The 66,850-nt window shown below is 38.7% G+C and overlaps 3 protein-coding genes, 1 long non-coding RNA gene and 1 pseudogene across 6 annotated transcripts in view; 1 reads left to right on the top strand and 4 right to left on the bottom strand.

Annotated features, from left to right (window-relative positions):
* The first annotated feature begins 6,409 nt into the window (after nt 1-6,409).
* On the top strand, nt 6,410-27,780 carry glud1b (glutamate dehydrogenase 1b). Its single transcript, XM_078280023.1, has 13 exons — nt 6,410-7,040; nt 11,084-11,164; nt 11,479-11,534; nt 13,414-13,477; nt 14,918-15,012; nt 17,223-17,402; nt 19,336-19,473; nt 19,740-19,877; nt 20,004-20,084; nt 21,391-21,514; nt 24,506-24,597; nt 25,497-25,559; nt 26,756-27,780. Exons 1-13 carry the CDS (start codon nt 6,644-6,646, stop codon nt 26,873-26,875), a joined length of 1,629 nt encoding a protein of 542 aa, XP_078136149.1. The 5' UTR covers nt 6,410-6,643; the 3' UTR covers nt 26,876-27,780.
* LOC144536758 (uncharacterized) lies at nt 21,123-23,224 on the bottom strand. The gene is made up of 2 exons (XR_013503775.1): nt 22,810-23,224; nt 21,123-22,419 (listed from the first exon to the last, which is right to left on the bottom strand). It is a non-coding gene; the product is annotated as an uncharacterized LOC144536758 (long non-coding RNA).
* Nucleotides 27,781-33,133: 5,353 nt separating the features above from the next.
* Nucleotides 33,134-43,375, bottom strand: sncgb (synuclein, gamma b (breast cancer-specific protein 1)). 2 transcript variants are annotated; one of them, XM_078279749.1, is made up of 6 exons: nt 43,052-43,375; nt 39,400-39,441; nt 39,137-39,264; nt 37,474-37,491; nt 36,479-36,520; nt 33,134-35,500 (listed from the first exon to the last, which is right to left on the bottom strand). In XM_078279749.1, the coding sequence occupies exons 1-6, from the start codon at nt 43,170-43,172 to the stop codon at nt 35,492-35,494; spliced, it is 360 nt and encodes a 119-aa protein (XP_078135875.1). In that variant the 5' UTR covers nt 43,173-43,375; the 3' UTR covers nt 33,134-35,491. The 2 variants fall into 2 exon arrangements, with proteins under 2 accessions (XP_078135875.1, XP_078135876.1); XM_078279750.1 differs by lacking the exon at nt 37,474-37,491.
* A 3,082-nt stretch (nt 43,376-46,457) lies between these two features.
* Nucleotides 46,458-59,304, bottom strand: ldb3b (LIM domain binding 3b). The gene is made up of 8 exons (XM_078279860.1): nt 59,036-59,304; nt 55,628-55,779; nt 55,220-55,289; nt 50,773-50,795; nt 49,139-49,336; nt 47,695-47,864; nt 47,470-47,506; nt 46,458-47,104 (listed from the first exon to the last, which is right to left on the bottom strand). Exons 1-8 carry the CDS (start codon nt 59,129-59,131, stop codon nt 47,008-47,010), a joined length of 843 nt encoding a protein of 280 aa, XP_078135986.1. The 5' UTR covers nt 59,132-59,304; the 3' UTR covers nt 46,458-47,007.
* Nucleotides 59,305-61,193: 1,889 nt separating this feature from the next.
* Nucleotides 61,194-66,850, bottom strand: part of LOC144536693 (melanopsin-A-like) — a 21,413-nt pseudogene continuing 15,756 nt past the window's right edge. The window contains exons 10-11 of the transcript XR_013503769.1: nt 64,630-64,852; nt 61,194-61,223 (exon numbers count right to left, since the gene is read on the bottom strand). The product of XR_013503769.1 is annotated as a melanopsin-A-like (transcript). The remainder of the gene's footprint in view (nt 61,224-64,629; nt 64,853-66,850) is intronic.

Here is a 66,850-nt window from a genome sequence, read left to right as displayed (position 1 = left end):
GGGCACAGGGAAAGTAAAAACAAATTGCTATTTATACCACTAAAAAGGTTCAAAATATCACCAAACTTCAATGGTAGCATAGTGAGGGTCCCTACATGTTAACCGAAGCATTGAGAACTTTGTTAGTGTACCGACAGTTTATTGAACGAAGAGCTGCGGGAGCTCCGTGAAAGGGCTACGAGAGAGAGAGAGAGTTATGAGCCTCGTACTTCGGGAAACCAGTCATGACTTACAGCTGGCGATGCCAACTAAAATCAAAAGCAATTTGCACAAAATATCTGAAATAATCGCACCGATGTAAAACATAACTTGTCTAGTTTACTTACTCAGTGGATAACTGTCCATCTTGTCCCTCCGGTCTGGGTCGCGTTCTCCAATTTATTTTCGGGGCATGGAAAAAAGTTTCCCTGTTCATCAGAGAGAGGGAATCTTCAGACTGTACAAAACACTGCGTCTCTTGGGTGTTGCGACGCAACAGGTCCCACTCCGTGCAACACAGATACTCCTGTTTGGTGGCCATAGCTTCACAATGTCCGCAGATACACCACCAGTTTCCCGAAGTATGAGGCTCTGTTGTGGCGTAGCTCTCTCTCTCATAGCCCTTTCACGGAGCTCCCGCAGCTCTTCGTTCAATAAACTGTCGGTAAACTTACAAAGTTCTCAATGCTTCGGTTAACATGCAGGGACCCTCACTATGCTACCGTTGAAGTTTGGTGATATTTGATTTGTTTTTACTTTCCCTGTGCCCCGAATACTAGCGTTGTAAGCTAACCAGCGGTCCGCGCTAGCTTCGTTCAAGCTACAAACACAATCAATTAGCATGAAAACATGTCCCAGAGAACGACAGAGTGGGTACACATCCGTTATTATCCCCTAGGTTCGTTTTGTGCCGGAATTGTCCTTTAAAGACATACATGTGTAATGATATTTTGTATTTAAGGTTTTTTTGCTCAGTTTGGTATAAAAGCTGTGGACGTTAGTGGATTTGTGTTCTCAGGTATGGTTCTCACCCTCACATTATTGCAATCACACTACAGCATGTAGGGAAAGACTCTTGCTCCATCTAGTGTTTAACTGTCGTCAGTTACAGTCTGCATCTTCTGCAAGGTGGCCATATTCCTTACCTAGGACAGTGTTATGTCCTGTATGTCTCACAAGCAGTCACTATGTAGGCTGAAAATGATTCAAAAGACATTCTTGTATATTCTTAAAGAAATATCAGACCACTCCTAGTTTTTCTTAACAGATATTTCAGAGAGCACATTTAACTTCAAAACAAACACTGGTGCAAAATGTGCTCTGCAAAAGCAACTACTCAGGTATCCCATTTAACAGATATAGTAAAATAAAATCACATCACTTGAAATGTGGATTTAACTTTTACCTAGCCATAACTCACTTGTTTATTGTTTATTTATTTGTTATTTGTTTAAGCAAGGATTTGGATACATTAGCTGTTACAGCTTCTCTTCAGGAGAAAATAAAATTACTACAACATGTAAATAAAAGTAAGTGAAAGTTTTAGCAAAACAGGTAATGAATAAAATAAAAAGGTATAGTATTTATAAAATATAATCAGGAACTTACTTAAAAAACCAAACAACCTGAAATGAAACCTTTGCAAGAAAAAGAAGAAGAAAAAAATCTTCTACCAGCTGTTTTAACTCGTAGAGGAATGTGAATATTTGGCATAACTGCAGTCAAAAATAGCCTGACAGTTAATCATTCTTTTTTGTTGCTTATTGGAGGTATTTTAATAGCTTGACCTGATTTGAGACGTTATCGTAATTATGATGATTCAGTTTGGAAAAATAAATGTGTATACTAGATGATAAAGATGATATTAATCATACGGAATGTCAGTTTTAACACACAAAATATGTACATGTGTGTATGAAAACTGGTAATCAAAAGTTAAATCTTTCTAGATACAAATTACCCAAATACATATAATCTGGTAATTAAGTTTATTATCCTGTCCTTGAATATCTCTGAGTCCATCCTTCGTCTCTTTTGATCATTTACAATAATGGTTAACTCCCTGCTCGGTCTCTCTTTGCTTCAAGGGAATAAAAGATGTTTTTTTTTATCAATAATCAGTTTATCCAACCTCGTGATCGCCTAAAAAATATATATTCATGACGTCACAGCAGATTTTGAGTCTTTACTTGGCCAAGGAAAATGAAAGAAGACAAACACGTATGATGCACGTTTTGTTCTCTGAGTTCAAAGTGTTTTCTTTTCTCAAGGATATATTTTACAACAAAGTTGGATTAGTTTGCCGAACAGACATGTTCTGGTTGGTTGTGACTATGCCGGTTTTCAAGGTGACCCTGGCTGTTGTTGAGGGAATTCGTGTCCCTGCACGTTGTTTCAAAAGCCTGATCACTCCAGTATAACCGAGTCTGAGGCACAAGAGGGGCGGAGATAAGAGGTGGTGGAAGTCATGGTGGTGGGTTTAATTTCTAACTAGAATGAGCGACCATTTTAAAGGAGCACAACGGACACAAAAAACAAGCAGGAAGTTGGTCTCATGCATTTCCATAGAAAAGCCCCAAGTAACCTGACTGAACAGGCCCCTGTTTAAGCCTATCCCCAATTCCCTCTCCTTGTACCCTCCTCCCCTCCCTCAGTCACACTCCTATGGTTGGGTGGGTGTTGTCAGGCTGTCAGCCAATGACATGCCAGTGCTCACCCTTTGAAACACAAGCATGATAAATGAATGTGTGTCAGTGCATTGAGGAAAACACAGAGAGGCAGAGATAGGTTAAGGATAAGGATATGATTGAGGATAAACAGAGGCACACAAGCAGAGAAATAGTGGTGGAGTCATGAAGGAGAGATTGTGTAGTTATAATCAAAGGAAAAATAGAGTACTAGTTCATCATGTTTAGTTGAATATTAATTGCCTTTTATTGGGCATATGTTTTATTGTAGAATTGATATAAGGGTATCGAGATGAAGAAAAAGTGAAAAAATGGAAGTGACCTCTGGTGCAGAGTTCAAAGTCCTTTAACTGGATCTCATTTTTGCTTGCTTGAGATCCAGTTTAAGAACCTCATACAGGATTTTTGTATGATGATGCAATGAACAAACAGGCATGAATATAACAGAGATAATATACCCATTTTCTCTATTTGTTTGCTTTAATAAAGTAAAATTGTGCAGTTTTATCACTGGATATCAACTTTTAAGAGACAATAAAGGTCTATGGCCCTATAGTACACAGATAGAACAATGAGGAGATAAGCACTACCATTACTGCATTAGTAATAGTTAAACCTTTCCTTCACTTGTGCCTGTTGCAATGAGCAACATGGGTTACTATAAATACTTTGCCTAACTGACATCAGAGTGACATTTAGATTTACACCAACCAAATCTGCAACAAACCTCTGTGCAATTATTTATATATTTTACATATGTGTAAAAACACACCTAATTGAACCATAATTCAACTTGCTTTTCATATTGTGTAATCATGTGTTTGTACCACTGTTTAAGCATATTGTACCTGCGCCCGGGGGCATGATCTAATCTTATCTTCTGTGCAGAGTCCACAGGTGTAAGCCCAGGTCAGGGCCTTCATTCAGATGAGCTCAGCACTAAGATTCTGTCTCTGTGCATTGTAGAGCGGCAGAAAATGTTCACACACACAAATAATGGGGACATGCAATAAATGCATTGTTACATAAGAGCCACGCTATCTGTTCTCAGTCAATGGTAGCAGATGCCATAAACATATAACACGCACAAACATAGTCACTGTCTCATGAGAGTGTTGTGCATGCTCATCCTGAGAGGATTAAAGCCCTGTTCTAATAGGAATGTATCGAATCAATCCTACAGTGTCTGCAGTGAACAGTATAGGAATACTTGGAGTCTATAGCCATGCTAGCAGCTCTGTGAGGCTGTGCTTATTGTAGGCGAGTATTTTTTTCCCAGAATGGCGAAGGCATCTCCTGCCCTACTCTGCCGTATCCTGGGAAAAGAAAATGACTCACTGTAGGCACTGCAGTGCCTTGAGCTAAATGATAACATCAGCATGCAAACATGCTCACAATGACAATACTAATACGCTGATGTGTAGCAGGTTTAATCAGTGGCGTAGCACAAAATTCTGGGCCCTGTAGAAAGGCATTCTCTATGGGCCCCTCCCCACATCTACAGCTATTCATTCTAGCATCTTGTACTCAGTCCCTTTTCCACCCCCAGTCCTACACCCCTAATGTTTATCACGTTCACCATCATAGCTAAGAATGTTTAAGTGCTAACATTAGCTATTTTGGACTAAATACCAAATACTGGTGAGGTTGATTTGAATGCATTAGTTTTGCAGGTTTTTGGTCATTAACCAACACTCTGCTGATTGGCTGATCTGTAGGTGGTACCCATGATACATTGCCCCTATGCTATGCTGAGTCAAGATATCGCAGCTCAGTGGAAGACAATACCTCAATAGTGCACTACAAGGCATTGGTTAGTGTTTCAGCTCAACAAGAAGATAATCAGCATCACCTCCTGATTTTTCACGTATTCAGTAAAACATCTCAACATCTACTAAATGGATTGACACAACATTTTGTAGACATTCATGCTACTCAGAGGATACATCATACTGACTTTTGTGATCCCCTGACTTTTCCTTTAGTCCCACCATAATGTTCACATTGGGTTTTAAGTGAAATGTCTCAACTATCTGATGAACTGGTATGAAACTTGGTACAGACATTATTCTCCCACACAAGATGAACTGTAATAACTTTGATTATCCCTTATCTTTTTATCTAGCGTCATCATTAGGTCAAAGTTTCAGTTTGTCCAAAACTTTGTTAAGACCAAATACCTGCAAAACTAATGCATGGTTGTTGTTTTGTTTTTTAAAGGAAACTGTCAATTATTTGTGCCGATAGTTACAAACTGTACATCATCAGATCAACCCTCTCATTAATTGTTTGCCCATGAGGGTGGTAATGACTGGTGCAAACACAATGGGCATTTGCCACATCTCTTTCACTCACTCGAGAGATCAGGGAACTGCTGATTACAGCAGGACTCACAGAGATCCTTTCAACAAACCACAAAGTACAAATCTGTAACACTCTGGTCACTGTACAAAAGCTAATGAATGACCAAGCTGATGCACTTAATTTCTGCCAGTTTATGTTCCTACAAATTTAATGAAATATTGATATATATATTATATAGCATGTATTTGTTTTTAAGTGTTTCTCATTCCCATATATATATATATATATATATATATATATATATATATATATATATATATATATATATATACAGTATCTCACAAAAGTGAGTACACCCCTCACATTTTAGTAAATATTTCATTATATCTTTTAATGGGACAACACTGAAGAAATTACACTTTGCTACAATGTAAAGTATTAAGTGTACAGCTTGTATAACAGTGTAAATGTGCTGTCCCCTCAAAATAACTCAACACACAGCCATTAATGTCTAAACCGCTGGCAGATTTTTATTTTTTAGGGCAAGTTATTTCATGGATCCAGGATACTATGTATCCTGATAAAGTTGGAGTGATGGGGTACTTTCCATAAAATCATCTCTCAATGCAAATCAAACCAGCTATTAGGCTACCTGAAATAAAACCATGCCAATCTCTAGGTATGGTGAATGGTATGTGATGATGTGGGGCAACACTTAATACTTTACATTGTAGCAAAGTGTAATTTCTTCAGTGTTGTCCCATTAAAAGATATAATGAAATATTTACTAAAATGTGAGGGGTGTACTCACTTTTGTGATATACTGTATATATATATATATATATATATATGTATGTATTACTACTTACCAACTACTATTGTAACTAGAGTGTCTTGTTTATTAAAATGGCATTGGAGAAAGAAAATAAGCGCTGTAGGGAAATGTTGTTTTTGTTTTTAATTTGTTATTATTATATGTTGTAATTGTTTTTATGTTGTATTATAACTAAATTAAAGATGTGTGCTGGAATATTTCTTGGTCGGTTGCAGTAGCCTGTGTGTGTATTTTTCCTTTTCCTTTGTTTAAATCTAATTTACTCATGCACGAATGGAAATGTTTACAATGCAATTGCACTGTAAATTAAGTATCTTTCAGTGAAACAAATTTTAACAAAACAATCACCTGACATCATAGGCAACGCAAGATTGTGTTAAATAATGATGATATCGCCAATGATTTATGTTTTCTTTACAACGCATATCATATCACCAATTTTGTTGAGACTAGTTCCCATTAACATATTACTAACTGTGATCACATGAAATTATCCACAATTATCATATATTTTTATTTTCTATTAATCGTACAACATTGGGAACGCGCGCTGTCAATTGCTTCCTGATTGCGTCGCACGGGGGCGCGCCTCCGTTGTCTTCCTCTTCCGCGTGCGTTCCGGTTCCGACTCCCGAGGAGCCCCCACTGCCCTCCTGGCTCGTGCTTCCTTTTAAAGCAAACGGAAACAGTATGTCATTACCCACTCGGCCAGAGGACGGGACACGGTGAAGAGTTGCTGTGTCGCACATTCTACCCCCTTTCCTGTCGTCACCTCCATTGCCATTGTTGTTTAGTTGCCTTTTTATTAGTTCGTTTACACGGTTAGCTAGTTTCAATCATGTATCGGTATTTCGGGGAGCTGCTGAGCCGCTCTGCGGGTAGTGCCCTGGCCTCGGGGTGCGTTGACTCCGCTCTCCCAGTGTCCTCGTCCCTGATGCGGGTCCGTAGCTATGCCGACGCAGCGGACAAGCCTGACGACCCCAACTTCTTCAGGATGGTCGAGGGCTTCTTCGACCGTGGCGCCAGCATCGTGGAGGACAAGCTGGTGGAGGATCTGAGGACGAGGGAGACCCTCGAGCAGAAGAGGAACCGTGTGCGTGGCATCCTGCGCATCATCAAGCCCTGTAATCACGTCCTGAGCGTGTCTTTCCCCATCAGGAGGGATAACGGAGAGTGGGAGGTGATTGAGGGCTACCGCGCCCAGCACAGCCAGCACAGGACACCCTGCAAAGGGGGTAAGAATTGAGCCAAACCGCCCCGACTGGCCCCTATGACAGCTAGCTCTAGCTAACTACTTAGCATCAGTTACTATTTAACATAAGTAAGGGTACAAAGGGTTCCTCCTGACCCTCAATAGGAGGTGGCGTTGTCAGGTCTGAAAGGTTTGTCAGGTCTGAAAGGTTTTATGTGCTCAGGCACTACAGTACCATCAGCTAATTAAAAGCATACAACATAAGGCAGCTAACATTACTGGTTACCGTTACACATAGCTTCTCAGTTTAATCCGTAGCTAACCCTAACGTTACACTTAACCACACCCTTGTTTTTATTTTTATTTTTTTATTTTTATAATTCGTTCGGTTTGTTTCCTGTATTGCACTGCTCGCATGATACTTTTTGTGCAGTTTACATTGACCTTCCTTATCACCTGACGGTATAATGATACTGTAGTTTGTTAGCTTGCAGGCTAGCAGGAAATTAACCGTTAATTCCCCACACTTTGTGGGCAGTGTTAAGCCACCAAACTAACAATAATTTTGCCAGTTTATCACGTTCCAGTGACTTGATCTGGTACAAAACTGGATGGATGCACCAGTTTGTTTCTTGTTATCACTGATGTGGTCTCCTTTTTATTATGATTTGTGTGTCAGATGTATGGTGTGATGGGAGAGGGAAACCCTGAAGGCATCAGGTGTTATGTCATTGAGCATGTCAGGCCTTGGCCATCTCTGCATGAGCTGCACAAAACACATGGTTGACCAATGAAGACGTAACTGTTCATGCACTGTTCTGTCAGTTAATTCATATACAATCAAGTGTGAAAGGCAGGTCAAATGCACACAATGTGTCCTCACTCATTCTGTAGACAAATACTTGAATCCACTGCTTCATGTGCAATGTGTCAACCTTAGACAGAGTATGATGTCTAATATGGCAAAGTGACTTAGTTAGCTCAAAGTTCAAGGTTCAAAGCAGAGGCATTGTGGGCTACTGCTGCAGTGCACTCTGGGTAGTTTTGTGAATAGAAGAATACGATGTATAGGAAGCCAGGAGGTATGAGAGGGGTGGTTGTGTTTCAGGCACTCCTATTTGTCAGTGGTGTGACAGGTGGGGGAGGGTGCTGTGGAGAGGAGGCTTTCTTAGTAGAAAGAGACATGCCATTCAGTCAAAGGGCATGTTTGAATGGTGTGGTGCGGACATTGGCCTGGCCTCATTTATGGCACTCTTTTTTAATTCCAGAAAGGCATTACAAAACAAACCGATTTCCCTAACATTAGTTATTTGTAGTTATTTATGAGTCCTCACTAAAATAATATAATAATGCAAAAAATAAACTTGTTTTATTGTCACAACAGAACAGAGGAACATCAAAATATATTAAAGTTCTGATACATAAAATGTATAAAAATACAAACTTAAGACATGAAACTTAAAGTCCTTTTGAACAAAAACAATAACAAAAAAAAATCAGTTGCCAACAGGGATGTTGTAGAGTGCCCTCTGGTGGACAAACTATGCAACGCCAACACTCATAACATGGTTGAAGGGTGTTTCGTCCGTTTTAATTTTATTGTTTAAATATTCATTTATCGGCCATTATAAATACCGATAGTTTGGAAAATGCCTAATATCGGCCGGTAATATCGGCCCGCCGATATATCGGTCTGGCTCTAATATCTATTACAGATTTTCCCCCAAACCAGAGTAATGGAACAATTAGTTCAACTATTTATGAATCTCCAGGCTGCCCAGCCAGTGATCAGTGAGAGATCACTCGCAGTAGCCATATATGTAAAATGAATAACATTGCAAGAGCGTGATTGCCTCTATCCATCTCATCAAAGCCTGAGGAGAGCAGCGCGTCGCCTAGATCAAAAGCTAAATCCAGCTTGGCATTACCAGTCCTCTACAGTGTTTAGTATTACTATATCTTCCTCGCTCTCATGTTGCCTAATCCAGATCCAAGTTACAGTTAACCAATAGTCACAAATCCCAGCAAGTGTTTTGTTTTTGACAAGTGGTAAAATTGCCAATTGATTCATTCTAGTGGCCCTCGAAACAAGTCTGATTGTCCTGTATGCCTAACCCATGCATAATGGGGGTGGGATAGGAGTAAGAGCAGTTATTTTTCAGTATGTTTAATTGTTGATATAATGCATAGAACCTTGGCTGTGTTTGGATCAAAGTGCAAAGGCTGTTTTGTGTGCATGTGTTTTGCTCATAACCCCCCTCCCAATAGCGACACAACACAACAGCTGCTGGATTTTGATCACACTGCTCTTCACTGACTACTGAATGAACTCTGGAATATCATGTGGTGTGTATGTATGGTTGTTTGCACACCCCTGGAACATAGTTTGCTAAATTGTCAACATCCTTCTCCTTTCTTTGCAGAAGTGGGATATTACATGTCACTGTTACATGGAAACCAAAAAGTATGGAGGGACACCCCCATACTCTATGAAAGTTAAAGACAATAATATCTTTCTTCAGCTTTATTGGATATATTCAGTGTCCTGTTGTTTGAGAGACCTTACCACAACTATAAGTAAATCGCTTTGTCAGGCCTTTAGGCCAGACTGTTGACATTAAATGGTCTGACTGCTGCAGGAACTCTACATTCTAGCGTGGGCTGAGTTTATTTACAAAAAATCTGTCCTCCATTTCAGAGGAATGTGTTTACAGATATGTTTGGGCTCTGGTTGCAGTGTTGAGATTTTGGTTGGGTGGATAAATGGAGGGTTGGATAGGGTATGGGTAGGCACCATGGCTTTCCTTCGTTTTTAATTTGATCAGTGAGTCAGATTGTCTTATGTCAGCCCTGAGGTAACTCAGCTGATCTTTGGATGATTGGAAATAAAGAGAGAAGGGGAGAACCACAGCAGCACTCTTAAAGATGGAGCTTTGTTGTGGGAGGTTTGATCTTTCTCTTACTGCATTAACACAAATGGAAGTAGGTGTGTATGTGATATCATGTCATTAAGTGGCACTTAAAGATGGCATTGTAGTGGGTAGGCTTTTACTTGTGCTTTCTGTTTTTTTTGCTTCCAATCGAACACATTAAAAATGACACACACAGCACTTTTGTCTCCCTAAAGCAATCTGCCGTCTCCTCCTTGTGCTGTTTGCCCTTGAGTTTCTCTATAGAAGCTAACTCTGGATGAGCTATATTTGGTGCTGCCGGACAATCTCACTCGCACACTGTACCAGTAAGATGTAGTAGTGTGGTACTTGGGCTGCCTGGCTGTATGGTCTCATGTATCACCGCACACAGGCTGACTCACACATGTTACCGTGGCGATGGTAGTAAACCCCAGAAAACAGGAAGGAATGACTGTAGCTCGGGGGCGGGGGTCAGAATGGGGGAGCTGGGATTGGTTCTTAGAGCCTCTCCACCCGCCCAATGCTGTGACTGCCAGGAATAATCGTGATCTCTGACCTGTTCATGTGGTCTTGTGTGTGGTTGTGGAGAAATACTGTTATTAATGGTCCAGTACAGTCTTTGAGAATGTTTTATCTCTGCTATTCATTTCTCTGTTGTTGAGCTGCACAAGTAGTGGAGTCAGTGTAGGCTAATGATTTCCCCGTGTTGCAGTCTGAACACTTAATCAATTATAGGAGACACTTAAACTCTTAAACTAGCATATGATAGCATATATGATAAAAAAACAGTACATTCATTTTGGGTTAAAAAAAAAATAGCACAACTTTGTTTTATCATATAAAAAAAAAAAAAGTCAATTTGAGGAACTTTTTGTACATTTTTGCTTGTTTGGTGCAGAGGTGCCCCTTCACCTCCTGGGCATTGCCATGGTGCTCGCACCAAACCCCCAACTGCTTGGGGCGCCTGTCCATCAACAGCTGCAGCCCCCTCACTCTGACATTTTTGCATTTGTGTATAGGTACTGAGCATGTGTGTAATGTGTGTTCTAACAACAGAGTGAAAACATAATTTCCCTTTTGGGATTAATAAAGTATAAATTGTTATTTTAATGTTATCATTTGTTTTTTCTTTTGTATGGTGGCCAAGTTATAAAATCGTGTGTGTTTCCTTCAGGTATCCGTTACAGTACAGATGTGTCTGTGGATGAGGTCAAAGCCCTGGCTTCTCTGATGACCTACAAGTGTGCTGTTGTCGGTAAGTATTCAAGTCTTAGCCTTCCACGAAGCCTCCTTTTGGTTATCCCCTGATCGCCACATACGTATTGATACTTTTGTCTTACCAAGTTCTTTTCATTTATCCACCTCATATTTAATATTCAAAAGATACCAGGGCAGTTCTATTGCCAGGATGCCATGCGACAGTGCCAGAGAATAGTTAGCCATCTTTTATTTTGCTTCGTATTGTACTTGCACATTAAGAAATGTGAATCTACATGTGTATCGTAATGTCATGCGTTTGGCACAAGCATGTGAATGTTCCTGTGGTTTTTAAGCTGTATTCTTCTCCAGATGTGCCATTTGGGGGAGCCAAAGCTGGAGTCAAGATCAACACCAAGAATTACTCCGTAAGCCCTCTAATGCCAATCCTCCTCCCCCACTCTCACGTGCACATGTAGAGAACAGACATGTTCAACTGTGTGCTGTAATGCGTATAGGAAAGCAACAAAGCCTTTGGAGGGATATCAAGTTTAATGCGTTTCTCTGTCTCTTTCTCACATTCAAACAAACGAATGATTCTTCAATCACACTGGAATGCAAAAGGCAGGGCTACCGGACTTATCCTTTCATTTTGTACTTTTTGATTAATAACGGAATAACACTGAGTGAGACATGAAAAAAAGGAGAAAACGGGACATGTTTAAGTTCAACTGTTAAAGGGGTGATAGAATGATTATATAGGGTATTTCACATTGTTCCTTAAGGTCTCCTAATAGGGTATGTAACATCGTTTGGGTTTGAAAATTGCCCGAATGCTATTTTATGGGCCCTTAAATACCCTGTGAACATGGCCCTATTTGTAATAAGAGCTTTTCTTCCAAATATGGTATGCTCATGAATATTTAGATGAGCTGCGCGCTGATTGCTTTGAGCGAACCACATACACATACATTGGAGACGAGACAGCAGGTCTCGTATTTCAGGCACTGCAAAGTTATACATTGTTTGTCTACTATTTCGTTATTAAATTCACTTCTGAGACTTTTTTTATCCGAGAAATCGACTATATAAAGCTCAAATATGGGCCGTTTTATGAAAATTGATGGCTAATTGCAAATTTGGTAAGATGGACTTTAGGAGCTCCTCACAGTCTGACGAGAAAGCGGCAACCTCCATACCCAGTGAAAGTCACCGTTTCTCAGTTACTGGACTACTGGGGCTCCGCGGAGCTGGCCGGCTGCAGGCATAACTAGAGTATATTTACAGTTTGAATTCGTCACGCCACTTATATTACAGCTACCCCAAGGTCTTATAAAGCTAACAATTGTGTCCGATTTCAATTTAATGCATTTTTGTGAACATGAGGGGTTTCGTTAGCTGCTAGCTAGTCCCTTCAATCCTATGTGTACGGATCACGGCTAGTTAGCTACACTTTCGGCATAACTAGAGTATATTTACAGTTTGAATTTCTCCACGCCACTTATATTACAGCTACCCCAAGGTCTTATAAAGCTAACAATTGTGTCCGATTTCAATTTAATGTATTTTTGTGAATTTCAGAGGTCTAGGAGGAGGCTAGCTAGCTCTCATTGATAGAGATCCATCCAGCCACAGGCTCTATCAATGAGACTCGCGGACAGGAGGTGTTTATTTCCCAGAGTTGATGTCAACTCAGTGGTTAGTTGAGATTTGCCCGGTTTAAGAGGCAGTTTCAAATTGTGAGATTTGCAGAGGAAAGGGGTGTCAATGGGATTTTGAGGTCCTATGTATGTCCTATTTACCCACCAAACTGTCGTTATTCAACTATGACAAGGTAAAATCGGTTTTGCATTTTATCACCCCTTTAAAGCAGATAATCAAATGTTTCTTTGTATCATTCTTTAGATTTAATTTTAGTTTGAAGGCTGCAGGAACTGTATTGTCAGTAGATGACCAGGTCTATAAGTTGCATTTTCTTCAAACTAATGGTACCTGCCTTGCCTTTTTTGGACTATGATAGGCATTTTAGTGCATCCATTGGTGGATACTGGGAAATAAATTGAAATGACGGTCATTGGCTGTTGCCTGGAAGAGTTATATGCAAAGAAACTCAACAAAAACCTCAACATTTTGTCAAAATCCCTGAAACGTCTTTCTAAATATAAACAATTGCTTTATATGGACGAGACACTGCTTGTCTTTAGCCTATTTTGCTTAATAACTGTCCTTCGTTGAATGTTTCATTATAATTGGAACCAAGCAACAACATGTTTTTCTTAAACTCTATACTATGTCTGTCTGTTGCAGGATAATGAGCTGGAGAAGATTACCAGGAGATTCACTATTGAGCTGGCCAAGAAGGGGTTTATTGGTGAGTTTTTGTGTGTGAATTTTAACAGTTGTTTAAATTCAGAACTTATTACTCTAACAATTTAAAAGTTATTTTATAACTATAAGTAGTACTATGAGTATTGGTTACACTGCTTGGCATTTTGTGCATGCCAGTGTTCTTGTCTTGTGTTATTTGACTCGGTTAGAAAAGGCTGTGGTGAATGTTTCCACTCAGAAGAGTAAACATTTCCTGTTTTCCAGCGCCTATTCAGTTTGGGTAGTTCAGGGTGTGCCTGTGTCAACTGAAAAGGGATACAAATCTCTTAGTGTCTATATATATATAGACACTAAGATATCTATCATACTTATACTTATATATATATATATATATATATATATATATATATATATATATATATATATATATATGTATAATATGTATAGTATGTATGTATGTATGTATGTATGTATGTATGTAATGTATGTATGTATGTATGTATGTATATATGTATATATGTATATATGTATATATGTATATATGTATATATGTATATATGTATATATGTATATATGTATATATATATATATATATATATATATATATATATATATATATATATATATATATATATATATATATATATATATGTGTGTTTGTTGGAAGTATTTCAGCCATAGCTGATGGACATGGTCAAAACAAGGCAACTTGCATACCTTGAGAAGATATTTACATGTCACCTTGTTCAAATGGGGAACTTAATTCCCCTAAACTAAGTTAACACTTACTATGACAGAAAATAATAATAATATCTAGTACAGAAAACAAAATGTTTTAACAATTAGTTCTTAAAATAAAGTTGCAACATTAGTGTTAACTATGTTGAGCAGGGCCCCACATAAACATACAGTGGTTCAGCAGGTTAACAGCCCCTACACAGTTTACTGCAGCCTGGATGCATGTTAATGTTTATGATGTATTCATAGACAGCAAAGAGAAATATAACATGGTCTGTTATCTGCTTGTGGAATGCAATAGTTGTATCATTTAGTGACGTTTTATCAAGCGCCTTCAATAGTCATTGTTTATCCACCCTGGAGGCAAAGCAGTATCCACTGCACACATCACTGCCCTGTTCTGTCAGTGCTTAATATGCTCAAACTGTCCCTATTGAGAAAGTCACCCTTTTCTCTCTCTCAGTAGACCCCCCCCCCCCTCTCTGCATTCATGCATGCATGCTTCTGTTTATATATAGGACACAGCCCTCACATTTCCCCTGTCATCCAAATTTATATTACCAGTGACATAATGCTCATTTAAGCTTTTAGTATCCAAAGCAGTACTTAGTTATCAAGACTGAAACCTGGTTTGTGAGAGAAATTCATTGTGTGAAGTTTTGTACTGGTGTGCATTCCTGCACTGTACATTCGTGCTTGATTAACTGTCCCACTTTTCCCTCTCCTACCCGTCTCCCTTTACCAGGACCTGGCATCGATGTCCCGGCCCCAGACATGAGCACAGGAGAGAGGGAAATGTCCTGGATCGCCGACACATACGCCAACACCATTGCACACACTGTGAGTTCTCAGGCACACACAACCAAACTGTATGACTTGGCCGGTTTTTAGTACGAAGCAAGGAATGAGTCACACGTAAAGCACGAGCAGTGGTTTCCTGCCTCTCCCTTCCCACCCGACCACTAAGACATTCCTGCTCTCTTAAAAGCAGCTTTACAAACTGAGGCCTGTGTGTTTTTGTGTTATCAGTTAATCATTCTAGTATCTAAACCTGTCAAACAGGGCTTATTTGACTAAAGTTGGAAAATATTTACCCGAGTGTTCATGTTTATATTACAGCTGATCTTAGGTTTGATCTGAATAGTAAATAGTAAAAAATGATAATACAGGGTTCATACGTTTTGAAAAAACCTGGAAAAGTTATGGAATTTGAAAATTCCAGGCCTGGGAAAGTTTTGGAAAAGTCATGGAATTTTTTTTTTTTTTAACACAGTATAATAATATGTGATTAATAAATGTATTTCACGTTGTCCTAACCTCACCGTTCTAGTCGGGCGCGACATTACGACTCCCACTATGAACCACATAAATTAGTCATTCATTTTATTGTTAAACCTCTGAGGGTAAACTTTAACACAGATTTTTATTCTTATTGTATAATGTCGACTGACATTTTCAGGAATACATAGTCATAGAAATTTGCCAAAAGGTCATGGAAAAGTATTGGTTAAAATACTTATGAACCCTGTAATAGTCAAATACTCGTCTTGACCTTGATTTTAACCATATTAAAGTCAAGGAAAAGTGTAATTGCGAATTCAGAAGGATTTGTGAAAAGCCAGCTGCAGTGTTTAGACTAGAGGTGAGTGATTATTAAAACTCAAGGGATTTGTCGATGGACAAAAGTATTTGGCAAAAACTGCAAGTTACTGTATTAACACTATACTATCGTTGTAAAGACAAGCAAATGTGAGCAGCTAAATTAACATTTTATAAAAAATTTCTTTACCAGCTGTTTTTATGTTGTTTTTTTCCTACGTGGAATCTATTGTTACATTCAATCTAAGATTAGGCTTGTTAACCATTCAGGCAACCCATAAACAAGGTGTCAGTAGACTGCCGTAGAGTCTGGTGTAAGATATCTGTTTTCAACAGGTTTCTGAATGGCTACCAAGTGTTTTGCAGTAATTATTTTGGCTCACAATCACACAGAGGGTACTGTGATCCATGTAGAATCAATAAACACCAGGCACTCTACTATACCTGTGCCATTAAAATGAGACTACACAATAATGTAATTTTTTTTCTACTAATAACGGAACGCATTTTTGAATTTCATGTATTATTATTATTATTATTATTATTATTATTATTATTATTATTACACATTTCATCCCCTACTTTCTCCCTGATACTAATTTTCCCCTTTCCTCTCATCTTACCTCGTCATGTGCCCCCTTTTCCAGATACTCCTGGCAGGGCTTTGGAATGGGTGACACATTCTTGCTCTGGGTATCTGAGGGCAGAGGATTATGGGTAGTTGGTACTGACGTTCAGTCAGCTGCAGCACTGCCTGGTACTGTGGCACTACACAACCTCTATGTCCAGCAGTTGACTCCATGGCCGAAAGCTGATACAGAAAGTAAAAATGCAGTACCACTATGGCCACTAAAGACTGGTTCCAAAAATCTCAGACTGTATTGAATTTCCTTCAAAAGGTAGCAGATTTTATTCTGCAAAAAGTGTTATTGTCTCAGTGCTGGTTTTGCAGCTTCTAGGGCTGCATTCATACCAAATCATACATTGCGGTAAAAAATGACTGACTAGTACTGCCATTCATTTGAATGTGGGTAATGCGTTTAGGCTGCAGGGGTGGGGACCGTAGTGGATTCTGGAAAAGAACGCAGTATCCCTGCGGCGAAAAGTTGAAGTGCAACCGACAGTGGCCAATCACTAACCATTGAGACACAAATGGCCCATTAAGTGACATTATCACACTGCTGCACAACCCTGCGCTAAGTGCCGCAACGTCTGATTTGGTGTGAATGCAGCCTAATCTTAGTTGCTATTTTGAGGCTCATCGGAGACATGAAGTATTGGGTTGTGGTCTCATCCAATCACACACAGCCGTGCTGGTTGCTGTTTGCTCTCACAGTGCTTTGCAAACCCAAATTGAAGCTTCCAAAATCTCCTATGGGCATCGTTACCAATGCTGGGTACATGATCTTCTAGGGTCTATTTGGCTTGATCTCTTCCATATGTGTGTGCAGGACATCAACGCCCATGCATGTGTGACAGGAAAGCCCATCAGCCAGGGAGGAATCCATGGACGTATCTCAGCCACTGGTCGTGGAGTTTTCCACGGCATTGAGAACTTCATCAACGAGGCGTCCTACATGAGCATGCTGGGCCTGACACCTGGCTTCCAGGACAAGACCTTCGTCATCCAGGTACACACAAATGTAGTATGATCATAGAAACATTTTAGATGGAGAAAGGGAAGCTGAGACCCTAACTGTACTGCAGATCTTTGCTCACAGATACTCACAGGATTTAAGTTTCCATTTGAAATCATGATGAGGGGTTTTAGAACCTCAATCAGAGCAATGCCATCTGTTTTAGCCTGGCTCTGATCTTCTCATACCGAGCTGACGTCAGTGAACTGAAGGAGGTTCGCTTCTTTGTTTATGAGGAATGAGAGAGTAGGAGCAATTAAGTCTTTTGGTGGAAACTGTTCTATTCCTCTAATTCCTGCATACCAGCTTTGTGAGTTGGTTAGGTTATTGAGCTCAATGTTGTTGTTTTTTCTAGTGTTTGGGATTAAATGTAATCAAAGAAATATTTATTAGGAAATATGATGAAAATAAACTAACACAAGTCATAAAAGTCTTGAATAAAGATACAATGAAAGACACAGGGCAGTTAGTATAGAGGTTGGTAACATTCAACATTAAAGTCATTATTCTATAAGGATACTTCTGATTTAATGGGTAAAAAGAGACGTGCATCAGAGAAGTGCATCTGTGGGGACGAAAAGTCAGAACAGGTTTCTCCTTAGCTGTTTCACTTCCATGTGTCACATGCCAGCTCCTCACGTGTGTCTCTCACTCACACACACACACACACACACACACACACACACACACACACACACACACACACCCTGACACTGACACTGACACATGGGTAGGGAGCCCCTAGGCACGGGACTCCACTGCTTTCCTAGAATGCTTTCTATATTTACCTTTTTACTTTACGTTTAAATGACAACCATGTAATCTGGTATTCTTGATGACAACCCTGTATGTTTAGATGCATTTCACTCAACAAAAATGTGTGTGTAACATTTTGACACATAAAGGAGAAACTGCTCTTAGTTTTTTTTTCTTACAGGATTGATATGACACACATAAACATAATTTCCTTGCTTTTATAGAGATTTGCAAAGAGGCAGATTTTTTTCAGCGACAATAAAGGAAACGATTAGAGATGGGAAAGGGGATGACATTTGCAGAGGGGGTATTTGTGTGAGGAATGAGAAGGGCGGCATTGAGGAGGTAAAGAAGTGGTGACGGCAGCTGAATCATGACGTGGATGTTGAAAAAGCTAATCCCTCTGCGTTTGTGTTTGAGGATTTTGTTGTGCTGAGATTAGATTTTCTTAGATGTATTAGTGAGAGAGGAGAGACAGATCTCTAGTGTGGTATCAAGATCAAAACAAGGGCATGATTTTACTCTATTGCACTTAAATTAAAACAAAATCAGTTGTGAAGTCAACTCATTGTTTTCCTGCAGTTACATCTAATTTAGGGGGGGGGGGTGTGATATGACCATACTGTACTGAATGTACCATAAAACAAAATTGAGGAAACCCTGCAGTTGGAGTTTGCTATCCTTTAATCTCTCTGGCAGTCCTGGACTGTTTCATGGCCACATTGTGTTTAGAGGAGCTTGGAATCTGTAATGAAGTATCCTGATTCTTTTCTTTCATTCATTCACATACATTTTAGATTGTAACCAGGCAACATAATAATTATCTCCAGACAGCCCTTCTGTCCATCTGTGCTTGTTTTGGTTTGTCTTCTCATTTCTCACATGTTTACACAAATATTTTATAAAACATATGGCACCTGTCTGAGGTCTTATTTCAGGTCAAGATAGAGTAAAAAAAAAATAGTGATGATGATGAATGTTATAACCGAAACTGGCCACATGGTGGCACCACAGTGCCTTTTTCAATGGAACTGAACCATACCTTATGGTTGAGTAAAACTGGGTATAACCACTAAGAATGTTTACTACTGATAGTAGTTAAAGATTTTAAAGTGATTGTCATAGTGATGTTGGACAGTGGTGATGATGAACTTGCTGTGACTTTTCACAGGGCTTTGGTAATGTGGGCCTCCACTCCATGAGGTACCTGCACAGGTTTGGGGCCAAGTGTGTGGGCATCGGTGAGATTGATGGAGCCATCTACAACCCAGCGGGCATTGACCCCAAACAGCTGGAGGACTACAAACTGGTACCAGCACAGCAGTCTTCCCCTCACTTTTGTCTTCTTTCTTTGATTCTCTCTTGTATCTTTTTCATCTGAAGTTGTTCTTTTTTTTCTGTTTTCTGATCAGGAAATACACAAGTTCTCTTTTTTTATCTGACTAATTCATTCTCACTTTACGTGACTGTCGGATGACTTTTCTGCTCCTGGAAATACAAGTTTTTTTTTAAATTTAACCCCCACTGAAACATTCAAACATTTTTCTCCTGTGTGTATCTCTGCACTTTCTGCAGCAACATGGCACCATTGTGGGCTTCCCAGGAGCCAAACCCTACGAAGGGAATATTTTGGAAGCCGACTGCCACATCCTGATCCCTGCTGCCGGAGAAAAGCAGCTCACACGTGTCAACGCCCCCAGGATCAAGGCCAAGGTAAACACTCAACTTAATTAATCCTAGGTGCTTTGCCTCAAGTTGTCATTTGACTCTACATGAGTAAGGACAAGGCTACCAAGTTGCAGTCATGTAAAGTGCGTGTTTGTATTTTGTCGGTTTCAGATCATTGCTGAAGGTGCCAACGGTCCCACCACCCCAGATGCTGACAAGGTCTTCCTGGAAAACAATGTCATGGTTATTCCTGTAAGAACACACACACACAAACACACAGCAAACTATACAATTTTGCAGTATTTGGAAAGACTTTTCTCCATTCAGATATAAAGCAGAGTCTCTAAAACATTTTTAAGTTCAGTGAAGACCCAATCAACGTCATACTATGAGTGATGGGTTCCTACATGGCATCATTTGGTTCTTACCTGTCATCCTTTTTCTTGTCAGATTTGGACCAGTGTTGGTTATTTCACAATCAAGATTTCTCATTTCTCTTTTAGTGTGAGCTCTTTTTGCTGGTTTGAAGGTGAAGTGAAAATGCGATGCCATAGCAGCATTTGAATCAAAGTCTGATGACCTTTGTGGAGCTGTTTGCTTTTGTTTCCAGCACTTTCAGTTAGAGCCAGACCGAGATATCGGCGGGCCGATATTAGGCATTTTCCAAACTATCAGTATCGGCATTTAATAATGGCCGATAAATGAATATTTAAAAAATTAAATAAAAACGGACAAAACACCCTTCCACCATGTTATGAGTGTTGGCGTTGCATAATTCGTCCACCAGAGAGCGCTCTACAATGTCCCTGTTGTTCATGTTTAACCCTTTAAGTTTCATATCTTAAGTTTATATTTTTATACATTTTATTTATCACAACTTTAATATATTTTGATGTTCCTCTGTTTTGTTGTGACATTAAAACAAACACATTTATTCTTTAACCTGCATTATCATATTATTTTAGGACTCATAAATAACTACAAATAACTGTTAGGGAAATCTGTTTATGTTTTGTTACGCGTTTCTGGATTAAAAAAAAAAATCTTTCGGCCGATATCGGATTTTTAAATCACCAAATGTTTGTATCGATATCGAATCAAACCACACCCACTCAGTCCGTATGGAGCAGATTAACTGAGTTTTGTTGAGTTAATCACACTTTTAAATTGTGGTGTTTCTTTTTTAGTCATGAATATGTAACGTTATAGCAATATACCTAAACCATAAAGGTTAAACTCAAACAATAAACAGAGTAAATTATTCTGAAAACAAGAAGCAGTAGTCATGTAAACTATAATCTGGCCTTTATTGCGTAAACAACCGATTCAAAGGGTCTTTTGGTTGTTTTTACACGTTTCCTCAAGCTTGTCAAAATATTTATTTCACAAAAGCATTACAGTTTATTCCAGTGTCTTTATTTTACAGAAAACATTTTCACTCTTTTTACCAAATCAAATCCCAAAACGGCACCAAGGAAATTTAGTCAAATGGTTTTACACACAGAGAAGTGAAGACCAAACAGTCCGATGTCTGAGTTTGTGATGTTTCGACCTGCAGGATATGTACCTGAATGCTGGCGGTGTGACAGTGTCTTATTTCGAGTGGCTGAAGAATCTCAACCATGTCAGCTATGGAAGACTGACCTTCAAATATGAGAGAGACTCAAACTACCACCTGCTCAGTGAGTACAAGACCGCCCTTTACTTCCTCCATAACCTGCAGACAGACTCTGTGTTCTCAGGTCATAAAACACAATCAATAGATACATTATCATTACATTTCTAAGTCTTGTGGCACAAATCTAAAACAATGTATAAACATCAGAACCAGAAATTGTACATGACAAATGTATTGCAAATCAGAAAAATATGTATATGACTGATTTTACACCCAGTTAACTATTCATCAAATATATTGGTAGGATAACACTTTAATAATCAGTTATTTATAATGATCCATTTTCTTTTTCATTTTTTCTGTCCTTATTTATCAATTACATTTTATTTATAGTATCAAATCATAACAAGAGTTAAGAGTCAAGACACTTTACGGATAGACCAAGTCTAGACCACACTCTATAATTTACAAAGACCCAACAATTCCAGTAGACAATCTAATGTTCATTAGTCGGGTTGGTTGGGGTGGAGAGGGTGCCCTCAACCGCTGGTTCATCAGGATGTCCTTCCCCACTGTTGATGCTCATTCTGGCCATTCCTTCTGTTAACATGCGGTCCTGGGCCATGATTTTAATTTGTGTAAAATCTTCCGCGAACCTCTTTTGTAGTTGTTTGCCATGTACTATAACCTTTACAGTCGTATAGAAAGATATGGTACCTTCGTTAGACTTGAGTTTGATTAAATTGTCCTGTTGACTTTCCTTAACTTCAGGATACTTTTCCTTTATTGCACTCAGCCATTCTCTCATAAGTGTGCTCCCAAACATGAGGCTCCATATCTCATCCTCTCTCCTTGCACAATAGTGTGTCTTTTGTTCTTTTCAGTTCTTTGTCTCTTATCGATTCCTTTTTTTTTATCACTAGCTCCTTCAGGGTATTCAAATTCACGAGGAGTACCACCAGTAGCCATCTGTATTTAAACAACAACAAAAAAACATTATTTTTTGTAGATTCAGATCAGGATTTGCATCTTATACAGGAATTATAAAATCCAACATACCCATAATATATCAAGTCTACTTCCCTTTCTTCACTCTGTCCTGTGTGAAAATCTTATACTGTAGCAACACATGTTTCGAGTTGTTTCAATACACTCTTTGGTTGCTGAAATAGGACAACTTTTAATCCTTGCCTTGCTGTACAAGTTACCTGGCTGTTATACATCACTGACAAGGCTGCTAATTTTTTTAATTTTTGAAATGCGACTTAAATTTGTTGTCATTTAACTGCAAGAAGTTGGAAAAATCTAAACAACAATTCAGTCAGCAAGTATTCAAATAACAAATAGATGTATTCTTACTGAATCTGGCGGTTCAGGCAGCGTTTGTGCTTGCTGTGTAAATTTGGGTAAGCTGGTGTTGGTTGATGTGACGTCTTTGTCCAAGAGAAAAGACTCCTGGGCAACTTCTTTCCAGTTGTATTTATACTCGGTCTTCTTCCCACACAGCAAATCATGAAATGGCACAATCCTTTTTACCATGTATGGTCATATGTCAAACTAGATAACTACCAGGGTGTGCCATGAATGGTATTTGTTGTTGCAGAAACTAACTAGATCTTAATCGTCTTGTTGGGACCGTGCAGTGTGGTTGAACACTATCTTGTGGACAAAGGCCTCGGAGCATAAGCCCCGAGACAAAGGGAACCACATGTCCCACATACAGGCCTGAGCGCTCTCTTAAACAAAGAGATTGTGGCCTAAAGGGAACTTAAACCTAAAGCCTAAAACTTCACACCTCTATGTGAAAGAGTTTTTAAAATGGTCGAAAGTACGTTACCCCACGAAGCAAAGGGGGTCTCAAAATGGCTGGGGGTCAAAGAGCCTGATTTCCCATTGGCTGGGGGAAACGGAAAGCACCAGGGGGCCGTGATCAGGTGACCAAGCCTATAAGAATCTGACACCCACGAAACTTTGTCATCCAATGTGAGCTAACGCCGCTACAGAGTGCGCGCAAATGTTTGTACTTTAAATAGTTCATTTTCCGGACGAGTGGATTATTTTTGGTGTTCTGGTGAACATCCTGGATCCTGAAGAAACATGCACCTAGTGTTTCATCCCTGCATAAGAGAAAACAACTTGTCAGACAACTTCTCAGGCCCCTGCCGTAACGTCTCGTTGGGCCAAAGTCCTGAGTGAACGAGAGTAGTGGTTATTATCAGAACCTCGAAAATCAAGATCCCATGTCTCTTCTTTCTCTAAATGTGCTTTGTTTTCCTCTTTGGCTAACCTAACGCACACACATACGCACACCATTTTGAACAGCTGGCCTTGCCCGCGACTATAGTCACGTGAGAAGTAACAAAGCTTCACAACCGCCATTTCGGCACCAGGAGTAACCATTTTTGGTGTCTTTGTACTAAAACTACAAAGAGCCTCACATCTCGCGGTATTTCATCCATCTGGGATCTCGTGGTGTTTCATCCGCCATCTTGATTGCGTGGCTTAGCTACTCACATGGCCTTATCATATCTCTCTCTCTCTCTCTCTCTCTCTCTCTCTCTCTCTCTCTCTCTCTCTCTCTCTCTCTCTCTCTCTCTCTCACACGTTGCCCACATGTCTGCTTGTTTTGTTTGTAACAAGTATACAGGTTTATTGATTGAAGAACTATTGATTTGGAAGTTAAATTATATTATACTTTAAAGAGCAGTTGTTTGTAATTATTTGTGTATATGTTGTAGTAACAGCTGGTTGAACATGTCAGTGCTCGAATTTCACCCTTCCTGTTCACTTTATAAATATGAGCTAAATTAATCCAATTAATAAGATCTATATTTTCAAAGAACACCACTTATGTGACTGTTTTCACAGTTCAGTTATTGGTCCCTGATTCCAGGATGGTGCCCCATTTTGTTTGTTTGTTTGTTTGTTTGTCAATTTGGTAAAGTTATTAATACACATTCATAACTTTATTAATATTGATAAAACATCTTTGATAAATTGCCAATAACTGAATATGTACCCTTACCAATTCCCAACACTCTGTTATCCCTTCTAGTGTCTGTGCAGGAAAGTTTAGAGAGGAAGTTTGGCAAGCAGGGAGGACCCATCCCCGTCGTACCTACTGCTGACTTCCAGGCCAGAGTTGCTGTAAGTAACATCTGCTGACACACACTTATTCAAGCAGAGACTTGTGCTGGTGACATTTAATTTATATATATTTTTTTAAACCATAGCTGTATACGCTCGCTGCTGAAGTTGTTCAGTACTACAAACCTGTTGATGTTGCTGCTGATACCAGCTCTCGTACATACCTCCTGCCCTTGACACTTCCAAGTACATGCTGCAGCCCAATAACCAATACTATTAATGGGAAAATGTGGGGAAAAAACAAGTTACGCTCTAGGCGTAAACCAAATACGCTAATATAAACACGTCCCTACAGAAAGTCAAGTCCTTTTACATCATCCTGCGTAGATGCAATTCTTTCTTTATATATAATACTATAATACTTCCTTTTGGTCCACAAAAATGAGTCTATTGTATGCTCTACTATCCAAATAAGCCATCAGCTTGAAAAGATTGGACAATGAAGATGCAAAGTGTGCTCTGAACAAGAGAACAAATGTGCCAAATATGCCCCTTCCCACTTGGAATAACAAGCCGTTATCATAAGAATGACATGCAACAAAGGTCCCCACACACACATCTATCGTATCAGCACTGTAACTAACTCTAACTAATTTCCATCACAGAGGCCAAACAATGTCCATTACAAGTTACAGAGCCTTTAAAAAAAGTCAAAGTATTCAATTTGCATACGTATGAAAAAGTGGAAAGCACAGAATTCTCAAATGTAAAAGCATGCAACCAAGCTAATACTTATTATTATTATTATTATTATTATTATTATTATTATTATTATTCTTGTTGTTTTGTTTAATAATGATCTATTTTCTGTTGTTTGACTAAGTGATGAATCATGTCAGGACTACTTTGCACGTCTTTCTTGAGATGACTGTTTGGTTAACATTCATCTTCCTTTGTAGGGTGCCTCTGAGAAGGATATTGTTCACTCTGGGTTGGCCTACACCATGGAGAGATCTGCCCGGGTAAGTGATCGTATGGTACATAACACAGTCCAACCTGTTTTTGTCAGCAGTCACCATCATATCTAGTGTAAATAAACTGAGATGAAAACTACGACTTTGGAAATGTTAGCATCGGAAGTGGTTCTCAGACTTTTTCTGTCATGTTCCAACGTTGTTTTTTTATCGTGCAAATGAGAAGTCAGACAGACAGAATTTTTGACACAAAGACAACTGCTGAAAGTGAGCCGTTGAATAATTTCAAGACTTCCACGCCTTTGTAAAGATAGCTCAGAGACCGGTAGCAAGAGGACATCACACTACCAACAAAACACAATAGTTCAAGTTCTCTATTGTCATGTGCACAGCAATTACAGAGACGCAGTCTTTGGCAATGAAAATGTTAGATCTCAGGCTACTACAGGCAAGACCGGTTAGACAGTGGATTGTGCTGCAGGAGGCTAGTAAATTCTTTCATTCAGTGGCATCACACCTGTAGTAAACACTGTTACTGCTGGCCACAGTAGCTAGGCAACTGTCAATGTAGACAAAAACTTAATTTATCTGTGTCCAGATGATGTTGATTAATTACTTTGCTAGGAATTAGTGTTATATACAGATGGAAAGTACTGGCAGAAAGGTGATTTTTAAATGTAAAAAAAAAAAAAAACATTTGTAAGTCTTGATGTGACATAAATAAGATATCTAACTGCATTATATGAGGTAATTTGAAAAGGTCTTTAGAAAAGTCTAACACTGCAGAAACCAAGTTTTCCATAAGTCATAATTTGACCTTTTTGAAATTTTAGTTATCTAACATCTGAGTTGTCTGATTAATTAATTGATCGACAATCAAACTTTATTTTTATAGCACCTTTCATACAGGCTAGTGCAGTTCAAAGTGTTTACAGATGACTGACGAGCCAATTATGAGACAATATACAAACAAGTATAGACTGGAAAAACAGAAGACAAACAATTTGAGACCAATGCTCACAAGACAATAAAATTATGATGGTAATAATAATGAAATAGTTGGACAAAAAATTATTAAATCTATTAAAAAGAGAAAAAACCTGTATTAATAATTAAAAAACAGTGAATAAAAGTATGTAAAGTTCTATGAACTATTCATAATCAAAAGCTTGGCTAGGTTTCAGTTGTTGGAATTGCTGTTAGCCAACATTGTATAACATATGTTCTCTTCTGCCTTTTTCTAGCAAATCATGCGCACAGCAACCAAGTACAACCTGGGTCTGGACCTTCGGACGGCCGCCTACGTCAACGCCATCGAGAAGGTCTTCAAGGTCTACAACGAGGCTGGGCTTACCTTCACATAAATGGCCAATCACACACCACCCCCCCACCCACACCCCAGCTTCCTGCTATTGATCACCCTCTCTTGCCTTGTTCCACCCTCTAAACAGCCTTCAGAACATATCAGTTTACCGCTGCTCTTTGGCTCTTCTACACACACACACGTACACACACACACAGTGTGAGACATTGGCTAGCCTGGTATTTATCCTGTGATCTATTATGCTGCCATTATACTGTATCTGCATCTATGTTTTAAATGTTGCTCTCTTCTTGTTTTTGCCTGAGGTTGTATTAAGAAAAAGCAGAGAGAGAGCGAGTAACATCCTGTCTCTCCGGCAGCCCTAATATAAATGTTGATGATATTGTTGTATGGCGAACATGTTGAGAATGCCCATTTTGTGATCGCTGATGCACCCGTGACCCTCTGCTACAACTGTTTATTTGACAGCACTACAGATGCCTTATTTCAGAAAGAGATCTGCTCTAAAAGGGAGATGCTCACTTAAATTAAACTTTAATTTAGATTTAACTTCATGTGAATAAAAGAGAATAGTAATTTTATTACTCTTGAGTTTGTCCTCACTATTCAGGTGTAAAGGTTAGTAGCAAAGTTGCCAAGGTTAAAGATTCCATTTGGATTTCTTTTTTACTGTTGAAGATTCAAAAGATGCTTTCCCCCCCCCCCTCTTTTTACCTGCTTTCTCATCGCTTCATCTCATATATTAAAAGCCGCTTCTCTCCGACTCCTCCGCTGGCCAAGAAAGGGGAGCAGGGAGGGCGGGAGGTGTCACTGTGACTGCCCGTCCCCTGGTTGAATTTTCTTCAGTTTTAATCGTCCAGTTCCTCAACATTAAAATTATTTTGGAGGAAATTACTTTTTATTTGTATTCATTTTTTTGAAACCAATAAAATGTTCAGCAGAAGAGTCAGTGTGTTGCATCGGTTTATTTCATACTATACTGCTACAAACCACACATTCCATGAGTGCTGATATACAGTAAAACATCAATGTGACTTTTAACTGCATGTATCACTCTGCTTTATAAGTCTTCTAACTGTTCATTCCATTAGGGTTCGTTAGCCCATCTTTCGTGGATGTAACAAACTGCACCAGAAAGATGAACATATTTCTATAAATAACATTTGAGTTAAATTATGAATGGTCGTCAGAAGAGGATAAGCGAAAGGAAAGAAGCCTGGATACTTAGTGCAAACCTCTAGGTGTGCTCATATGACAGCAAACCATGGTGGAGACATAGTGTAGTATGGGAAAAAAGTCATGAAAAAGTCAATGTAGCATGTCGAAAAAAGTCCTACTATAGTATTCCAAAAAAACTCATAAAAAGTCATAGCATAGTATGTCATGAAAAAGTCATAGTACAGTATGTTTGAAAAAGTCATGAAAAATCCTAGTATAGTATGTCAAAAAAACGCATAAAAAGTCATAGTGTACTATGTCGAAAAAAGTCATTATAGTATGACGAAAGAAGTCATAGTATAGTATGTCGAAAAAGTTGTAAAAAAGTGATAGTATATTATGTCATAAAAAGTAAAAGAAAATAGCATAGTATGTTGAAAAAAGTTTAAAAAAAAGGCATAGTATAGTATGTCGACAAAAGTCGAAAAAAGTCATAGTATAGTATACCGAAGAAAGTTGAGAAAAAAGTCGAAAAAAAGTCATAGTATACAGTAGTATGCCGAAAAAAAACAAAAAATAATTCAATGTATGTCATAAAGTTTTTAAAAAAAGTCAGAGTATAGTATGTTGAACAAAGTTCTAGTCTAGTATGTTGAATAAAGTCGTAAAAAAAAGTCATGGTATAGTATGTCGACCCACCGCAATCTTCTATGCTGCCTCCTGCTGGGGACGGAGAGTGAGACCCTAATAAACTCAAGCTACTTGGAAAGGCCGGCGCAGTGATTCGAGGAGAAGTTAAGCTGGACTCTATGGAGGCGCTGGCATATGAAGAGCTTTCTGTCCAAGTTGGTTATTATCCTGAACAACCAACACCTCCATGACATGCTGGTTGAGAAGAGGAGAGTCTTGAGCCAAAGACTTATAGCCCCAAGATGTTCCACAGAACTGCCCAGGAGATCCACCATCAAACTTTTCAATTGTGTCACCACTCTGTATACTCAGTACACTCAGTATGGATCGCAATTACCTTTACTGTAGATCTGGCAAACTGCAATTCATTTCTGAACTCATAATTACATACATTTCCCACACCATACAGGAATTTGCACATTATATGAATGCACATTTAAAGGGCATACGTTTTTGCATTTAACTCTTAGTGTTTGTGTTTTTGATATTTGTTGTGTTGCCGTGACACGTGAATCCACCCCACCTGTCTATCTAAAGACAACTTTTATGACATTTTTATAGTATGTAGTACAGTATGTAGTAGAGCGGATAATACCTTATGGTATGCACTGGTAATGTGGTAATGTGGTAATTTTGAAATGTGAAATCAAAAATAAAAACTCAACTCCCGATCTTCCACATCTGCAAATAAATTCTTGACACAGTTGCTTGATTTCAACAAAACCTTTTTAATTTCACTGGTCTTCTTCTTCTTCTTCTTCTTCTTCTTCTTCTTCTTCTTCTTCACTGGTACTGTTTTATAAAATCAGCAAGTCTGATGATAAGTCATAGTATAGCATGTCGATAAAAGTTGAAAATAAGTCATATAGTATCTCAAAAAAAGTTTTAAAAAAGTCATAGTATAGTATGCCAAAAAAAGTCATAGTATAGTATGTTGAAAAAAGTCGAAAAAAAGTCATAGTGTAGCATGTTGAAAAAAAGTCATAGTATAGTATGTCGAAAAAGTCTGAAAAAAGTCATAGTATAATAGGCCGAAAATAGTCACAGTATAGCATGTCAAAAAAAGTCATAAAAAAGTCATAGTATAGTATGTCGAAAAAAGAAAGTCATAGTATAGTAGCGGTATGTCCAAAAAAGTCGAAAAAAGTCATAGTATAGTATGTCGAAGAAATGTCATAGTATAGTATGTCGAAGCAACGTCATAGTATAGTATGTTGAAAAAAGTTGAGAAAAAGTCACAGTATGGTATGTCGAAAAATGTCATAGTATAGTATGTCGAAAAAAGTCGAAAAAAAGTCATAGTGTAGCATGTTGAAAAAAAGTCATAGTATAATAGGTTGAAAAACGTTTTAAAAAGTCATAGTATAGTATGTCGAAAAAGTCTGAAAAAAGTCATAGTATAATAGGCCGAAAATAGTCACAGTATAGCATGTCAAAAAAAGTCATAAAAAAGTCATAGTATAGTATGTCGAAGAAATGTCATAGTATAGTATGTCGAAAACAGTTTAAAAAAAAAGTCATAGTATAATATATATAAAAAAAGTTATAGAATAGTATGTCGAAAAAACGTCATTGTATAGTATGTTGAAAAAAGTAGAGAAAACGTCATAGTGTAGAATGTAGAAAAAAAGTCATAGTATAATAGGTCGAAAAAAGTTTTAAAAAGTCATAGTGTAGTATGTCGAAAAAAAGTCATAGTACAATAGTCAAAAAAAGTAAAAAACAAAGTCATAGTACAGTATGTGGAAAAAAGTCATAGTATGATATGTCGAAAAAGTCATAAAAAAGTCATAGTATAATAGGCTGAAAAAAGTTACAAAAAAGTCATAGTATTGTACCTGCATGTCCAAAAAAGTCGAAAAAATGTCATAGTATTGTATGTCAAAAAAAGTTATAAAAAAGTCATAGAATAGTATGTCGAAAAAAGTTGAGAAAAAGTCACAGTATGGTATGTGGAAAAAAGTCATAGTATAATAGGCCGAAAATAGTCATAGTATAGCATGTCAAAAAAAGTCATAAAAAAGTCATAGAATAGTATGTCGAAAAAAGTTACAAAAAAGTCATAGTATAGTACCGGTATGTCCAAAAAAGTCGAAAAAAGTCATAGTATAGTATGTTGAAAAAATTAGAAAAAAGTCACAGTATGGTATGTCGAAAACAGTTTAAAAAAAAAGTCATAGTATAATATATATAAAAAAAGTTATAGAATAGTATGTCGAAAAAACGTCATAGTATAATATGTTGAAAAAAGTAGAGAAAACGTCATAGTGTAGTATGTCGAAAAAAAGTCATAGTATAATAGTCAATAAAAGTAAAAAAAAAAGTCATAGTATAGTATGTCGAAAAGAGTAGAGAAAAAGTCAGAGTGTAGTATGTCGAAAAAGAGTCATAGTATAATAGGTCGAAAACAGTTTTAAAAAGTAATAGTATAGTATGTGGAAAAAAGTTGAAAAAAAGTCATAGTATGGTATGTTAAAAAAGTCTGAAAAAAGTCATAGTATAGCATGTCGAAAAAAGTAAAAAAAAAAAAGGTCGAAAAAAGTCGAAGAAAAGTCATAGTATAATAGGCCGAAAAAAGTCATAAAAAAGTCATAGTATAATAGACCGAAAAAAGTCATAAAAAGTACTAGTATAGTATGTCGAAAAAAGTTACAAAAAAGTCATAGTATAGTATGTCGAAAAAAAGTTACAAAAAAGTCATAGTATAGTACCGGTATGTCCAAAAAAGTCGAAAAAAAGTCATAGTATAGTATGCCGAAAAAAGTCAAAAAAAAGTCATAGTATAATATGTCAAAAAATGTCGAAAAAAGTCGAGAAACAGTCACAGTATGGTATGTCGAAAAAGTCATAGTATAGCAAGTCGAAAAAAGTCATATAAAAGTCTTAGTATAGTATGTTGAAAAAACTTTTTTTAAAAAAAGTCATAGTATAGTATGTTGAAAAAACTGTTTGGAAAAAACGTCATAGTATAGTATGTCGAAAATAGTAGAGAAAAGGTCAGAGTGTAGTATGTCGAAAAAAAGTCGTAGTATAATAGGTCGAAAACAGTTTTAAAAAGTCATAGTATAGTATGTCGAAAAAAGTAGTAGAAAAGTCATAGTATAATCGGCCGAAAAGGTAATATTACATTATGTGGAAAAAAAGTCATAAAAAAGTCATAGTATAGTATGTTGAAAAAATTAGAAAAAAGTCATAGTATAGTATGTCGAAAAAGTCAGAAAAAGTCATAGTATAGTATGTGGAAAAAAGCTTTAAAAAGTCATACTATAGTATGTGGAAAAAAGTTTTAAAAAGTCATAGTATAGTATGTGGAAAAAAATTGAAAAAAGTCACAGTATGGTATGTCGAAAAAGTCATAGTATAGTATGTTCGAAAAAAGTAAAAAAAAAGTCATAGTATGTCGAAAAAAGCTTTAAAAAGTCATACTATAATATGTGGAAAAAAGTTTTAAAAAGTCATAGTATAGTATGTGGAAAAAAGTCAAGAAAAAGTCACAGTACGTTTGTACTGTGTGTACACTGTACATTTCATATTATGCATACAATAAATCTTTGCATATCTGCAACAAAGTCTCTCCTGATTGAATAGTATGTCAAAGAAAGTCGGAAAAAAAGTCAGAGTATAGTATTTAGAAAAAAGGCCATAGTATATCGAAAAAAAATCTAAAAAAAGTCATAGTATAGATATATATATATATATATATATATATATATATATATATATATATATATATATATACATATTCGAGGAGAAGTTAAGCTGGACTATATGGAGGCACTGGTATAGAAGAGCTTTCTGTCCAAGTTGGTTATTATCCTGAACAACCAACACCTCCATGACATGCTGGTTGAGAAGAGGAGAGTCTTGAGCCAAAGACTTATAGCCCCAAGATGTTCCACAGAACTGCCCAGGAGATCCACCATCAACTCACTCAGTATGGATCACAATTACCTTTACTGTCACTCTGGCAAACTGCAATTCATTTCCCACACTATACAGGAATTTGCATATTATTTAAAGGGCATACTTTTTACTTTCAACTCTTAGTGTTTGTGTTTTTGATATTTATTGTGTTGCCATGACATGTGAATCCCCCCCCTCACCCGTCTATCTAATAGTATATCATTTTTATAGTATATAGTACAGTATGTAATTGAGCGGATAATACCTTATGGTATGCAATTATTAGAAATGTTATGCTTTTCTCATAAAATGCACAATTGTTATGTTTATCCATACTAATGCCATTAAAGCCATAACAAAGTAAAAAGTTATACAAAGTCATAGACTACTAAGTCATAAAAATTCAATAAAAACTCATATGCAGTATGTCATAAAAATGTCATCAGCTAACCAGCTCCCAGCTCTACTTTACGAACAGACATGAAAGTGCTATCAATTTTCTATTTGTAACTCTCGGTAAGAAAGCAAACAAACAAGCAAATTTAGCTGGAGTCCACATCTTATTTATTCCCTGTGGTCCCTTACTGGGATAATCTAGCCCCAAATATGAAATCAAAATAAAAACTCAACTCCCGATCTTCCACATCTTCAAAGAAACTCTTGACACAGTTGCTTGATTTCAACCAAAACCTTTTTAATTTCACTGGTACTTTTTATAAAATCAGCGAGTTTGCTTTGATGCCAACTTAAACATGGTGTGTGATTTTGTGTTTGTGTATTTAAGGTGGGAATTGTGATTGTGTGTTGTTTAGAGTGTGCTGCGTGTGTTGGTACAAGTGTAGTGTAGAGTGTAATCTATATGCATGTGAATGTCAGAGAATGCTTATAAGGCAACATGCAGTCATCAGTTTTCCATTGACCTCAAAGTAAAAACACACAAACCTGCTCCACACACACACACACACACACACACACACACACACACACACACACACACACACACACACACACACACACACACACACACACTTTGCTGGCTGGACCGGTTCTATGTTAACACACACACACACACACACACACACACACACACACACACACACACACACACACACACACATACACACACAGTGCATACAGACACACACGGATGCCGGGCAGAAAAGCTGTGAAAGGTGGCATCACACTGACTGATAGGAGAAGGGAATTATCTGATTGGCTGAGACAGTTGATGGGTGGGAGCTTCAGAACAACCAAGGTTCAGACTCGTGAAATACAAAACTACCTTAAAAACAACTATGCATCCCAGAATTCAAGCTGTACACAGAACTACACATAAAGCTGATCCATGATAAAACCCAAACCATGCTGTTCTCCTAGCTGACCGATTCTCTCACTGAATCAATGTTTTCATCACAGAAATCAGAATAACTGACTAATGTCCACACTGCATGTTTCTCCTGGTAGCATGCAAACCAGTTTCACAAAGACTAAAAAGCAACTACGGTACACAATAACAACATGTGATCAGTATCAGCTGCTCATATTTCCTCTTCAGTAGATTTAAATTGGAAAAGATTTCTGACATATATTCTGTATCAGCTTAACTCTTCATCAAAGCTATTTGATGTTTACATTGAGAGAAATGGTTCAAATCTAACATGTTTATTTTGGAATTATTTTAATTGTATTGTGCAACATTTAAGCACATTCCCCCAGCAATTCAACCAGTTTGTAATGACAGACCCACCTGTGGGGTTGAAGACATTAATCAGCATTTTAAATACTATAAATGAAGGGGTCCTGCATACATGAATACATTATTTTCTGCCAAAGTTAGAGCAACACTGGTGGAAAAGGAGTTGTCAGGGATTTCCATGAACCAATCAGAATCTAAGAATCAAAATCTTAAGTAATAAGTAGCAACTTGTGGAACAACTGCTCTTGTTTTCTCATGCATCGCATGAACACAATTCAAGGTTTCACTCTTAACTGCTGAGAAAAATGAGCATTTGTTTATTGCTTACTGGTAAATAACCATGTTTCTAAATGTCAAAGCCAAACACACACTAAGCCATACAAAGCTACACCGAACAGCTGCTACTCTATAGTTACAACACGACACAAGTCATTCTACACATCTGTTCATGCAGTCTACTGCAGCTAACTAACTACTGCACACAAAACAGAATGATATCTGTCATCAATGCACAATTCTTTGCACAAGCCTCTGGTTGATTTATTTTATACACCAGCAGCTACACATGCACACACACACACACACACACACACACACACACACACACACACAAACAGCAGATCACACACCCTTTCATACTGTGCCTCAGTCACTCAGTGAGCTATTGTTGTGGACTGCAGAGGTATAGCTTACACACCCAAAAATGTCCTCTAGTTAACATGTTTGCCCAGTGTGTGTGTGTGTGTGTGTGTGTCTGTGCTGGCATTTGTGGTATGTACTGTATGTGTGTGTTTCATGCATGTGTGGAATAAAGGTGTCTCTTTTTGTTTGTGTGTACATGTGTGTTTGTGTGTGAGGTTTCTCTATTGGTTGGTAGGCGTGGGGGACTGTAACAACACCAGGGTTCATATCAGGACGACACTAACACACAGGTTTGGCGAGGGTAAGACGGCAGTGGAGGAAAAGCTACAGGCTGCAGAAAATCAGAAGGGAGGAGATGGGGTGAGGACAGGTGGCAGAGGGCTGCTGCTGGGGGGGAGGCAGAGGGGGAGATAGGTGCTGAGGTTCGGCATCCGGAAGAGTCTGTTTTAGTTGATTTTGGTTCTGTAAAGTCACAAAAAAATATGTTGAACATCTGGAGTCTGGTACAGCGAGGCGAGGGGAGCGAGGAACCACTGGAGAGCACGGGAGGGGAGGTCCTAAAGACGACTAATACCCCTGGAAGAAAGGAAGGAAAGGAGGAAGATGATGTCGGTGGTTGAATACATATTTAGATCCTTTATTTGAGAGTATATATACCACAAAATAAAAAGACATTACAAGTTAAAGGGGCACTCCACAAATATTATACCCATCAAGATCCGTTCACTTATCATAAGCAGTGGTGGAAAGTAAATAAGTATACATTTACTAAAGTACTGCACTTGAGTACAATTTCCGGGTACTTTTATGGAAATATTGTACTTTTTTACTCCACTACTTTTATCTGACAGCTGTAGTTACTCAGATTAACATTTTACATTTAAAAAATATATGATTTGCTTATAAAATACAGCAAATGTTAAAGATGATAAAGATAGATATATTCTTTGTGCACTTGTGGATTTTTTTATATTCTGTGAAATTAAAGGGATGGGACTCAATCATAGATTAAAACAACTTGATAAGAAGGACAAATATGTGATTTTATTTTTTATTTAAAAAAATCTTAATTGGTAAAGGAAATAGTATAACTATATGTTTTGTAAGTTGCTGGTGTACCCCTTTTAAGTCCTGCATCCCAAACTGTACTTCATTAAGCCTAAAAATTAATTAATCCTAAAAAGTAAAAACAAAAAAATATATTGGCAGCAAAATTTGCTTCAATGTTAAAGGAACAGTCACTACATTTTGTCCATAAATAAAAGTTCACGTATTCACTTATATAATTAACATTTGACTAGATTAGAGCGTGAAAAAAATCATTATTTAGTGTTTTTGTCCTATGATCAGACTTTTTTCAACTATCCATTGTTGACTCTGACAATGTCAGCAATGCTAACATTGTACTCTTTCAAGTCTAAATTAATGCATACACTATTTCACCTGTAGCAATGTATTGCATTTATAAGCTCATCCTAATTTTGCATGTAAAATATGAATTAAAGTAATCATTTTCTGCAGCCATTAGATGAAATTTCTAACTTGTTCTCTCACCTCTCCTCCATCCCCACCCTGCTCCATTCCTCCATATTCTCCCTGCCAGAGGAAACAAGAAGAGTGAGAACACATTTGACACAAAAGAGGTGGAGTAGAGAGGATGAAAGAATGAGCTGATGGCAGGGTGGAGAGCCTCAAGCACCAATGGCTTTGTTTTTCTCCAGCTCTGATAAAATAAAGCAGTTAAGACTACAAAGACCATGCTGCAGGGTTGACTCAACTCTTACCATCATGCTCAGGACTTCCCAGGGGGTTCAATTAGTTGATTAGAGCTATACAGCATGTAAAAGTGACGGACTCCATGTGCACAGGCCTTGTTCAGCATGAGCAGTGCAGAGTAACTTTGGTGCATGCCATGAATATATTTACTGGCTTATCTGACGTGCTGGAGATGTGGCTGAGCGCTTGTATGTCACTTTACACTAAACAGGGGAGCTACATGGTTAGAAATGGAGACTTTTAGTATCATTGTTGCCTAAACCACACAAATGAGTGAGCATATGAAAGGTCAAAAGAAAATGTTTGCAATATTCAGGTTGAAAATTGTGAATTACTCACAAAGACATTGTGTGTGTCTATGTTTTATACAGTCAATGGAAGCTTTTATTCAAAGCCCCAAATACTGCAGGAATTGTCCATTTTAATTTAGGAAGCATCACAGCAGCTTCTGTTTTTTCTTTTCCCTCTTGACGCTCACTTAGTCTGTTGTGGGCTGTTAGCTAATATAAATAGAGTTACCAGTTTATTGGGTACACTTGTGTCATTTAATGTAATCCAATACAAAAATCCTGCAGTTAATCCTATCTTAAAACATGATAATTCTGCATGAAAAGCCAGTTTTATTAGGTGTATTGGATTAGATTGTACAGGCATCCATAATAAACTTGGTGCATGTAGCATGTAGCATGCAGAGCATCCCCACTCTGTCTCTCCTTCACCCCAGACCACCCCAACATGACCTATGACCCCACACTGCTCTGTCCAATAGGCACCTCGTATACAGGCTCCTCCTATCAAGGAAACACAGATGAGACACACAAACAACACAAACAACAAAAGGTAAGAATAACAGCGACACAGAACAACACACAAGACAGGAGCACTGACACAGAATTATAACAGAAGAAGCGACACACAAGACAAGACATGCATGAAAGACACAAAAGTTAGATGTAAGGCCATCTAAAATCTGACAAAAGGACAACAAAGCATACGAGCAGAAGAAGGGCAATCAGTGTTAACTGTCACAAATTAAACAAATATTTCAGGAAAAATGTTTAAAAAAATGTTCAATGTAACTTTGGGTAAATCTGAGCTTTAATGGATGTGGCATGGTATTAGATCTGGTTAAAAACAGTATATAATACACTTATACAGTGTTAATACATACTGGTTTACATCCTCATGTTTGTGTTGGTCCTTTTAGTAAAAATAATAACTGATAAATCATTACAATGCTGATAATGAATCATTTAGGCAAAGCTAGACTGATAAAATTGGCCAAGCTAATAATAAAGTAACAAAAACATTGTTACAGAAATGCAAATCTAAGGGATCTGTATCAAGATTGTTTTTTTTTTTTTTTTTAAACATCGGCTTATATATCCAAAAAACAGCAAAATATCAATATCAGTCTCAGAAATCAATATCATTGTAAACTGAATATATTTGGGTTTTGGACTGTTGATAAAAAAAGAGAGAATGACAAAAAGAATATCTACATTTTGTCAATATTTTAGAGATGAAATAATGAATGAATCAAAATAAAAAGAATAATTAATTGATATTGATTGCAGCTCTATTCTATTCATCTATAATTTCTGTAAGTAAATAAATGCATCCTAAAAAATAAGAGCAGAACCATTGCATGTTTATTTCAATTTTAGCACTGCTTTGATATAGCAGTTTGTTAAAGGACTTTCTTTTTTTTTACACACTGCAGCTCTCTGTGTTTAATATGGTGAAACAGCTCTATATACTGGCTGACATTAGACCAACTGTCTTAAAGATCATTCAATATTAGTGTCAGGCAGAATTTAACTTGAATCTGACTATGGTCTGGACCTACGAGTCTGTTTGAGCTTGTTGGAGAGACATTAGTCTTTATCCACGACGTTCCACTTCTGGGATTGCGCTGACGGCGGATGTCCGTTACCTTACACTTTCTTTGTATTGGAATTTTAAACTCTGATCGATTTATGAGGACTATGGTTAACTGCTCCTCAGATCTCTGCAGGTAAATCGAAACAGCTAGCTAGACTATCTGTCCAATCTGAGTTTGCTGTTGAACGACTAAAACAACCTTTGAACGTACACGTTCCACCAAAACAAGTTCCTTCCTGAGGCTATTTTGCAGAGGCACCGTGGCTCTGCTCGGCGCATAGCACCGACCAAGACTATTGTGATTGGTTTAAAGAAATGCCAATAAACCAAAGCATGTTTTATTTCCATCCCGGGAAGGCTGTGTGTACTAGTCAGACCCTCCGCAGCAGCACTGAGTGAGACTAGAGAGACATTGATTATAGTTCAGATCTTTTCACGGTGCTGCACACTGACATGTATCTGTGGAGGCCGTTGATGGTCTAGTATAGTGTAACATAGTTTAATTATACAGTCTATGGGTGTAACTGTTGTTGCGTTACAATGGTAACTGACCTGGTTGATCATCCCAGTCGACGCGCCGACGTTCTCGACCCCCTCCCCGCTCGCCTGTGACACTTCGTTGGCCCCGGCCGCCGCTGCGTCTCCAACGATGTTGGTCTGATCTACGGTCCTGTTGGCCACTGAGACGCAGAGTGGGGGACTGTTAGTGAAACTGAAACACACTCAAATTTTGTACTATGATAAAACACGTATATTTCCCTATTTATGAGTAAGGAAGTCATTAATAGGGCTAGCAGGTACACAGCTTTACTTACCTGTGTTTACTGATGACACAACTCCCTCCTTTGTCTTATTGCCTGAGGATCAAAGAGATACAATCAAATTCATATCTATTAATCACTCACTGTTTCCTACTTAATAGAAAAATGACATATTTTACAATTCTTATGTTTTTATTGATTGATTTATTTTGTATTTATTTTTTGTCTTATAATCAGTGAGCGATGATTAGGATATGATCATGACATGTATAATTTTATACCGTTACACCTAGGCTCATTGATGATTAAATAGCCTAAATGTAGTAACTCATCTTGTAGTTGTGAGAATAAACGTAATGCTTATTAACTGATATTAATACTAAACATCATAAAAGGGCTTCACTTCTAGGCTATTAGATCAATGTAATAATGGGATGTTGCTTATGACATTAACATGTTTTAAGGTTTCACCCATTTAATTTACTTTCACTTTGAAAAACACATTTTTAGATATGCATTTTTGTACAGTTTAATTGCCACAAAGTTGTAGAAACATCATAGTTGTCACATCACACTTCATCATCAAGTTGAAGTGCTCCTAACACATATTTATCCTTCTTTTAAAAAAAAACATTTCTTAGCTGCTGCTCCCCCCCAAGACTTTCACATATCCTTTTGAGCGTGTCGGGCTGGCAGTATCCATTGCTCTTTCTAAAAATACATTTAAAGACTCAGCGTCCTTTCAGTGTGACTGATGTGTTTCCCTAGTTTTTAAAAGAGAACGTGGTCCTTTTTCTTTGTCTGCTTATATTGTTTAATATCTTTCCCTTTCAACATGAGAACTCAGTGTTTGGTGTATAAGAGCTCTATAAAGCTTAGTTGAATTCATAATTTTATGGAAAACATCCTGTGAATAGCAGTGCCTCTCTGCATTTCCCTCTCTGCTCACTAGAACTGTGCTCAAAATAGTATGATCCCAAGCAGATTAAATTGTGGTTATATAATCTGCTAGAGTAAGGGGTAGAAGGAGGGAAATGTCTGCTCTAAGAGATGAGAGGGAATAATGGGAGGATGGTAGAAACTAAGTAAGGAAAGGCAGAATAAATCTGCGGAATCACATGATTTCGTGCACACTGACTGTTCCCTCTTTTGCACGGATGCTGCCATTAACAGTATCCTGCATCCACCCATCCTCTCTGTCTCCTGCTTCCCTCCATCTCTCCTCACGCTCCCTGTGCTACATGAGCCACGTGCCTGAGTACTGAGCAGTACTGCAGTACAGCCTAACACACACACACACAGGAATGACACAGCTTCTTTCTCCCAGTCAACAGAGGGAGCCACCTGAGTGTCACTGTGAATATCTGCATGTGAGCCTGTGGTGATTGTTGTGTGTGTGTGTGTGTGTGTGTGTGTGTACATGTATAAACGTGTAAATTAAATTATCAAATAAGATTTGGACAGAAGCAGATGCAATTGTCCAGGTGATGCACAGGACATTGCTGAGCATAAACCCAGAACACGAAAGCCATTTTAAAATAATCCTGATAGGAAATGACAATCCAGATAAAAAAGCTTGTCTCAATAAATGAAGATTGCACGGATTACAGTGTGTGAATGCTTTTCCCAATTATGAAATGATGTGCAAATATATGGCTTTAGTCTTTTTTTTTAAAGGAGGATTTGTGCTTTAAGGAGTCCTTATATGATAAAAGCTCAGACATCCTGTAAAAAATCCTGTCAATGGTTGTATTTTTTACATGTTTTTACCAATGTAAAAGATGTCACATATGCACTGAGACATTCACATGCATACTGACTTACTACATATACCCACAAATACGTAGAAAACATAAATTGTAATTAATAAGGGGTGTGGGCAATTACGTACATTTCTGCTGATGACCAGAAATTAAACCATTGATACAAACACAAAACTAAATTCCATAATAAAATATATAAAAATAAGTTTTGTGGCAGCTTGTGTTCACTGACTCGTGTTTTTTTAATTTAATCACAGAGCACAGCTGTCAGTCCAGGTTTGTCCTGTTTGTGAAAGCGGGCGTGCAGACCTTGATACAGTGTGTACCCACATTCACATGCTGACGTATGCACTCTGCTGCAGGCAGATACAGTGGTTTATTGGCGCCATCGACCCTCCTCACTTCAGCGATCACATCTTCTCTCCCTCTTCTGTCCCTCCCCCTATGATCTGCATGTCCATTTTCTTTCCCCCTCGCTTACTTTTCTCTCCATCTTTCAGTCCCCCCACATTCATTTTCCAGTGAGTGCCATCATCCCTCCACCTCCATCATCCCTCCATCACTACATGTCAACTGCCTCTCTCTTTCTGCCTCTCCATCTGTTCATACAGGAGCCATGAGACTAGAAGCTCAAAGCTTTTTCTGACATAATACCCCTCCCTTCTCTCTCCCTGTTTTCTCTCTCTGTCTCTCCCACTGCATCCCACCATCGTTCCCTGGGATGGGTTGGCGGTGGGGTTGTTTTAAGAGCTGCGGGGGGAGGAAGGTGGTTAGTCATCAAAGCAACACACACTGGCAGGCAAATCCTGCTGCTGCAACGCCACAAACACACTCTTGCATCAACATGAGGATAGGGTGGAGGGGGGTGATGGGAGAGCAAATTGCTGCAGTGCTCAAGTGATTCTTGCCCTGTCTTCCTCACCTCCCTCCCACACTATTTTTTCCCCCATTTTCATCATTATGATTAAGATTTTGAAGCTGCTGTGTGACGGTCAGTCAGAGTGCTGAAAGGGACCGACTGTAGACGACGATAAAGACTTCCACTCTGCTAACTCCTCACCCACCCTACCACTTTTACAATGTCCCTCCCCTCTCAGGCGGCCTAAAAGCCTGGTACTCGAGGTAACCTTGAGATGTGACGCATTCGCTGCTTGAGCTAATATAAAAGTACAGGAAACCCCAGCGTGACTACAAAGCATCTGAAGCATTTTAAAAATTTTAAATCTCTGTCTGTCCTCATACCTGCATCTTTATTGTGAATTTATACATGTATCTTACCTATTTATTTATCTAAAATATCTGTGAATATACCTCAAAAAATGCATGGCAATGCATAGCCTATTAAATGTAGGCCAACTCTATTCTGTAAATTAAAAAGGACAGATAAAATAAGTCCCTGGAGACTTCATCGCTGCATTAAGTCCATCACCGGACGTCCCTCTGCAACCTGCTCTACAAATCATTCAATAAAATAGGAAAGGTGATATAAGCTTGAGGCAGCTCCATCACATGATCCTGCAGAATCCCTCTCTCGCTTCTGTCCTCTTCTTTCTCTTTTATTCTTTTTTTCCCTAAAACAGCTTTTTTCCTGCTACCCAATTACAACTATTTCCATTTCCATCTAACTCCCCCTCCACACTCCCGTCTATCCTTCACTCTTTCAGACCCCCACCCTCTAGCCCTGCACCAGTCATGCAGCAGTATCCTTCCAGTGCTCTGTCCATCCCCACTTTTGTTCTTCCTTCTCCTCCTCCTGCCTCCGGTTCTGACGCTTCTCACAAGTGTTCCAGATATTGGCACCAATAGGACCCCACCTCAAATGGTGAAAAAGCACATAATGCAACCCCAACAACAAAAAGACGAGTGCATCGCCCCCAAAACTTACCCACTTTCCTTTTTTAATACAACTCGGTGCAGCTCCACAGACAAGATGTGTTACATACCTACATACATCACCCCTTCCTTGGTCTTGGCAGCTGCCTCCTCCATGCCGGCTTTGGTCTTCTCTGCGGCGGCCACCACACCATCCTTGGCCATGGAGAACCCCTTCATCAGTACATCCATCTTGGGTGATGAGACGGCTGGGCTCCCCTGCTCCAAACGGGCCTGGCTGGTGCTTACAGTGAGTGTGCAGAAGAGATGATGTGAGATGTGAGAGTGTGTATGTCTGTGTGAGTGTCTGGTGTGTGTGTGCCGATGGCTCCTCCTCCCTTTGGTGCTACAACAGAGGGCTATGAGGACTGCACAGCAGGGCTACAGCACGCAGACTGAGAGAAAGAGGGGGGAGGAAACAGCCGGTATGCACAAGATGGAGAGAAGAGGAGGAGTAGAGACGGCCGGATGCTGCAGCATTTTCAAGTCATGCTGCAACCCCGCGCCTCAGCCACACCTCCACCTGTCATCCATCTTTCTCCTGATGATTCTCACTCATGCTCAATGCAGCCACCGGCTTGCTGTTTGCTGCGTATTTTGATTGGCAGATTGCTCTTGACACACCTTTCTAGATGCTGAGCTTGTGAGCACTGTTACATAACCAGCAGAGCTTCAGTTCTAAGTTCTAAGTTTTTATTTATTTTTTATATCATATGAGATTTTGTCACATGGTCTGTAATCAAACAGCTAATCACCAAAGTATGATTCCTTCATCCTTTTTTCTGATACCGACTACATGTACTGTATATCACATTTTCTATGTATTTAATTAAATTGGATTGAATAAAAAATGAAAAAGAGAGCACCTACAGCCATTTGTATTCTTGTATGGAGGAGAGAAAATGCTTTGTCATCTCCTTCTGAATGAGTCACAACTGCCCTCTTCATCCTCTTCCTCCTCCTCCATCATCCCATTTCTCCCATACATGCCAACTTGGCAGCAGAGAAATTCCAGGGATAGTTTTGATAAGACAACAGCTCCATTTTTGTTTCATTTATATAATAAATAAAAAACCAGGCACGCTGAGTAAAATAATTGGCAACACAAATAAAAATAAGATGCTGCAACTCTATTTCTTTTTGCATTCTGTCCATACCGATATCTGATAAAACGAAGATGAGAGGAGTAACATGATATATATGGAGCAGTGCAGTTTGCAGAGAGGAGGACATCTCATATTTTCAATCTGGCTGTACAGAATCCCACTGCCCTCTGGTGGCCTTGACACATACGACATCATGACATAGCATTATTGTTGACTGATGGTTCTCTTTAGACATGCAAAAGACTATTTAATCGACAACTTAAGCTTTTGAGTCTCTAGTTGATAAAACAATATGAAAAAAATTAACAATCCACATGTTGCCATTTTTCATGTAGGGCCTACTTAGTTGAAATAGAAATGTAGTAATTTAGGTTAGACTAAAGTGAGCTATTGCTTTTATAAAACGGTCATCAAGTATGACAATATGAAAGTTATAGTCACATTCCAATTTAAATAGATTTTTGTTAAAAAAATAATCATGTTCACAATAAAATGGCCTTCCTAGCCTGGCCACACATACCAGCGGTTGCTATAAAATGCAGCGCAGGTAACGTTAGCCTACACTAGCAGCTAGCACAGACTTTTTATTTTGCTTAATGCTAAAGAAAGGCACACAATAACACAACAAACTACTACCGATCAAGGTAGCAGTAGAAAAGCAACTCCTGTTTTTACAAGGTAATTGTTTTTATCAATGGAGTCTGGTAGCTTTGAAAAGAGCGTATATAATGGCTTGAGTTGCCTGTCGAAAAGGGCTGTCTGACGGCAAGTTACAGCGGTGAAAATATTCTAAATATAGCGTACAGTTAAAGGGATACTTGGCAGATTTTTTTACGTTTCCTTTTTTTTTGTGTGTGCAGGTTTTTTCTCAGATGTGGAGTGTTACTCATTGTGCAAAATAATTTGAATCATAGCCGTTGTAGGCCTATACGGTTATGATATCACAGCTATGAACCAATCAGATGCTTGATTTAAGTAACCTGTTTTAGTCTTGCATTGCCAGACCTTCCTTCACAGCGCTGTGGAGGAGGGTCTGAACGTGGAAGGTGTGGGACAACCAGCCTAAAAAGAGATACATCCAGCGGAATTTCTGGCGGCACCTGAACAACATTAACCCACAATGACGTATTCATTGTATTGCATTGTTGTACTTGACACTGGACCAATGAACTTGTGCATTTAGAACATGAAAACCTATATGTTTTCCAGAGTGATGCTAATTTATTGCCTTTTTTATTTTATTCTCACACAGTTTATCAGGACTTTTTCCATGTGACTTTTGTTTTTACTCTGTAACAGATGCGACTTAAAGCGTAACTCTCGCCAAAATGCAACCTAGGGTCTTTTTGTGACTGTACCCGAGTCAAACTTTCGTTTAAAAGCATATTTAGGATGGAAGCGCTACTTTTAAGATGTACCGTATTTTCGTTTTTCGGTCAAATGGCCTTTTGAATGGGAGTGCTAGGGGCACTTTTATGCTAGCCTCCAAATAGCTATTTTGAAAACACTAAGAAGGCTCGACACAACATGAAACTTTGCTCGAAGTATCACCAGGGGCTCTACACCTTAACGAAAGCATTGACAACATTGTTTGTGTACCCAGAGTTTACTAAAAAGAAAGGTTTTGAACAACAAACAAGTAGCCACAGATTTAGTATATCTCTTGTGTTGTGTTGTGTCGAGCCTTCTTAGTGTTTTAAAAATAGCTATTTTGAGGCTAGCATAAAAGTGCCCCTAGCACTCCCATTCAAAAGGCCATTTGACCGAAAAACGAAAATACGGTACATCTTAAAAGTGGCGCTTCCGTCCTAAATATGCTTTTAAATGAAAGTTTGACTCGGGTACATTCACAAAAAGACCCTAGATTGCATTTTGGCGAGAGTTACGCTTTACATTGCGGCGAAATACACATTGCATTACATTTACACAGATCTTTTGTATTATCATCTCTGTATATTACAAATGTTCTTTAGAATTCATGCTGAGGCTGAATGTTCAATCACAAAATGTTTCTCTTTTGTCATATATTCATTATAGAAAACCAAACTTTGAGAATGCAGCCGCAGTAATATTCAGCTCTCAACTCTGCTACCATAGTTGTGTCATTGTCTCTGTCGCCACCAGCTAATAAACAATCATATTATTCTGTCAAAACCCATCAGATGCTCTTTCTGAATTATGTTCTTCCCTGCAAAGTCAAAACACCCCTTGTGCCATACCAACGGCACTAAAAAATGACAGGAAATGATACTGATTAGGAATGTCCTTATCAATTATGACACAACACCATGCCTTCAGTTTTTGAGTCCCAAAATAGAGAGTGAAATGTTTATTCAATTTGTTTGAGTTTATAACAGTTCACTCAGCCGTATGGTTTTAAGAAAACATTTATTCACATTGATATAAGTACATTTTTGAGTGCATTTTTTTACATACTGTTTTTGTGCATGTAGGTAAATCTCTGTGTGCATTTGTCCTTGTGTGCCTTCTAACAAGCATGCTTAGTCTTACAACTCCTATGTTTGTGAATGTGCTAAATGTGATAAAAGAAACATCATCAGCGCTGCATTTTCATTTGAATACTTATTTTTTTTTGTACAATTTCTCTTTCACTTAAGAGAGACAGAACCCAAACAAACAGGAAACAAAGAAAGAAAAACCCAAATGTGAGATCAGGTCTTAGCAGCGGACAGATACATTTGACAGGTAATAATCGAGTTTATGAACACATAGCATTCTCACACTAACAGTTAGTATCTCACATACTAATCTAGGCTACAACACTATCTCACATTCCTGAGGAGTTTCCTCCTCCTCCTGTTCCTTTTTTATCCCTATATAATTTATCCCTTCTTGCCTGTTAACTCCTGCGCTTGTCCATATCTTCCTTTACATGTCCTCCTCATCTCTCTTTCCCCTCTTTACTCCTGGACGTTGAGGATCTGTGCAGACAGTCCGTGGTGCCAGTTCTTCAGCTTGGCAAAGCGGGGCCCTTTCACCTCTGACTCAAACTTCTCTCTGATGGTGTGGAAGGCAGGTGATATTTACACTTTTAATCACATTTTTAAAGCAATAGTTCAGTATTTAGTTATATGAGATTGATACCACTCTTATTGTTTGTGCAGTAAATAGGAAGCTACTGCCAGCAGCTGGTTAGCTTAGCTTAGCATGAAGAGTGGACACAGGGAAAAACCGCTAGCCTAGCTCTGTCCAAAAGTACTACTACTTAGTACAACTAAATCTGACTACCAGCACCTCTGAAGCTAATTATTTAACACTTTAAGTTTAAAAATGATGTGTGGTTTTGTATGTGCAGGACTATTCTTGGCAGTGACCAGTAACCTCCTGAAATCTCCGCTGGCTGCCTTGCATCTTGTTCTTACCTCGACTTCAACAGGGCTTCCTCATCTGGGTCTTGCACTGCATGGGTGGAAATACACAATAGACATTTGGTAGGGATGAACAAAAACCTAATGAGACGATAATCATCAATGAGATGATAACTGAGTCTGAACAAGAAGTGAGGATAAGCAGAGATGAGTATTGAGAAGATCAAGAGAGGAGGTAGCACAGGACAAAAGGGGGTAAGGAAGAGTCAGTGTACTGACGGTATTCAGTGCCAGTGATGTGGGCCAGCATCCTGAAGCTCTTGGACTGCAGGTTTGCAGCACGACGAGCCCATTCAGACATATCCTGATTCGTTTCTCCAGGCCTGATCACTGCCTGGTAAACCGGAGATGCACAGTCTACCACAGAGTCCTTGACAGGCAGAGCTCCACTGTAGGGAAGAGAGTACTGTTAGAGCTCGAAGTGTGTAGAATGTACTGTATGTAAAACCCCAAAATGTAATAGATGAGCATAATGTATTAAATGCATATGATGTATGAAGATGTTGAATTGGATTTTATTATGAGCAGTTATTACATTAAGATCAATAGTTATTAAGTCGTAATTGTAATTGGTGTTATACACTGTCTTTGTGTTGTCCAATAGTTCCACAGAAAAGGTGCCTGTACCGTGGCGTACAGTAGATACTGAAGTGAGATTACACAACAACATTTTTTTTAATGAGTGTTAGAAAAGTGAGTCAATACTGATCGAGCACTAGTCGTTTGAAAACATTTGATTTGATACTCAGAACATTCCCATGCCATGAAATCCCATCATTTTAACGAGGCTGTGATGATACTGGCTGCTTTTTAAGAGGACGTCTCCAAAAAAAGTACCCCTAAGTACTTCCAGATACACATAAAATGACCTCTTTGTTAGTGAGTTTGACCATTATACAGTATGACACATTAAAAAACATAAAATAATGGACATATATATGCTGTACAATTTGCATTACATTTTCAGGAATATTATTTATTATAATATTAATTCTAATCATATTAATATTATAATATTTCAGGGATATTAGTTCATGAAACACATAGAGCAACGCACAAGCTGTTATGAAATAATGAGACAAAGGAGACGCGTATGAGGAGAGGCGGGAAAGAAAAGGAGCGCTGCTGTACTTACGACAAGGGGGAGCCTGCCTCCTCACTGAGGTCACAACCAGGAAGGAAGGAAGGAAGGGGAGGGATGGGTGGAGGACAGCACAGGTGTGGTTGGTCGTTTTTTTTGTGTGGAATGAGCAGAGGAAAGTGGGTGAAAAGCACGGAGGAATACGTGGCACGGACACAGACAACATGGAAAAGCCCGGGCATACAGTAAAGTATCTGAGTGGTAGGAGCACGTAGCCTGGCTCCGCCCTCCTACATACTTACGCTCAATTTTCATTTTCCTTCAGTACTACATCAGGGTTCGCGGTTGCATTTTTGACGCACCATAGCTGCTAAACCCTGAAAAAAATCCACTTTGACTTCCACTTTGCAGCTTTATGGAGTAGGGAAATATTTTATGGGGTATGTTTTTTTGTAATTCGGGTGAACTGATCCTTTCATTTGTCAACGTGCAGGTCGGTTTAATCAGTGTGATGTAAAGTGCATGAGTAGAGAGCGAGCATAAAAGACTGGAGAGGGGATTAGTTTGGTTTTGTGACCTCACCTGTCGTGTCCCTTGGCCTGCGACTGTCCTGCGATAGCGTCCATGATGGCGTCCTGTGAGTACATGCTGATTGGTGTGTTGTACTGGGCGTGAACAATGGTGGCCTTCCCCCCCGGACCCCTCACCTCAATCGGCTTGTGGGTGGACAGGGCCGAGTCTTTCAGAGCAGTGGGGTTGAAGCTGGGAGTGTACTCAACACTGTCAGTGTCAGGAGGTGGGTGGGGGTCAAAGGTCAGTAAAGAGGAGGTGGGGATGTTTCAGGTGCAGAGGTGAAAATGAGAGGTTAACAGACAGGGGGAGGAGAGGGGAATTTGTGAGTAAAGAAATTACAGAGAAAGCACTAAAGTGAAGGGAGGAACATGGGTCAACATGCAGTAATACAGCTGACTGACAGGTGGGGCTGTTACACCACTTAATATTAGTTTTAGAGATCCAATATGTACACTCACCCACACACACCAAATACACATTGCACTTCACTGTAGCTGTGTCCCAATTCCATACTACATAGAAATTGCATTTTTGTTAGGGGGTTCACACTCAAATGTCGAGACTGGTGAGACAAAAACAATTTGCCTTCTCCTTGTTTAAATCCACTATGTGTAGAACTTGTTTCTGACTTTGCACACCCTAATGGAAGGAAGGATTCTAAGATGAATGGGCTGCACCAACTTTCACCTGGATTGTCTCATATTTCTACAAACAAAAACTCATCAGAATAATTGGACAGATGATGTAATCACATAAAAATCCCCACATAGTGGCTTTATGTTCAATTAGGAGTATTATTCCAAAGCTGCAGTTCATTGACGTCCCTTAGGTGCACAATACCTGTTAGCAAAATGTATTTTATGCTAGCTTTCGAAACAGAGTACTATACATATTAGTACATAGCCTTTATTAATGCAATGTGGAATTAGGACAGAGGCTTCATCCATCACGACTTGCAGCTAAACAACCACTGTAAACCAGAATACAGTCGAAAAAAATCCAAACATGCTAAAGTTTCACAACAACCAAACTGATTATCTACATATTCCACAGTGGAATATACACACCGCAGATTATGTTTTACACTACTGCCAAACATGGAAGTATAACAGGCACACAAATTGCTAACGCACATGCATTTATACATGAATTTGCAAGAAACTGCAAATCCAGTAATATATTAAAGCTGAGCACGACCAGCAGAGGTGGAAAACATAGATATATATCATAGTAAGGTAGATATCATAGTAGGGTATGAGTTCAACATTAAAATGATTACTTAAGAAAAAGCACTAAATATAATAAAGTATCAAAAAGAAGTAGAAGAAAAAGTCTCACAATTTACTCAAGTAAAGTAGCAGTACCATAAAACTGTACTGAAGTACAGTACTTAAGTAGATGTACTTTTTTACCTTCCACTTCCAGGGAACAGATGCTGTTAAGAACATGTTACCAGAAGAAACAAATGATCAGCACACTCAATATGCTGTTAAAGTTACATTAAAGGCTAAAGCTTTAGTTCAACTTCACGCACATGAATGCATGTTTGACACAACATCACACCAAAAATCCCTAAAAACGAATACTCTCCGCCTATGCATACTTCATGCACATTTACTACTGAAAAATGCAACGGTACTGACTTTGCAGCTGTGTTTGCGATAACCTGAAACACACCAGAGTGGCACGGACAGACAGAAGGAGACAGAGAAGGAGAGAATGTAATACATCACCAGAGATTATTTTAATAACAATGGCACCGTGTGTGTGTTTGTAGGAAATGATCCAACTATAGCATATGCTGTTATCCCATGTACAGGTCAGAATAGCAGCCGTTTGTCATCACTGGGATATTTCCCAGCTTCCCCTGCATCATCAGGAGTGACTGACAAGAGCATTGGCCTCTCAGTCACATTACGCAGAGAAACATTTAGCACAGAACAGCCACAAATAACTACACAAACACAACACACGCCACATGATGATTTATGTCAGCACTGCAGCCGTTACATATAGACAAATCTGACTAGACAAGCTGCCATTACAGCAATGGCTGGCACCTCAGTTGTAAACCCACTTATAATACTGCAATGTATGTAAAGGAATGAACTTTTAATCATTTTTGCCAAGAAATCTGTCCAACAGATCCTGTAGAATCAGTTATATGTTAGAAAGTTAAAGTTTAATGGATTATAACTTATTTTAATGCCACTTGAAGACCATATTTTCAACAAAATGTAGTTCCGATTTAACAGACAAGACATATTTTCTGGGCTGTGCGGGTGTGGGAGTGCAACACATAATTCAGCCGGCGGATACTTCCATACAGTACATGGATGTGTTCAGGGTACAGGAAGTGGAACGTGCTTAGCAGCACCTCACCCACACGTGGGACATCTCCCTCCAGAGAGGGGGAGCTATCTCAGGTTTGGCAGGGGGGCATCCAGGGGATTCAGGATGATGGTGTGTAACCAGAGCGGAACATTCCCTGACCAACAGCTGCTCTCTCCTGTGTGTGTGTGTGTGTGTGTGTGTGTGTGTGTGTGTGTGCGCGCGCACATGGAATAAGAAGTCTCTATGTGCTCAGTGAGGTGGGGTCGCTGGTATGATACTGTCGTCATCGTGCCTGCAGTCTGCCTGGAGCACATTCCCTGACACCAGACTTACCGTTGGCCTTTACTGTAAAGCAGCTCTGCTCCAGAGGGGAAACACATTAGTGAAGACTGATATCTGGATGTGATATGTCAGAGGCAAAGCAGATTGCATCCTTAATTAACATCTACAAGTATTTCATGACTGAGGCTTCACTCAAATTCATGCCATCCACTGGTCCAGTGTGCAACATTAGCCTTAACTAACTCTCACTGAACTCTACTCAGTGCAGCACATTTGGCCCTACATACTTGGCAAAAATGGCATAATCTAGGGTCGACACCAGCCTTTTTGGGACACCCAACAGTGCAAATGTGTACTCATACAAATAACCAACTAATACCTGTTTTTGACTGTCATTCTTCAACAGAAAGTGCAAATGTAATCAGGTGATATTCTATTATATATATTTTTCTTATTGTCAACAAATCCCCCAAATAACAAGTATTGTCTGTGTAACGAAAGCCTGATCTTATTCCTACACTGCTGCACCAATTGACATGTACTGTACCTTCATGACGTGGAACAGGGGCACTGTAGTTTATTTTGAGTCAACCTCACATACACTGTTCTGCTGCCGTAAATCCTCACTAGAGCACAGGTTCCCTACCTGGAGGGTCGCCAAACTTCACGGCGGTTGCTAGGCCTTCTTAATTTTAAGAGATGTAAGACAACTTTCTTTTTTCTTTTTTTTTAAATATACAGTTTGCATATATCTCTGCATTTCATTTATTTCTGTAAAGAAAACTAACTAAAATTGTTATTTTTTAAAGTTTTGATTAACAGGATGTGCACAGCGAAAACCTGAACAGAAGCTATAGTATATTCACAGAGCCTTCCCTTTCTGCTATACTGCCTCGCCCTGCATTAGAAAAGTTAAAACAACCAAACCAAACTTCCTAGAAGCCTATTATGTAGGATTGTTAAAAATAAAAATACAGAGAATTGTGTTTTAAGTTCCTAAAAATAATAGAAAAACTTGTTTCTGATGCAATATTAACAGGAAATAATCTGCTCAAAATCCATCAAAATCACTCGTTTTACACAAACGTCCTGCAGTATTTGCATTCACTATTTGGGTTAATTGTACAGTTTATCAGTTGTTCTGTGCTGTTATTGCATTGAATATAATATGAAGTATCCATTAAAAATATTTCACTTAGTCAGGGGTTGTCAGTTTACTCAATGATAGAAAAGGGGTCCCTTTGGGAAAAGGTTAGGAACCACTGCACTAGAGCACCAAATGTCTATTAATACCCGACTAAAAATAGTCCCCAACAAATGCAGTACTTACCCCTGTTTGAATAATGTTCACTAAAAACTATAGTGCCCAACGTTTTTAGAAAGTTAAATAGAAGACTCACGTATTTGGTAGGAAAAAATGGGTCTTGGGCTCAGACAAGGTAAGGAAGTCAGAAAGTATTGAGAAATGATGGTGTTTTTCTTTTCCGTTTTCACGAAATAAAATATGTAGAACATCGTCACCATTATACTTTAAAACACACGTCTTCTGATTTGTTATAGCAGCGTCAAACCCCAAAACTGACTATAGTGGCCCTCAAAATCCCAAATGGATAAAGAGCACACAAAGTTACTATTTTTTTCAATGTAAGACAACAACTGGCGGTGTCTTGACATCCGTTTGATGCTTTCAGAGTTTGCTATAGCCATTAATTGACCAATGTCAAGAGTCTGTAAGGCAGCCACAGTGTGTTGTACTTTTCTAGCGCCCACACGTTCCAAAGTTTCTTATAGTCCTCTCCAAATGTTTTATTCTTTTAATCCATAATATAGAATGACCCACAAATGGCCAAATATACAAAAATATGGTTGGGTAAACTAATTATGACAGCATTATAGAGCTAAAATAAAAAGTTAATCTACAACTATTTTTTATAATCAATTCATTAAATGTTCCAGCTTTTTGATTGTGAATAGTTTCTGAAAGTGTTAGTATTCTGTGATAGTAAATGAAATCAATGGATTTTGTACAGTTGGTCGGACAAAACTAAATATTTGAAGATGTCACTTTGGGCTCCAGGAACGTGATGAGCATTTATAACTATTCTGTAGACCAAACAATTATCAATCAAAAGATACATTGAAATAAAAGTCATTGTTAGTAGCAGCCCTAGAATATTTAAATAATTAAAAAAGGACCCTACAGAAAGTTTATATTTTTAAATATTAACATACCTCTAGTGGCTGAGGGCCGACTGCTGTAGCAACAAATCCGCACCTTCCTGTAACCTCACCAGCAATTTAAAAAAAAAAAAAAAAAAACTTAACAAGCAAGGCTCTGGTTTTCCAGGAAAACAGGATTAATGAGAACAAAGGGAGACACATTTGCTTTAAGATAAAAATAAAAAAAAGCCTCACAAATGGAAATCAGGGAGCTGGAGCAACAAAAAGAGTTCTTTAAAAAGATTTTTTGCAACATCATCTCCCTGGTTTCATTCCTGTAGTCTGATCTCCTGCGACTCTGTTACCTGGATGCTGGCCAGGTATGTTTGTGTGTACACTCCCGAAATAGTGCCATGTGAGAGATGAATGACTGCTGGGATAGCAATGGAAAGTTCTGAGTATATTTTTACATCATGGTCCTGTTAATGTGAGATTAAATTAGGAGGGTGTGATGTGCATTTGCTTCATTCCTCCAGAGTGAAAAGCAGTACTTTTGTTCTGTTACGTCAGCTGGTGGTTGGTTTTTGGGTTATCACTCAAGAAGTTAAATTTTTTCTCTTAGTATTATAAATCTCTATGGTAACCTACCCCAGTGATAAAACTCCCCGGGAAGCTGCCGACCCCTGTCCTAACTTGCCTTGCATCAGCATCATTTCTCTGACAGTTTCGGGAGAGTAAAGGCCAACTGGGGAATTGTACTGCCCCCGTTGGCCTGGTGTAGATACGGAAAATGGTGTGGAGGAGGCAGGAGCTTTCGCCAGGGTCGAGAGAAGCTCTGGATCTTTTTTAGGACCTTGGAAGAGATTCCCTTTGGATGGCTTTTTATCCTGTAAAAATTCATAGGACAGTGGCTGCTCCATTTGAACTTCCTCTCCACAATGTTTAGGTCCGACCTCCTCTTTAACTTTTTCTAACTCCTTAAAAAAATGAGAAGAGATCAAGATAGATATATAGAAAAGAAAGCTTTAAAGTCAAACAAGAGTAAAGGCATCAACCTGTTTTGTTTGCTGACCCCTGACCTCTGCACAGGCCTCCCTGCAGCTGCACAGTGAATATTTGACACTAGAGGGCAGCAGGAAACTGCCTGATGGCACCATTAAAGAATTGTGAAGATTATATTCTCATAGACAGGACAAGAATGCATAACACGTATGACAGACATACATACAAACATGTACAAATATGCAGATGTACAACTGAAATTTGTTTGTGTTAATTTATCCATTTGTTGATTGTTGTTGTGGGTGTGTGTACCTTCTGGTGAGGGATGACTGGCATGGGTGAGTCCATTCTTGGAGTGGAAAATGCTGCAGCACGTTTTGATCTGAAGTTTAAATGACAAAATAATTAGATTAGAATAGACTTTAAAATATACTGTTACATCATATTTTGCCACTTTGTTTTTGACAATCAAAAAAGGAAAAAAATCAGCCATTAGCAAATCACGACTACCAAGTGGGGTATACTTTTGTAGGTACATCTTGTTATTAATATATAGCCCCAGCCATTTATAACACTGACTTCCTCCTAAACCCCCACACTGATTTGTCTTTTTCCTGTTCTTTCTGCAGGTAATATCCAGTACCTGAAAATGGGCTTCTTTATCATCTACTTAAGTTTAATGGAGACAGGTGTTTTGGTGTAAGTGTACTGGTTGTTTACTTTTGCATAGTGAGTGACAGTTTGGTGGTGGCAGACTTGATCTTGTTTTGGGCCTCCATGTGCGTCATCCCCTCAGTGCTGACCCCATCTATGGCTGAGATGATGTCACCCTGGGCCAGGCTGCCGCCCACTGCCTTGCTGCCCGGAGTTATCTATGGAGGGGTCAAGAGAGCAGTTCACCACTGACACAGATTCCTTAAAAAACAAACAAGCAACTCAATAAATAAGCCTTAAAGAGGTAGAGAGGAGAAAAGCTGATGAAGCTAAATCAATCATTTATCAACTCTGCAGATAAAGGGCTGGTTAAAATGTCTGTCTTAGGTTTATCAACAGAGTGGAACCACATTTTTATCTAAGATACTAATCGGTTGCCACAGCTGCAAACAAGACTGTCTGACACCACAATAAATAATTAGAAAAGCAGCAGGATGTCTAGTAACAAAGCCATGATGTGTGCAGGACAGGGATACACGGTACAGGAACTGTGACTCAAACTATTGATACAGTCTGTGCATGATGTGCATGACAGTGACTGATCGTTAAATCCAAGAAATCTTTTTCAAAAATGATTTTATTTTGTAGATAATGTAAACTGCAACCTTGCAAATCTTTATTTTCATTTTCAAAAGAGCATGTTTTTTTTTTTCCATTGTCAGCCACACATTGACCTTCAGCTGAATCCTCATGCTCCTGGCCCCGCGACAAAGCCAGACTTTAGCGCTTAAACTACACAGAGAAGAGGTTTAAGTGAGCCCAGAGGCCTGGGACATACAGTATTGGGTCTAGGCCTACAGTGAACTCGTTAAAGAGTTAAAAATAAGCAACGCTATTGATGCCTCTAGCTTCACTATGATTGACCCTACTGAGCCCCCCTTCATCCCCCAAACACACACGCCGCACTCCTCCCACACACCTGCTACTGACATTCATCCAAGACCTCCTTGATTCTATCTTTTTTCTATTTGCATTAAGTTGTTCTCTCTACAATCCAAACTTTATCTGCATTATTTCACCACTTCACATCATTGTCCTCAGTTCTGCTTTTTCTTAGACTGTAACTCTCGTCCTTGTTCCTCCTGTCAACATTTCTCCTTTTTGTCTGTGTGTGTGTGTGTGTGTGTGTGTGTGTGTGTGTGTGTGTGTAAGCAGCTACACTAGGTGGTAGTAGGTGGAAAAAGCAAGGAGAAAAGAACCTTATTTCTGCACGCCTGTCACAGTGTGATCAAACACACATGTAGACACATAACGCCGCATGTTTTCATGTGCATCAGACTACTATATATATATACAATTTAACAAATGACAAACATGAAATGAATATGAGGACTGATTTTTTTTTTTTTTCATTTTTAATGAAAGAGCGACACGTCTTGTTATTTTCATCCTTGAAGTTCCCTTTTTAAAAATGTTCCTTGCATGTTTTATATCTAAAAATGTATATATATGTATATATATTTCAGCCTTTTTTCAGAATGTTAACTATGACAACCCCACTAATAGTCATATAAAATGACTGGACTTGGAATTTCCTTTATAAATCTTAGCAAAAGTGGGCCGAAATCTAAACCGCAGCAGTGTTACGTCAAACTGTAATGGCAGCCCAAGTTGTGTTTATAATAACCTGTCAGAGCCCAACACCACCACAGGATTAACTCAAATCCAATGATACAATGTTATGCTGGACACAAATAAAGCTCCCTCTGGTTAAGAGTTTAGGAGCCAATGAACTAACAGAGGTCTGGAGCTGTGAATCAATATAGATCACCAGCTGAGCATCAATCAGAGTTAATGTACACACTGTTAGTGTCCAGGAAGCCTCAACTCCACTACCTTATTCTCATCTCATGAATCTCTCAAATCCTCCATCCATCCATTCTTCTTCACAATGATGCTGTTCCCTCAGGAGCAGCTCCAAAAAGGTGAAACCGAAACTGAACTATAAGCGAGGAATAAAGCTTACTAAAGGTAACACAAGCTGCCATTAGCTTCCTTGCTCTCATTTCTTCTTTCCTTCCCCATTCCCACCCCTCTCCATCCATCCACCTCTCCTCCAGTGCTATTTAAAGGAAACGCTGTAAATACACCAGCAGTCCTGCCAGAGAGAGACACCCAGTCTCTCTGCTGCAAAGGTTAAAACTAATTAATTTCTTGAGTGACACTTCCCCCACTGTTTCTTAAATTCTAAATAATAAGTTTAGGCAAATAAGCTTAATTTATACCAATGGTTGAGAATGTATTAATGTACATACAAGAAAATAACAAGTATTTGTGTTTTTGTGTTCTTTAATGAATCATCTTCTTTAACTAACCATGTACTCGATGTAATGTAATTTTTGGATTGACGTGTAATTTGTAAGATTTGACAGTTAAAATAAGTCAATTGATCTCAATATCATCAAAATAACTCATCTTGAACAATGATTTGAGTGTGCTGACCTTAAAAGTAGTTCCACTTTAGTCAATCTGTAATTAATCAACTTGACATTTGAGCTTTCATGTAATGTAATCAAAGTAAATGTTATACCTGTTTTTAAAAAAAGCAATTTCAAAATTCACAGCAGTAAAAGTTACCCAATGTAGCAGCACCTCTACTCCAGTTAAACTATTCCAGTCTTTCCACTGCTGCTCTATTCTAGAAATCTCTCTGGACATTACATCTGAGCCTCCCTGCCATTATCACATACAGCAACATTACATAACCGCCACTCAGCCACTGCTCACAAACACAAATCACATCTGCGCACACGCATATAAAGTATGCACATGCATTGACACAAGCTTGATGAAGTTTGAACATGCAACACGTTAATGTAAAACCAAGTGAGAAGGTGATTTCCAGGTGAAAAGAGGGTTAAATCTGGTTTGGAAAATAAGTTTTTAGACATCTAGGTTACATTTAATTGTTTTTAAGGACTGTATTTTATAGTGTAGGAGGTCCTATAATAAACTTGCTTCAATTAGTCATTTAACAGAAGTAAGATGTAACCTACACGTCTAAACAACCTTTACATTTAAACCTAATTTGTTTTTTACTGAGACACCTACATATACTGTATTTTCACCTGCAAATAACCAAATGGTGCTTATTCAGATATTCACGCAGGGAAAATGTAATAAATGTGTGTGTGTTTTTAAGTTAAAGGGTTCTGTGTTTACATTATTGTGCATGTTGGCTCTTTATTATTTTTAAGTAGAACAATTTGGCAGAGTCAGTTTGAAATCATTCATTAACTATTTTGTATATCATATATCATAATGTAACGCTGCCAGTGCAGTGTTTAGTCACAGCGGATTATCAGTTTGCTATTGTTTGTGAGATACTTTGTCAATGTCACATTTCTGGTTACTTATTCTTTATTTGCGAGTTGCTTTTGTTACAGCAGCCTGTGTGGGTGACTCTGTCCTTACCCTGGAGATGGTGAGCGGCATGTTGAAGTCCTTTCCTCCCTGTAGTCTGAAGCCCCATGGAGCGGGGCCATTCAGAGTCACTGTGTACGCACTCATCTTCGGTTAAATGTCAGCACTCCTCCTGCTAACAACTCCTGCTGGCTGTGTGGTTTCTCCTCCTGCTTGCTGTGCCCGTGTGCTCCGTCCTCCCCTGCTATCCTTTTGTCCCTGTTGGCTTCGGTGGTTGCTTCTTCTCCGTCGGCCTCCCTGTCTGCTCCCAGCTCTCAGGACAAACACCCTGGGGTGGTGGTGCTGCTGTTGGGTCAGGTGCTATGGAACCTCTGTGACACACACACATAGGCATACATTCATGCACACAGATACATATATGTGTAGATAGACACACAGAAAGAGTGCAGAGCTAAGCTGAGCCACTGCAGAACAGTAAACTGTTTCTGACTAGAGCCACAAAAAACCTTTTCTAACTATACCATGTTCATCAAAAACTCCCTAAACAAACTTCAAATGTTAAGTACACACTCTAAAAAGTCAACTTTAAACTTTATATTAAGAGAGAAGAGTTTCTTGCCTGCAGAGTTGCTGAGGACGAGGGGCAGACAGACTAAGAATAGCTGAGGTGAGCATAGACACAGAGGCCCTGGCCCTTATAAGGCCTGTAACACGAAGCCCCAGAATGCTTCACTGCCGATTCACGTCGCCAATATAGACCCCTCTTACTGCAACACATTCTCCCTCTCTCTTTCTCCCTCTCTTAGTGCTATCAGTTCATGCTGCTAGCACCCTGTTATCTGTAATAAGTGTCTGTGCACTGATGTCATTCGCTTTCATTCCGCTCGAGAAAAGGAAACAACAAATTACCTGGCACCGTTTTCCTAGAAACACCCCCACCAAGTTGACTGAGTCCTGTGTTGTGTGTGTGATATGGAGCAATTCCGTTAGAAACCAACTAAAGCTGTGAAGTGAACACAATCATGAATCTGAAAATGTTTAATAGGTGGTGACTGACTTTACTTTTTGATCATGTCCTGGTATATAAGTCACACGTACACACCTTGAATTTGAGAAGTTTGTGAAGTTTGTGCACTAGTGTGATACTAAACAACTGATTTTAAAAGACAAGAGATGGTAGAGCAGTAAGTGAACAGGAGCCAGTAATGATTCATATCAAATCTATCACTCAAGACAGCGCTTATCAATAGCTAGGACTACTGGTCCATAGTGAATATACACACTGTTGGAAATTTCATGTAAAATACCTTAACTCAGTGCAACGTAAGACCTCACACTTCTTTTGTCTGGGCAGGTATGTAGGATATGATCATAAGTAGCAGATCAAAAGCTTAGAGAAGAGTCCCGCACACTGACCATTACGCAAGCAATAATTTATTTAGAAAAATACAACGTTTCGGTCTCAGACCTTCATCAGGTAAATTCACACATTCACCTCAACCATAGCCTTAAATGGTTTGGTTGACTAACCAGGACCAATCAGGTCCGGCTCTTGAATGACGTCATTCATTCACAAAGTGGCACTCCCATCATGGACTGTGAACAGGAAAAGGCAAAAAAAATGCTGCTGCGTAGGAGGGTCTGGCTAGTCCACCCAGCATTCCGGGATGGGAGAAAAACGTAATGTTTTTTTGGCATTCGGCGGTGCTAAGCTCTGCACGGAGCAGCTGCAAAATAGCCTCGGGAAGAACTTGGTGGAACGTGTACATTCAAAAGTTGTTTAGACTCGTGCGAGAGAAAACTCAGATTAGACAGATAGTCTAGCTAGCTGTCTGGATTTACCCTGCAGAGATCTGAGGAGCAGTTAACCATAGTCCTCATAAATCCACCGGAGTTTAAAATTCCAACACAAAGAAAGCGGAAGGAAATGGACATGGGCGAAAAGATATGCATCCGGTGGAATTTCCTGCGGCACTGGAGCAATCCCGGAAGTGGAACGTCGTGGATCTAAACTACCTCAGTTAGACATTTTTGGTGGCATCTTCGCAAGGGGGAGGTGGGTGTTGACGAGAGGCTCAATTTGGAAAATGTTGTCCCTGTCCATACTTCCAAATGGCGGGCCTCTTCATGTACATTAAATGACCCTTCTTCTTCCCCCTCACATGTTTGTTTTCTTCTGGTTTCGTGCAAACGTCATCAACACGCCCACTCACTCGCTGTGAATTCTCCAGACAATGACCTGCAAATTCACACATGGGCTTAATTGGATATTACATTACCTACATCATCTATTCATGCAACTCCGGTACCAACTCTCACCTCTGCAAGGCGCCATAGTTCTGCATGAACGCCTATCCAGGTCAAACAGCATGCAGGATAACTTTCCATCACATATTGGACAGATATGACCTACACTGATGCCACTATGTTATCTGACGTTGGAATGTTCCAGCTGTTATCTGCTGTGCTGGATGGATCGCTTCCATTTTGGAAACTGACCTAATGATTTACAAAGAAATCGGTTAGTGGACACTGATGAACAAATGATGTATTAGGAGCTGCAGTGACTACAATCATTATAGTGCTGCACATAAATGCGTGCATGTGAATATATGTGTGTGAGCAGAGCAAGATGCTTTTTTTGTTGCCAAACAGATACTCATGACTGATTCTTTAGAGAAGAGTTGTATAACTCTGTAATGCATAAGTGCAAGGTGTACTAAGTGATTGATTAAAGAAATAATAGGCAGATTAATTAAACGTGGAAATTCTAATTAGTTGCAGCCTTTAGTTCAATGCATGGCTAGTTTAAGACATGGAGACATGGCCACCAATTGTGCAGAATTTAGCAACATTTTTATTTAGAAAAATAAATAACAACACAAAACATTTTGTACAAGAAAGATCAACATGAAACCATCAATTCATTAAAGCAGAACTTTTCATATATAATATTATATATTTGTTTGGTCAAAAAACGTTTTTGTACATTCATTGATGGGTAGTGCAGAGCAAATGAGCAGTGGTGGAAATGTGTCAACCTTCAAGTAACATTTAAATTTGTATTTGACTGTTTATCATTTTAAAAAAAAACAATTACTACAAATATAGTCAATAATGCAGCAATCTTAGAAATGCCAAAGGAAACTGCAATGTACAGAAGTGGAGAAAAAGCTTTGAAATAAAAAAATAAGGATGTCAAAACATAGTTAGTGTTCTGTACATACTGTCTTTGATAAGATATATAATAACAATCCTGAAACCACACTCTAATAACAGTAAAGTAATGTAGTCATCAGTATATCTAAAAGTAGACATTACAGCAAGGTATGGAACCAAAAGTACAGTAGTGAGTCCAGTTCTTCAGTGCAGACACACACACACACACACACACACACACACACACACACACACACACACACACACACACACACACACACACACACACACACACACACACACACACACACACACACACACACAGACTCAAATAGGTACACAGTATTGGGTACTGGGATGTACTATGGTGCTGTGCCACATTTGTGAACTGATTTACAGTGTGGTACATGATGTCACCAGGAGTGGAAAAATCAATGACAAAGAGCCAGAGGGAAAACAATCTGACTGTATCCTCTCATGTCCTGATGCATGTGTGTATACAGTATGTGTCTGATTACCCAGTTTAGAAGTAAAACACCTCATATTAAAGCTGCATTAAGTGTGATTAAGTGATGAGAGACTGAGACTGAAATGAGCAGTCAATGTATCCTGGCTAACATACAGTATTAGAAGTGTTTTCCACAGGTTGATTTGATTTTAAAGCGGTGGTTTTATGTGCTAGTGTGACACTCTATAATTTTAAAGTCAGCTGTGAAGCAGCAGCATTGCATTAGGGAGGTCATTTTTAAAAGGGACATATCGTGAAAACTCAGTGCTTGTGCACAAACATTTGGGTATCTGGAGGGCCTACCAACCCACAAACTGTGAAATAAGACAACCCAGGAAGTTTCCTGGTGGGTACCTAGTTCAGAAAACATTCAACAAGCCAAAAATGTGGCTCCCCTTCTTATTTCACATGCAGGTTTATTAGAACATACTGCCCCTATAATATTTTCATATTTTTCTTGCAAGCCAATCAGAGTAGACTTCGCTTTCGGGAGGGGGCTTAAAGAGACAGACAGAGGGTAAATACAGTTATATTCAGACAGACAGTATATGAGTATTTATTTTATTTTTAATTAAAGCATGTTCTAAGAGAAACTCATAATACAAGTATGAACCTGAAAATGTACGCATATAAACACAGCCATTTAGTGTTGGTTAGGATCAAAAGCTCTTTTGTACTATTTAAGCCACTAGGTCACATTCTTATTAAAAACAGAGCGCTTCAAGCCAAGACTATCCTTTAAAGTTTTTGCATTTTTAAATAAATGCACCACTGGAGAAGACAATACAGTCAATCTGAACTTTCAGCAGATTTTCAGGCAGGCTATTTTTTAAATTATATTATATTATATATACAAATATACACAAAAAATAAATATATTTTCACATTCACTATATGGGAAACAAAGGTGCTAGAAAACGGTGTACTTTACTAGTTACTTGTTTACTTTGACTCTCACGTTTTGTAGGAGCAGTTAGCTTGTGCTAACTCTTGTGCTGGGAACGGCTCACAGTTAATAAGCAGCATGGTTTTAGTTTTCTTTGAGAACGAACGAGTTTAAAGTGGCTTAAATCTGCAGAGTGTTGATTCTCAGTGGGATTAGTACTACCACCAATTCCAGGAGTCATTTAAGTTAATTTTAATATAGAAAATACTGATTAATGCATCAGTATTCATAGTATATTCTCAAATGCTCAAGTATAGTTGAAAAACCCCCCACAAACAATAGAAAGACTATAGAGGTGGGTATCGAGAATTGGTTCTGAGTTGAAACTGATTTCATATTAAGAAAAAGAGATTGGTTAAAAAGCATGCTTTAATATAGAATGGACAAACCTACTGCGCTTAGGTTTATTTCGCTAGATAAGTATACATGTAGTGTTTAAAATATGGCTGATAAACTAATTTATCATGTTTGATGGCCCTTAGTTGTAGTCATATTGCCCCACAATCAGCTAATGGTTTGTTAATGGTAATGTTTAATCACATACTGTATGTAATCAACATCAATGTAAACCAAGACCAAAAAGATTTAGAAAATGCATTGCAATGTATGACAAAACGTATTTTGGTTTCTTCTATGCAAATATGATGACAAGAATCAGAATCAACAATCACTAAATATCAAATCAATACCCAACCCTTGAGACTGAACTTTTCACATTGTGTTTTTAAGGCTAATTTGTTGCCTGCGGCTCCGAGGTAAACCATCTCCACCCACTATGATATGTCGGAAAAAGTAAAACACATATATGTGTGCAAATACGTACACATGTATTTAAATGTACTGGGTATTCACGCACACACACTCAGTATGCAAAAGAATAACAGAGAATGCTCTGGTTTTGAGTTATCATAACTAGCAAAAAGGCATGCTGATACAGAAAGGTCCCATGGAGGGAAATACTCTCACAGACACACACACACACACACACACACACACACACACACACACACACACACTTACACACATACACACTGTTGCACTTCTGTCCAGCTGTTTATGGTAAAGATGTTGTCTCCAGTTAGGCTATGTCAAGGGGCTCCTTGGCAACCGGGCTATACGTTTTGGTCAATTTGAGGTTACCTTGGAAACCCGGGGGACTAGGAAGTATAGACGGACTGGATATGGAGGTTACAATAACGGATGACGTAGTCTTACACAAAGTCCTTGACTCAGACTCCTCCATCACTTTATCCACCTGTGTAAAGGGGATGAAGAGAGAGAGAGACAGAGAGAGAGAGAGATGTTGAGGTATTGTGACTGAAACTCGACATGTCGAATGTGAGTAGGTGGTTGGATGTTTGTGTGAAAGACAAAAGCAGCGAGGGTGGGGAAGAGAATTAAGTTGCATCAACTGTTGTTCTGACCAGCCGGAGCAAGACATGAAACATTCACAGCTAATTAAAGGTATCGATTGGTTGGATTGATGAATGGCTGTGCTACAGTTGACGGAGTTGGACTGTATCACACTGTTGACCCCCTGAAATGAAGAGCTCCACACGAGAAGAGCAAAGTACTATAGCTGAGCATGTTTAGGTAGATTTTTTAATAGGAAGGACTAAAGAGATATGCAAACCATTTCACATTACTTTACACTTTTAAAACACTTGTTCAGCTGCACAGAGTTATTTTCACTGAGCTATTTTAAATGTTGTAGAATCATTGAGCAGTGTTAAAGAATGTGTGACATGCCCCTTTAAATAGCCGTAAAACACAAATGACTTAAACACCGGACAGGTGCAGCTTTTTATAATAAATAAATCCCTAAAAAAACCCAACAAGGAATTTATTTTTTTAGCTTTTATAAGCTAAACCAGGCTTTTTCTACATTGACAATCTTTTGCCGATTAAATTTTTTCATGGGATTTGTTGATTTTCTTGATACATAAAAAACACATCTACTGCTCAGGGCAAGAGGTGGACTCTTACAGTAGCAGGCAGATGACTGGTTGGCTGCAGGCTGATGTCCGACATGGAGATGGCTTCAGGCTCTGTCAGAGTCTGAACAGTACGCACATAAACACAGCCATTTAGTGTTGGTTAGGATCAAAAGCTCTTTTGTACTATTTAAGCCACTAGGTCACATTCTTATTAAAAACAGAGCGACTTCAAGCCAAGACTTCATTTAAACACAGACATTTATAATAAAAGAGCATCTCTCTTTAAAAGTATGTCACGTTGTTTCCTCCCATAGCTTATGACAGTAACAATCATGTGCTAAAAGCAACAGGATTAGTATAAGCACTGGAAATTGGGGCACCAACAATCTCATGTTTTTTCTTGAAACCCGCATTGTTTAAAATACATTCTTAAAGGAATAGTTTGAATGTTGGAAAATTTGTCCAACCAGCAACTCTGAACAAACAAGATACATGTCAATTAGTAAGCTTTAAAAGTGCTGGTAGGCAGATTTTGTTACCTTTGGACAGAGACAGGCTAGCTGTTTCACCCTGCTTCCATTCTTTATGCTAAACTAAGCTAACTGACTGCTGGCTGTAGCTTTATATTTAGCGGACTGACATGAGAGTGGTATCGATCTCATCTAACTCTCTGCAAGAAAGTGAATGAGCGTATATTTCCCAAAATGTCAAACTACGTTTTCAAATTTAAAAGTATCAGGTATTAAAAGTACTTCAGAGGTACCCTAAAGTTTCTGTAAAGAAATAAAAATAGGCAATATTCGGTAAAAATGAAGACCACATAAAAGAATTAAAATATAGCAAAGGTTATACTAATCACAAAGGGAAATATGTTATTTCCCACATTGCTACTATTGTCATTGTTTGCAAGAGTACAAGTAGGTAGCAGCAGCAGCAGCAGCTGCGATTATAGACAAAAGTAAAAGTGTATATCCTCTGCTCTGTGCAGCGATAGAAGCAGATGGAGGTCAGAGACTCCTCGACAATCAGTCGTCTTCATCTGCAACAAGTGCAGTATGCTTAAACACGAGTTGCGTCATGCAAGCTGTGGATTAAATCTGAAACTCCCAGATTATTGGATTAGTTTTTGGACCCTCAGTAATGGAGTCCTGCATGGCAGTACAGCTGTACAGTGTGTGTTTGCAACATGTGGGTTACTTCTGTGAACTAAGATGATTACAGAGAGACAAAAATGCTCCATATATTGAATGACCCACATAGAATGACCTGTCATTTTTTAATTGGAATGGCAGCACCATGCTTAGAACAAAGAAGAA

The sequence above is a fragment of the Sander vitreus genome, chromosome 21 (assembly GCF_031162955.1).
Source record: "Sander vitreus isolate 19-12246 chromosome 21, sanVit1, whole genome shotgun sequence".
In the NCBI taxonomy this organism is placed as follows: domain Eukaryota; kingdom Metazoa; phylum Chordata; class Actinopteri; order Perciformes; family Percidae; genus Sander; species Sander vitreus.
Note: the sequence above shows the minus strand (reverse complement) of the source record. Positions and strands in the feature narration are given on the sequence as shown.

What these genes read in the sequence shown, in the direction of transcription:
- ldb3b (XM_078279860.1), bottom strand. Translation starts at nt 59,131, where the DNA reads ATGAGTGCGTACACAGTGACTCTGAATGGCCCCGCTCCATGGGGCTTC. An exon ending in CAGTCATCCCTCACCAGAAG is followed by an intron (nt 50,796 to 55,219) that starts GTACACACACCC and finishes GGTGTGTTTCAG; the next exon opens with GTTATCGCAAACACAGCTGC. An exon ending in GAAGCCCTGTTGAAGTCGAG is followed by an intron (nt 47,105 to 47,469) that starts GTAAGAACAAGA and finishes CCACACCATCAG; the next exon opens with AGAGAAGTTTGAGTCAGAGG.
- sncgb (XM_078279749.1), bottom strand. Translation starts at nt 43,172, where the DNA reads ATGGATGTACTGATGAAGGGGTTCTCCATGGCCAAGGATGGTGTGGTG. An exon ending in GGAAGGGGTGATGTATGTAG is followed by an intron (nt 39,442 to 43,051) that starts GTATGTAACACA and finishes TTTGATCCTCAG; the next exon opens with GCAATAAGACAAAGGAGGGA. An exon ending in TGTGTCATCAGTAAACACAG is followed by an intron (nt 39,265 to 39,399) that starts GTAAGTAAAGCT and finishes TCTGCGTCTCAG; the next exon opens with TGGCCAACAGGACCGTAGAT.
- glud1b (XM_078280023.1), top strand. Translation starts at nt 6,644, where the DNA reads ATGTATCGGTATTTCGGGGAGCTGCTGAGCCGCTCTGCGGGTAGTGCC. An exon ending in CAGGACACCCTGCAAAGGGG is followed by an intron (nt 7,041 to 11,083) that starts GTAAGAATTGAG and finishes TGTTTCCTTCAG; the next exon opens with GTATCCGTTACAGTACAGAT. An exon ending in AGCTGGAGGACTACAAACTG is followed by an intron (nt 19,474 to 19,739) that starts GTACCAGCACAG and finishes CACTTTCTGCAG; the next exon opens with CAACATGGCACCATTGTGGG.